Here is a 62777-nt window from a genome sequence, read left to right as displayed (position 1 = left end):
CGCTCCATTCAAACTACCGTACATCAAGCCGCGAAGTGGGCGACTTCCTGTCAGTCAAGTCTGCAACGAGCCGCTACAGAAAAAAAAATGTTTGTTCAGACTGTATCCGCGTTAATCGATGAGTATGGAACGTGAAAAGGAATAAGGCATGGTCACTCAATCAACTTCTCTGAGTTGCGTCTGTTTTCTTTAGTAGAATGTTGCTGTTTTCAATTGTAAAAATAATCTTTTTTCAAGTTTCCCCTTTCAGACCTTGTGATCTATAGGACATATGATGTTAAGGTAGGCCTAATCTGTTTCTGTGGCCCACGGTTAACGAGCAGGGTCTCATTTGACCAGAACAAAGACCAATTCCTATAACTTTTCCCCAACTAAAGTAGGGTGCCCATAAGAGTTGGGTGAACTCAGGGGCGCGCAAAAAATCCTGAAATTCAAAATCCCAGTCTTCACCCAGGACCCCAGGTTCGGAAGTCAAGCGCTAAACCACTGATTCACAGCGCCCATTGAAATAAATGTAGTCATCACAACAAAGTTTCATTAAGGATTTATAAAACAGTATTAGTCTTGTTTACATTCATGAATAAAGGACATCCCTAACTCTTTCTATAAGGAAATTCGCAAAACGTTTAATAACTAAAAGTAACATTTTTTTTTACCTTTTACCTATCCCTTAGTCTGTTTGGTTATTGGATTGTCACCCCTTGTGTTTGTTTACATTTGTTTGTGTACTGACCTTATTTGGTGTTGTGATCTCTATTATGTGTGTAGTTGTTTTTCAGTGTAATAAAGCTTTGAGTGTAACATGGTTTTGTTATCGGTGAAGTACAACAATTTATTACACTGAATCTTTCTGGGTCAGGCTTGAGCTGACCTTTAGATATTTCGTACCCCAGCAGTCTGACACTATGTGTTCCGATCTCACTTTTAGCTTCGTTGAAAGTAATACCATACTTCTGAGCTACTTTGAAGAATCTCTGCATGTTTCTATCATGAGATTCGGTATTATGTCCACACATGGACACATTGTCCACATAAGCGAATGTATTTTCTAGTTGCTCGTCTTCCATTATTTTATCTATGGTTCGCTGGAAATAAGCCATTCTATCTGTATCTCTAAATGGAATTCTCCAAAACTGGTAAAGTCTATCCCCAGCCTCGAAAGATGTAAATGGCCTTCTTTCTTCTTTAATCGGAATCTCATGATAGGCATTAATGAGGTCCAGAGTGCTGAAGACAGAAAATTGTGATATCTTCTCTGCTAATTCATCCATTCTTGGCATGGGATAGATGTCTAACAGCGTAATTATGTTTATCGTTTGACTATAGTCAATAATAATACCTATTTTGTGGGATTTTGAAGGTTCTATTACTTCTTCTTTGAGTAGTCTCTGAATCTCAACATTAATAAACTTAAGAGTCCTGTAGCGAGTGTCTGCTTGACATAGTTGCAACTGGAGTGCAGTGTGGAGATAAGTTATTAAAAAGACTAAGCGCCTCTACTTTAGCTGGTTTAAGAGTACTTAAACACAGGGGTGGTCTCTTCCCACTAAAGGGAATCTGTAGTTTCTCGTGTAGGCTTATGAAATCTAAGCCTAGAATTACACCTGAACATAATCCATCTAAAAGTGACAGTTTAATATTTTCATGTGTTTCATCTTTGAGTCGAATGGTAGAAAAGATATGGCCTTCAGTAACTCGAGACAAGTGAGTAGAAGCCATAACTATTCTGTCCACGGAGGTTTTTATCGGCCATTTGTGACTTCTGGCAACTCGTGATGATACATAACGATACTATTGATACATTGATCACTATTTATCAGACTAATAAGGCTCACATAATTGTGAATTATTTGTTGCAATAAATTTTTACATTGCAAGGGGAGATACTAGAAATACATAATCATATAATTGATCAGTAAAGTATTACATTACGAACTAGACAAAGTACCAAGAATAACTTAAGATACCTCATAACCTCAATTGTTTCGCACAAAATATATATCTACTATTACCTGTAATTACTATTTGAGCAATAATAAGTATTTATTGTACAATATTTCATTTACAAATATCTAGTACACATATCTATTACTAAACTATATTACTAATTTGAATCTTTGAAAATGGCTGAGTATGAAAAACTAATAGAGATAGTGGATAAACTAAAGTTAAAAGAAGATGATAGAGCTGCATTCATTAAAATTGAAATAGATAGAATTAGAGTAGAAAAAGACAAGCAACGGGAAGAAAGGCTACATGAAAGAAGACTGAGAGAGAAAGAACAAGAAAACTTTACTGACGCCAACTAGATAAATAAAAAAATATTCAAAAAATGCTTGTTTATAAAGACAATACCCCCTTATACAACTTATAGACCTATTTTATTTCTTTTAATAACCAATAAATGTTAGATTAAAAATCAATAGAACATTTTTTACCCCTCCCCTTTCCTCCCTTCCCCTCCACCCGAGAAAGAATCCTGGTTAAGCGAATGCCTAGATCTACTACACTTTATAATATTCCAATGAAAGGCCTGAAGATCTAGGTGTGGATGACGGCCCGCAAAATGTCCCTGAACACGAATTTATTAAACTCTTCAAAAATTTGGAAATACCAAGAGACGTCTAATTCGTTCAAGATAAATATTTTCTGCTTCTGTAGAGAAATTTACATTTCCTTTTTTTTTTAAGTTTGAATAATTCTAACGGTCAAATTATAGCATTCCCACTCAGTATAACCCTAACCCTATAACCCGCACTTTCATAGGACCCGCGATAATTCTAGATGTATAAATTATTAAATTAAACCATTGTATAACTTATAACAGATTTTCCGCGGCCTCCTGTCAATTAAAATAAATTGCATAAACAAAGACATTTTATAAGAGAATTCACATTCATTTTACATTCCAGTAAAAATCAATAATAGTAGGTAATCAGCTCACTGTATTTGTTCCACAAAAAGAACTAACTAGCAATAGAGTTTATTGGAACATATTTGAAGAAAATTGACGGGAAGGGATGACACCCAGAGCTACCGCACCAGGTGCCACCGACACTGTCTGGGAAATTTCTATATTGTTTTTAAGTGATCAGTTGGATTTTTTACTCTACTTTTTAGGTGATCAGTTGTATCTCTACTCTACTTTTTAGGTGATCAGTTGGATTGCTACTCTACTTTTTAGGTGATCAATTGGATTGCTACTCTACTTTTTAGGTGATCAGTTGGATTGCTACTCTACTTTTTAGGTGATCAGTTGGATCTCTACTCTACTTTTTAGGTGATCAGTTGGATCTCTACTCTACTTTTTAGGTGATCAGTTGGATCTCTACTCTACTTTTTAGTTGATCAGTTGGATCTCTACTCTACTTTTTAGGTGATCAGTTGGATCTCTACTCTACTTTTTAGGTGATCAGTTGGATCTCTACTCTACTTTTTAGGTGATCAGTTGGATCTCTACTCTACTTTTTAGGTGATCAGTTGGATCTCTACTCTACTTTTTAGGTGATCAGTTGGATCTCTACTCTACTTTTTATGTGATCAGTTGGATCTCTACTCTACTTTTTAGGTGATCAGTTGGATCTCTACTCTACTTTTTATGTGATCAGTTGGATCTCTACTCTACTTTTTAGGTGATCAGTTGGATCTCTACTCTACTTTTTAGTTGATCAGTTGGATCTCTACTCTACTTTTTAGGTGATCAATTGGATCTCTACTCTACTTTTTAGTTGATCAGTTGGATCTCTACTCTACTTTTTAGGTGATCAGTTGGATCTCTACTCTACTCTTTAGGTGATCAGTTGGATTGCTACTCTACTTTTTAGGTGATCAGTTGGATCTCTACTCTACTTTTTAGGTGATCAGTTGGATCTCTACTCTACTTTTTAGGTGATCAGTTGGATCTCTACTCTACTTTTTAGGTGATCAGTTGGATCTCTACTCTACTTTTTAGTTGATCAGTTGGATCTCTACTCTACTTTTTAGGTGATCAGTTGGATCTCTACTCTACTTTTTAGGTGATCAGTTGGATCTCTACTCTACTTTTTAGGTGATCAGTTGGATCTCTACTCTACTTTTTAGGTGATCAGTTGGATCTCTACTCTACTTTTTAGGTGATCAGTTGGATCTCTACTCTACTTTTTAGGTGATCAGTTGGATCTCTACTCTACTTTTTAGGTGATCAGTTGGATCTCTACTCTACTTTTTAGGTGATCAGTTGGATCTCTACTCTACTTTTTAGGTGATCAGTTGGATCTCTACTCTACTTTTTAGGTGATCAGTTGGATCTCTACTCTACTTTTTAGGTGATCAGTTGGATCTCTACTCTACTTTTTAGGTGATCAGTTGGATCTCTACTCTACTTTTTAGGTGATCAGTTGGATCTCTACTCTACTTTTTAGGTGATCAGTTGGATCTCTACTCTACTTTTTAGGTGATCAGTTGGATCTCTACTCTACTTTTTAGGTGATCAGTTTTATCGCTACTCTACTTTTTAGGTGATCAGTTGGATCTCTACTCTACTTTTTAGGTGATCAGTTGGATCTCTACTCTACTTTTTAGGTGATAAGTTGGATCTCTACTCTACTTTTTAGGTGATCAGTTGGATCTCTACTCTACTTTTTATGTGATCAGTTGGATCTCTACTCTACTTTTTAGGTGATCAGTTGGATCTCTACTCTACTTTTTAGTTGATCAGTTGTATCTCTACTCTACTCTTTAGGTGATCAGTTGGATTGCTACTCTACTTTTTAGGTGATCAGTTGGATCTCTACTCTACTTTTTAGTTGATCAGTTGGATCTCTACTCTACTTTTTAGGTGATCAGTTGGATCTCTACTCTACTTTTTAGGTGATCAGTTGGATCTCTACTCTACTTTTTAGTTGATCAGTTGGATCTCTACTCTACTTTTTAGGTGATCAGTTGGATCTCTACTCTACTTTTTAGGTGATCAGTTGGATCTCTACTCTACTTTTTAGGTGATCAGTTGGATCTCTACTCTACTTTTTAGGTGATCAGTTGGATCTCTACTCTACTTTTTAGGTGATCAGTTGGATCTCTACTCTACTTTTTAGTTGATCAGTTGGATCTCTACTCTACTTTTTAGGTGATCAGTTGGATCTCTACTCTACTTTTTAGGTGATCAGTTGGATCTCTACTCTACTTTTTAGGTGATCAGTTGGATCTCTACTCTACTTTTTAGGTGATCAGTTGGATCTCTACTCTACTTTTTAGGTGATCAGTTGGATCTCTACTCTACTTTTTAGTTGATCAGTTGGATCTCTACTCTACTTTTTAGGTGATCAGTTGGATCTCTACTCTACTTTTTAGGTGATCAGTTGGATCTCTACTCTACTTTTTAGGTGATCAGTTGGATCTCTACTCTACTTTTTAGGTGATCAGTTGGATCTCTACTCTACTTTTTAGGTGATCAGTTGGATCTCTACTCTACTTTTTAGGTGATCAGTTGGATCTCTACTCTACTTTTTATGTGATCAGTTGGATCTCTACTCTACTCTTTAGGTGATCAGTTGGATTGCTACTCTACTTTTTAGGTGATCAGTTGGATCTCTACTCTACTTTTTAGTTGATCAGTTGGATCTCTACTCTACTTTTTAGGTGATCAGTTGGATCTCTACTCTACTTTTTAGGTGATCAGTTGGATCTCTACTCTACTTTTTAGGTGATCAGTTGGATCTCTACTCTACTTTTTAGGTGATCAGTTGGATCTCTACTCTACTTTTTAGGTGATCAGTTGGATCTCTACTCTACTTTTTAGGTGATCAGTTGGATCTCTACTCTACTTTTTAGGTGATCAGTTGGATCTCTACTCTACTTTTTAGGTGATCAGTTGGATCTCTACTCTACTTTTTAAGTGATCAGTTGGATCTCTACTCTACTTTTTAGGTGATCAGTTGGATCTCTACTCTACTTTTTAGGTGATCAGTTGGATCTCTACTCTACTTTTTAGGTGATCAGTTTTATCGCTACTCTACTTTTTAGGTGATCAGTTGGATCTCTACTCTACTTTTTAGGTGATCAGTTGGATCTCTACTCTACTTTTTAGGTGATAAGTTGGATCTCTACTCTACTTTTTAGGTGATCAGTTGGATCTCTACTCTACTTTTTATGTGATCAGTTGGATCTCTACTCTACTTTTTAGGTGATCAGTTGGATCTCTACTCTACTTTTTAGTTGATCAGTTGTATCTCTACTCTACTCTTTAGGTGATCAGTTGGATTGCTACTCTACTTTTTAGGTGATCAGTTGGATCTCTACTCTACTTTTTAGTTGATCAGTTGGATCTCTACTCTACTTTTTAGGTGATCAGTTGGATCTCTACTCTACTTTTTAGGTGATCAGTTGGATCTCTACTCTACTTTTTAGTTGATCAGTTGGATCTCTACTCTACTTTTTAGGTGATCAGTTGGATCTCTACTCTACTTTTTAGGTGATCAGTTGGATCTCTACTCTACTTTTTAGGTGATCAGTTGGATCTCTACTCTACTTTTTAGGTGATCAGTTGGATCTCTACTCTACTTTTTAGGTGATCAGTTGGATCTCTACTCTACTTTTTAGTTGATCAGTTGGATCTCTACTCTACTTTTTAGGTGATCAGTTGGATCTCTACTCTACTTTTTAGGTGATCAGTTGGATCTCTACTCTACTTTTTAGGTGATCAGTTGGATCTCTACTCTACTTTTTAGGTGATCAGTTGGATCTCTACTCTACTTTTTAGGTGATCAGTTGGATCTCTACTCTACTTTTTAGGTGATCAGTTGGATCTCTACTCTACTTTTTAGGTGATCAGTTGGATCTCTACTCTACTTTTTAGGTGATCAGTTGGATCTCTACTCTACTTTTTAGGTGATCAGTTGGATCTCTACTCTACTTTTTAGTTGATCAGTTGGATCTCTACTCTACTTTTTAGGTGATCAGTTGGATCTCTACTCTACTTTTTAGGTGATCAGTTGGATCTCTACTCTACTTTTTAGGTGATCAGTTGGATCTCTACTCTACTTTTTAGGTGATCAGTTGGATCTCTACTCTACTTTTTAGGTGATCAGTTGGATCTCTACTCTACTTTTTAGGTGATCAGTTGGATCTCTACTCTACTTTTTAGTTGATCAGTTGGATCTCTACTCTACTTTTTAGGTGATCAGTTGGATCTCTACTCTACTTTTTAGGTGATCAGTTGGATCTCTACTCTACTTTTTAGGTGATCAGTTGGATCTCTACTCTACTTTTTAGGTGATCAGTTGGATCTCTACTCTACTTTTTAGGTGATCAGTTGGATCTCTACTCTACTTTTTAGGTGATCAGTTGGATCTCTACTCTACTTTTTATGTGATCAGTTGGATCTCTACTCTACTCTTTAGGTGATCAGTTGGATTGCTACTCTACTTTTTAGGTGATCAGTTGGATCTCTACTCTACTTTTTAGTTGATCAGTTGGATCTCTACTCTACTTTTTAGGTGATCAGTTTGATCTCTACTCTACTTTTTAGGTGATCAGTTGGATCTCTACTCTACTTTTTAGTTGATCAGTTGGATCTCTAATCTACTTTTTAGGTGATCAGTTGGATCTCTACTCTACTTTTTAGGTGATCAGTTGAATCTCTACTCTACTTTTTAGGTGATCAGTTGGATCTCTACTCTACTTTTTAGGTGATCAGTTGGATCTCTACTCTACTTTTTAGGTGATCAGTTGGATCTCTACTCTACTTTTTAGGTGATCAGTTGGATCTCTACTCTACTTTTTAGGTGATCAGTTGGATCTCTACTCTACTTTTTAGGTGATCAGTTGGATCTCTACTCTACTTTTTAGGTGATCAGTTGGATCTCTACTCTACTTTTTAGGTGATCAGTTGGATCTCTACTCTACTTTTTAGTTGATCAGTTGGATCTCTACTCTACTTTTTAGGTGATCAGTTTGATCTCTACTCTACTTTTTAGGTGATCAGTTGGATCTCTACTCTACTTTTTAGTTGATCAGTTGGATCTCTAATCTACTTTTTAGGTGATCAGTTGGATCTCTACTCTACTTTTTAGGTGATCAGTTGAATCTCTACTCTACTTTTTAGGTGATCAGTTGGATCTCTACTCTACTTTTTAGGTGATCAGTTGGATCTCTACTCTACTTTTTAGGTGATCAGTTGGATCTCTACTCTACTTTTTAGGTGATCAGTTGGATCTCTACTCTACTTTTTAGGTGATCAGTTGGATCTCTACTCTACTTTTTAGGTGATCAGTTGGATCTCTACTCTACTTTTTAGGTGATCAGTTGGATCTCTACTCTACTTTTAGGTGATCAGTTGGATCTCTACTCTACTTTTTAGGTGATCAGTTGGATCTCTACTCTACTTTTTAGGTGATCAGTTGGATCTCTACTCTACTTTTTAGGTGATCAGTTGGATCTCTACTCTACTTTTTAGGTGATCAGTTGGATCTCTACTCTACTTTTTAGGTGATCAGTTGGATCTCTACTCTACTTTTTAGGTGATCAGTTGGATCTCTACTCTACTTTTTAGGTGATCAGTTGGATCTCTACTCTACTTTTTAGGTGATCAGTTGGATCTCTACTCAACTTATTCCAGAAGAGTTAGAAGAGTCTTATCAAAGACGAATTGCTGTCCTGTTTGCTTTTATGTGAAAAAAAAACCGACAAAATATTTTTTTTTACAATTAGATTAATTTAAACGATCATAAGAAGACTCCGACTTAAATATTCCTGGTCCATTTGTCCATTAGTGACTTCGATGGGGGCCGCCTGTGATGATAATACAACTTTCTTTGTAATCTTGTTTTAATATTATTCTTCGAATCCAGCTTGCTTTAGAAATAATACTATCTAGTCAGTTGATTTTCATGCAAAATGTTTCTGAATCATTAGTTACGTTTGTCAGTCTCAAAAGACGAAATCTTTCATGCAGAGCAATTACAATACAGTATGTAATTAGTGAAAGGTCAATAGTACAGTACCTACGTAAGGCCTACACTCGCCCAGGGCCCCGCACTCTGCTAAGGCAGACTCTGATGTCGACTTAAATTGTAATGTAATTGAAGCAATTATAACGGCACTACATTGACTACATAACATGTTGCCCTTCTCTTTACCGCAAAAAAAAAATAAATAATAAAAATACAGCATTTAATTGTAACAATGGTGGGTCGGAAATGGAGGGGGGGCGATTGCATTCTTAGGGAACAAAGAAACGATTTGAACACAAAAATGTTACCATTATTTATTTGATTTTTTTTTATACATTCTTATAGTGAGTCTTCAATGAACGAGAATTATTATAAAATAGAAAATGAAAACAGAAGGTTGGGCATCTACAGCAACTCTCCATGCATCATAAAAAAAGGTTAGTCAAATTTGGCTAAATATTCATGTGTAATTTTGTACTCGTTTTATACTAACACGTTAAACCAACTAAACAGTAAGATAATTTTGTGTAACGATTGGGAAGCGTGGTCGAGAGGTTTAGTACGCTTGATTTTGTCTTGGCTACCTATGAAGAGGGCTCGAGTTAAGTTTACTGAGCGCCTAAAGTCAGCACGGAAAACCTTCTTTCAGATACCCCCTCCCACCCCGCACGTCCCACCGGTCCTCAAATAAAATTGGACCATAGAGCCCTAATAATCCCAAAATTACAATCCCTGTCTCTTCTAGATTTAAACTCGCGATCTCCCGGTTGGGAAGCCAAGTACTTTAGCAATTGGCCACCTAACCCCGAAAGTTAGCTTACGATACCCTAAATTTTAATATTTAGGTATTCAAGTCTTGAATGAATAATGCGTATATGAGGAAATACCCCAAGACTTTTAGTCCGTTCAAGATAAATATTTTTTGGTTCTTTTGCGATATTAAAATTTCTTTCTTTTCATCCTTCGAAACACTTGAAACGGTAAAACGAAAGTAGATGAAGTTATAGATGACTTTGCTGCACAGAAAGCACGACTTGAAGCAATATGAAATGAGATTTGTCACTTGTGCATTATTTCGTCAATAAACAACGGTATTATTCTTTAAAGATTCTTAATGATTACTTCCTGTTAATTTTACTGATATATGTACCAATTTCAATGTAGTTCTATATATTTAGTAAGTAGATTATTTCATGTCATGATGTCTAATGTCAAAATGCAAGGGGCCCCCAAGAGGTCAATTCCCCCGGGCCCCAAAAACCCAACGATACGATACACATTAACTGTTTAATATCTAGGAAAATCATTACAGACATTTTTGAGATTTGTGTCCAGATTCCACCCACCCAGGTTCCACCAGGTTCCTCCATGATATTGTGACTTGCATAGAGGTATTATAAAAACAGTACACTACATTTCCTTTGCAAAGACTGCAGAAAAAGCTTAAATTTTATCAGTAAACGAGCTGGACAGCAGAAAAAAAGAAAGTCTATCAATAGGAATACAGATTAAAAGGAGGAAAGTCTTGATACGTGTTCTATGAGCTGTTTATTATGTAGAATCAGGTAGTTCACACATAAACCTCGCTATTCGTACAAAACTGCAGGTTATATCGTTCATTTCACCACCTTTACCCCTATCCAAACATAAACAATGTTCTTTTCCTTCCTTATTATTTGGCTCTTTTGGGGCCCAGCTCTTAAATGGTAGAGCTACGCCAGTGCGCTGAAATTTCCAGGTTTCCTCTTTTAACTCGTCAGATCCAGCGATCAACACCAAATCGACAAGAGATGAGTTCAGAAAAAATTGCTGAAGTTTGTTGAACTCGTCGTTGTCATCCACTTCCGCCAGGTAGCCGCCGAAAGCTTGACAGTATACCATGGCTTCAACTGAATCATTGTGAGGAAACTTGGAGATGACGTAGTACTTGTTGCTGTAGACCAGAGGAGCTTCAAACAACAGAGACCTGAGCGTATCTATTCTGTTTTCAAGGGTCAACCACTCGAAGTGGCACAACTCTTCATGCTGCTGAAGAAGGGCGTCGTTGATAAAGTCTAGGTCTAGCGTGGGACGGTCGTTATTGAGCTGTGCATCTGTGTTAAATGAAATAAATTAGAAAAAAATAGCTATAAATCTAAAAATCTAATCTTCAAATACCCCCCCCCGGCCAAAACAAAAAAAACCCCTAATAAATACTCTGTAAGACATACAAATAAAGAAACATTCCTTGTTCCATGTGCTAGGACAAATTTGTACAAATACTCCTTCTTCCCTTGTGCTAATAAAGCTTAGAATGGGTTGCCTGAGTCGGCAAGGAAAACTAGTGACTCAGCAGAATTTAGGTCATTGGTTAACATACATGACAAGGTTGACCAAGGAACACGCGTAGGATGTAATCATCCTCTTTATTAAATTCTGTATTTCATAAGATTAAGATTAAGAAGATTAACAATGTGTTCTTGTCCCGTTATTTATGGTTTGCAGGATGGCAATGTACAGGACAGCGTTACAACAAGATGAGACTTTAATAGTTGATATTATGTTGATATTACGTTGATATTTCGTTGATATTACGTTGAAATTAGGTTGATATTTCGTTGATATTAAGTTGATATTACGTTGATATTACGTTGATATCACGCTGATATTACTTTGATTTTACGTTGATATTTCGTTGATATTACGTTGATATTACGTTGATATTACGTTGATATTACGTTGATATTTCGTTGATATTACGTTGATATTACGTTGATATTACGCTGATATTACGTTGATATTACGTTGATATTTCGTTGATATTTCGTTGATATTACGCTGATATTACGTTGATATTTCGTTGATATTACGTTGATATTACGCTGATATTACGTTGATATTACGTTGATATTACGTTGATATTACGTTGATGATAGGTGGGCTTTGAGCTTCATCTTGTCTTGTTGCACAATTATTCATTGACATAGACAAGACATGAATCAATAAAAAAAAAAGAAAAGTAACTAATTAGACAATTACTGGCAAATAATTATTATGTTTAATAGCTACAAGGGAAACTAGTAATCACACATATGGCTAATTTTGTTGGGTTTAGTCCCCTTTTAATAATTTGTTAACGCTATTTCTGCCTCACACTTTCTCCGATCTAGCTGATACTTAAGCAATTGGTTATAGCACCTAACAAAACATGATACACAAACTCAAAATCGGCCCACGAAGTGGTCCACTAAGGCAGGTAAAAAGGCAGATTTCAATATTTTCAGAAAGAACATCAGAATGAAATTCTATCAAAGACAAATGAGAGAGAAGAATGGAGAAAGAAGGTTGTGCAGACCAAAGGATAGATGAAAGTGAATGTAAACTTACATGTCAAACTGGCCTAACTGATGTCTTATAATGATTATCTAATTGATCTAATTGTTTTGTAAGGGTCATTCTCTCATTCAAATCCTCAAGTAAAAAACATTTCCGTAAAAAAAATAAAAAATCCTTTAGTTGAGTGTTCCGTGGCAATGGTATGGTGCTGTAGTTTACACGATAATGTAAAAAAAAAACCACAAAAAAACTTATCAATTGTGTTTTTAAATTATGTTTTACTTATATGCACACTAAACAGATTTGTTCTCTTAAAAAAAAAGTAAATATTTTTTTGTAAATAGAGTAGTTAGTATGACAGAACTTACTGAACTTAGCAATACAATTGTAAACAATTTTTTTTTACAAATAATTTAAAACCGTTTGCATAAATAAGTTAAAAATATGGCAAATAATCATCTCCCTTACTAAATAGCCTTACACGTTTGTTACTATTAATAGTGAATAGTTGTAAAAATGTTGTTTTGTTTATGAAAAAACTGCTTGCATACTTGATTAAAAAATTAGATTCTTTCAGAAAAGAAAAAACTAGCCGTTGAATGGTCTAAAATACTATGATGTCGGATTTTTACTATCTTTTCTAGTTTACGAGATCTAAGCGGGACCGAGGGATGGACAAACAGACCACACAACACTAATAGCGTCTTTTCCCTTTTCGGGGGCACTAAAAATACTCAATCATTCAATTAATTGTTGAAAATCAATTATTTTGATTGATATTGAATAAGGTAAATAGCTTCTACATGTCTTCACACACACATACGTCAGAGGGTATTCAATCATGTCTTCACACACACATACGTCAAAGGGTATTCAATCATGTCTTCACACAAATACGTCAGAGGGTATTCAATCATGTCTTCACACAGACATACGTCAGAGGGTATTTAACCATGTCTTCACACAGACATACGTCAAAGGGTATTCAATCATGTCTTCACACAAATACGTCAGAGGGTATTCAATCATGTCTTCACACAGACATACGTCAGAGGGTATTCAACCATGTCTTAACACACACATTCGTCAGAGGGTATTCAACCATGTCTTAACACACACATACGTCAAAGGGTATTCAACCATGTCTTCACACAGACATACGTCATAGTGTATTCAATCATGTCTTCACACAGACATACGTCAGAGGGTATTTAACCATGTCTTCACACATACGTCAGAAAGTATTTAACCATGTCTTAACACACACATTCGTCAGAGGGTATTCAATCATGTCTTAACACACACATTCGTCAGAGGGTATTCAATCATGTCTTAACACACACATACGTCAGAGAGTATTCAATCATGTCTTAACACAGACATACGTCAGAGTGTATTCAACCATGTCTTAACACACACATACGTCAGAGGGTATTCAATCATATCTTTACACAGACATACGTCAGTGGGTATTCAATCATGTCTTCACACAGACATACGTCAGAGGGTATTCAAGCATGTCTTAACACACATACGTCAGAGGTTATTCGAGCATGTCTTCACACACACAGACATACGTCAGAGGGTATTCAAGCATGTCTTACACACATACGTCAGAGGGGAATTCAAGCATGTCTTCATTAAAGAGCTTAAGAAATAAATAAATCTTCAGGAATATTTTGAGTCTTGATCTATAGGCATATCACCAAACTAGATATTCCTACTCCGAATATCTAGATCCAATGATGTAGACTAGACAATGTTGTTTAAATTTTCCATGAATGGAGCTGTATCAACAAACTAGAATTTTAAAAGTCTGAGTAGATTTATACATGCACTTAACCAGGATTTTTAAAAAATAATATTTGTTAAAAACTTTTTTTTTTTTTTTTGGTGACATTCTCAATGTTTAAAACTAACTGGGTTGGAAGCGATGAAATGGGTCCATCAATGAAGAAACACACAGGTACACATATACATATTCAGTGAAACAATTTTTTTTAAAGGGGTTTTAAATCTTTGTTAAAGACTAGGGATAATGGTTTATAATATTGCCAGCAGTCTAAAATACTGTATCGATGATGGTTAATAACATTGCCAATAAATTGAAATATTGTATCGATACAACGAGATCACCTAATAGCAATACTTCTTAATCTTAATAATATTTCAGGTTAATTTAAAATTTTGTTAATAATAATGCTGGTCTGAAATGGATCTCAACCATGGAAATACTTTTTGATAACAAGAGTGATTAATAAGAATACTGGTTTTATAACAGTGTTTAAACATATTTTTACTTTATTTTGAATCAAATCCTATCTTGTTTAGCTCATCCATCATGCTATAGCAATCTCATCTTTCATGCTATAGCAATCTCATCTTTCATGCTATAGCAATCTCATCTTTCATGCTATAGCAATCTCATCTTTCATGCTAAAGAAATGTCATATTTCATGCTATAGCAATTTCATCTTTCATACTTTAGCAATTTCATATTTCATGCTATAGCAATCTCATCTTTCATGCTATAGAAATGTCATATTTCATGGTATAGCAATCTCATCTTTCATGCTATAGAAATGTCATATTTCATGCTATTGCAATCTCACCTTTCATGCTATAGCAATTTCATCTCTTATGCTATAGAAATGTCATATTTCATGCTATAGCAATCTCACCTTTCATGCTATTGCAATCTCATCTTTTATGCTATAGCAATTTCATCTCTTTTACGGCCGTATGGGGAGGAGCAAGTATCTTGGAGAATAGCTTAGCTTGATCTCGCCTTTCCCCCTTTCTAGAAAAGTAGTCAAGAGGTTTATGCCACTCGACTATACATCCGCTAATACACTATCGCAGAAAAATAACATCAACGTTTCATTAACAGCGTGTTGTAGCCTAACGCCTGTTGTATTGAGTGCACTTGAAGTCTGTTTATCTCGCTGAAAAGCCTGTTGTCTTTTTGTTTATAAAATGTTTTACATGTTTCGGATGTTCCTTTAGAGATGAAGATAATTTTCTTCCTAGCCCACACCTACCGCAGGACGATGGGGGATGGGAGAGGGCAGGGTTTGAACCCAGGACCATCGATAAGTCCGAACGACACTCCAACGCGCACGCACGACCGGGCTTTAGTTATTGTTCTTAGAAGTTTTCAACAGTGTGTGTATTTTTGTAGATTTAGAAGCTGTCGTCCGCGATAGATATCTTTTTAAACAATTTTAAATTGCATCTGGCTCTCAATATCCATTTTTAAAACTTGATACGTTCTAGATTATACAATATTGAAAAAAAAAAAGAAAATTAAAGCTGACAAAAAGTTGTAAAATGCGTTAAATTTTATGGCAGTTAGTTTCAATTTCCTGGTAAAAGGATTAAATTAGAAAATCTTATCTTATCTTATATAATACAGACGTTACTTCAAAAAAGAAGATGATTACGTCCTACGCGTCATGCATTTAGTCATGCATATTAACCAATGACTTAAATTCTGCCAAGTCACCGGTTTTCCTGGCTAGCTCAGGCAACCCATTCCATGCTCTAATAGCACTAGGGAAGAAGGAGTATTTGTACAAATTTGTCCTAGCATATGGGACGAGGAATGTGCCTTTATCTTTCAGAGTATTTTATTAAATTTTGTTTTTGTATTTGAAGATTATGGTTCAGTGTTTTATGTATGATTGCTACTTTACTTTTGAGCCTTCTGTCCTGAAGGCTTTCTAAATTTAGTGATTTTACTAAAGGTGTTACTCTAGTCAAATGTGAATATTCGTTTGTTATAAATCTCACTGCTCTATTTTGTGTCTGTTCCAGTTTCTTAATGTTTTCTTGAGTTGAGAGGTCCCAAAGGGAGGATGCATATTCTATTATTGGCCTAACCAAGGTTAAGTAACATTTTAGTTTTATGTTCTTATTTGATTTATAGAAATTTCTTTTAATAAATCCTAATGCTTTGTTTGATTTTTTTTGTAGTTTCATCAATATGTGGATTCCATGACAGTTTTTCATTTATTATAACACCTAGGTATTTTGCGTTTTTAGTCTGTGATACTGGTTTGCCATGAATAAGATAAGTGGAATTAATTTGTTTTAGTTTTTTTGTTACTCTTAACAACTGACGAGAAATACTATAAGACACAAATCTACAAATAAGTATTCATATACTATGACATTGTGCATTTAGTGTACCTTGGCACGATATGGGCTAATATTATTAAATGTTCTATATGGCCCAAATACCGAGAAAGTGTATTAATTAATGTCAACGTGGCCCAGCAGTGATACGCCCGAAAAAGGAAGAGATTCTGTTAGTTTTGGGTGGACTGTCCGTACGTCAAATATAGATGTAAAAAACTTACAAGACATTGAAAATCTAGTTTCATGATAGCTAAAAGTGGAAAGCTTACCAGCAACATTTTTTCTTCTGAAATTGATTCGTATTCGTATAGTGTTATGGCAATTTTTCATAAAAATTACACCAATTTGTAAATACTACGAATAGTAAAAAAACAGGTAATACTCTATTAGAAAGGGAGTCAAATTCTCTGTATATTTATTAAATATTAATGCAAAGAGTTTTTACGGCTTCAAAAAATAATATGATATAAAATATTTTATTTCCAAAATAATGGTATTCTTTTATATAAACTAGTAACATTTTAATTTTTTCTTCTTTTGAGGCGTCTGTTCCTGCGATTAGAACCATTTCTACATTTGATGTACTATTTACGAATCTTTGGAGGGCAGCGTACTCGCTTTTGTCATCAATTTCGGCCAGGTAGCCGCCAAAAGCTGTGCAGTATGTCTTGGCTTCATCAGAACTTTGGTAAGGAAACTTAGAGATTAGATACGTTTTGTCATTGTGGCTCAAAGGAGTGTGAAATAATAAAGATTTTAGTTCACTTGAGCTTTTTTGAAGTGCCTTAAGCCTTCTCTCTATTCCCACTGGCAATCCACGAGTAGGAACAATTGTACTTGCGTTGTTGAAACAGGACCTTCATAGCATTCTCAAGGTCTAACTTGGGACGGTCGTTATTAAATTGTCCATCTGTGTTAACTGGAACAAAGTATAAAGAATGTATGTAGATCTAATTATACCAGAGGTGGATGCGCGCTGACTGAGTGGTCAAGAGCTTGGCTTAACCTCCTGGGGTCCTGGGTTCAAATCTTGGGATTCTTAAGGCGCCCCTGAATCAATCAACACTAATGGGTACATTGCTTTAGTTGGTCGTTGTGCTGGCCACGTGACACCCTGCTCGTTAACCATTGCCCAAAAAAAACGGAATGACCTTTACATCTTTGGCCCTCTAGATCGTATGGTCTGAAACAGGGACTTTACTTTTTAATTATACTAGACAAGAAAAACAAAAAGGTACAATTATAAAAAAACAATGCTAAAAATAATTTTCATAGTTTTATAGACTACAGACGTTACTTCTAGAGAGAAGATAATTACGTCCTACACGTGATCCTAGGTCAATAAGTCATGCATGTTAATGACTTAAACTCTGCTAAGTCGTTGGTTTTCTTGGCTGATTCAGATCTGTATAACGCGTTAATTACACTTTTCATGTATAATTAAAGTCAGTGAGTTAAGGATTTGAATCCCCTTCAGTTTAGCAGCAACCAGGCCTCAATTTTAAGAGACCTTTTTTTGAAAATGTAAAACACCTTATTTCGGATCAAGCTGAAATTTAGCATAATTATTTCTTTTACCTGACAACACAAGAATCAATAATAGTAATAATAAAAAATAAACAATTAGTTAATTACCTATTGTTAATTAATTATTTTGTTTCATATCATGAACAAGGGGAAGAACCCGTTCTAGGCAGATGTTGTAGAATAAGAGGAATTAGTCCCCTTAAGAACTCTTGAACCCTTAGGGAACATTTTTTGGCATCTAAAAAACAATAATGCAAACATTCAACAAGATACCCCTGTCGTGAATTTGTTTATTCAATTGTCGTCCCTAGTGTTTGTTAACATTTGTTAGACTGTGTACTGACCATATTTCGTGTTGTGACCTTTACTATGTGCGCAGTTGTTTGTCATTCAATGCAATAAAGCTCTATATGTAAGACGGTTTTTATTATGCTAAAGCACGACAATTTACTACACTGAATCTACGAGGTGTGGTATTGATTCTAGACATGGATAGACTGTTTCGACCGGAAAGGTTTGATGTTGAGCGTACCGCTTCACAAGCATCAGAAAAGTGGCTACACTATTATGAAACCTTTAAAAACTTTTTGTCTGTTGTTACCATAGAAAACATTGATAACAAGAAGCTATTAATTAACTACATTTCGCCATCGGTGTACCAGATGATAAGTGACATAGAAACGTATGAAGATGCAATGCAGTCACTAAATAACATCTATGTACAGCCTAAGAACGAAGTATTCGCAAGGCACAAGTTAGCCACGTGTAGACAAGAACAGGGTCAAGGTATTGACGCCTTTCTTCAAAAGCTTGAGGTGCCACTTAAAGCCTTGATAGACACTGGAAGCTGTGAGAGTTATGTATCAGCTCGAGTTGCCAGGAGTCACAAATGTCCGATAAAAACCTCCCTGGACAGAATATTTATGACTTCTACTCACTTGTCTCGAGTTACTGAAGGCCATACCTTTGCAACCATTCGACTCAAAGATGAAACATATGAAAATATTAAACTGTCACTTTGAGATGGATTATGTTCAGATATTATTCTAGGTTTGGATTTCATAAGCCTACACGAGTATCAACAGATTCCCTTTAGTGGAAAGAGACCACCCCTGTGTGTAAGTACCCTTAGACCAGCTAAAGTAGAGGCGCCTAGTCTTTTTGGTAACTTAACTCCAAACTGCACCCCAGTGGCAACTAAGTCACGCAGACACTCACTACAACACACTTATTTTATTAATGCTGAGATTCAGAGACTACTAAAAGACCAAAAGTAATAGAACCTTCAAAATCCAAATTCAGAGCCTTGAGGGGGATTAAATGCTTCGTCGAACCTGCGAGAACAGAAACGAATAGTGGGCCTTCTGGCTTATTTTTCTCTATGGATTTCTAACTTTTCAGACAAAATCAGCCTCTTAGCTAGAAATAAACGATTTCCTGCCCCTGAGGAAGTCAAACAAACATTCCAGGACCTAAAGGACGAGCTCAAGAAATCCGCTGTTTACACCATAGATTACAATCGCCCGCTAACAGTGGAGACAGATGCGTCTGACATAGCTATAACAGCTACACTTAACCAAGATGGCCGGCCTGTTCCTTCTTTTCCCGGATACTATCGCAAAGCAAAAGAAGGCACTCATCGTTAAAAAAAGAAGCGTATGCAATAGTAGAATCTTTGAGAAAGTGGAAACACTCTCTTATCTGAAGACCCTTTACCCTTGTCACAGACCAGCGATCCGAGTCCTTTATGTATTGTAGACAAAATAAAGGCAAGATCAAGAATGAGAAGATTCAAAGGTGGAGGTTAGAGCTATCCTGCTTTCACTAGGACGTCGTTTATATACCAGGTACACAGAACACAGCTACCGACACTTTCAGCAGAAATCGCTACTTACCCGCAATGTCACGTAACGACTTAAAGTTACTCCACAATAGTGTGTCTCACCCTGGTGTTACTCGGATGCTACATTTCGTGAGATCAAAATTTTACTTTTGTCTTGCGATGACGCCAGAACAGTGATCAAACATGGCCAGATATGTGCTGAACTTAAATCTCGATTCTTTAGGCAACCAATAGGACAATTAATCAAAGCCACTCAGCCATTCGAAAGAATAAGCATGGGCTTTAAGGGGCCTCTTCCTTCCAACTCACGCAATAAATATCTGCTTACCACGATCGACGAATTCTCTAGGTTCCCTTTTGCCTTTGCATTCCCAGATATGTCATCTGCTACTGTTGTTAAATGCCTAAATGAGTTGTTCGCCTTATTCGGGCTACCTTCCTATGTCCATACCGACAGAGGTACTTCCTTTATGTCTACTGAAGTACAGAAGTACCTTAACGAAAGAGGGGTGGCTACGAGCAGGACCACTGCTTACAATCCTAGAGGGAATGGCCAAATAGAGATGTATGGCTATAACTTTAGCCTTACACTCCCAGGACTTGATTACATCTCAATAGGAACTAGTACTGCAAGACGCGTTGCACTCAATTCGGTCACTTCTTTGTACGGCGACGAATAAAACTCCACATGAGAGACTACGGGCCGATAAGAAACAGTTTCTTTAAGATTGTTGGCGCCACCCAAAAAAGGACTGTTTCACAGAAAATGTAAGACCCTTTGTGCTGAGAGACGGTTCGTTCAGGAATGCGACACCCTCACTTCAAAGCGAAACAAAAAACAGAGCAGAGAACTCTACTCTGAACCCTCCTGCTAACCAATCAACCGCGTCAATCTTAACGTGGGAAGTGGACTTGGTTAAAGCCCCGACCATCGCCAAGTAACTTTGTTGAACCAATCCAACCTGCCGATTCAACGTAAGAGAAAAGAAATTAAAACCCAATTACAGGGTTTAACTGACTAATGTGTTTGATAAACACTTTGCTATCAACCAGTAATGCAGATGTGTTTAGATATTTCTATTTATTCATCATTGTATTTTGCTTTGACAATCTGTTGTTGTGTTATATGTATAAAATTTAAACGTGGGGTGAATGTCGGGAATTTGTTTATTCGATTGTTGCCCCTAGTGTTTGTTTACATATGTAAGACTGTGTACTGGCCATATATATATATATATGTTGTGATCTTTACTATGTGTGCAGTTGTTTGTCATTCAGCGTAATAAAGCTCTATATTTAGCATGGTTTTTGTTATGTTAAAGTACGACAAGACCCTTCTTCCCTCCCCCTTTCACTACTGGTCCAGACAAGTGATAGAATCATAGCGCATTGAGAAAACTATAAACTAAATAATAACGATTGATACAAATATTTTCTAGTCGCATAGTTTTATTATGTCTAAGGCAGTTTGTCGCGTGGCAACACGACTGATCCCAACTAATTGATACAATTACACTTAATATAAGTTGTATGTTTTTCAAAATGTTTTTTAGAATGTCGTACCAGTTTACACATGTACGTAGAATATTATTAGCTTTTTCTAAAAAGTTTATAGAATATCAAGATATGCAAGTCTTATTCAATATATTGCATTGAGTTTATTTTTACACCCGCTCAAAGTTGTAGGTAACACCTTACGGATTGAACCTTTCTTGTAATTTTTTAAGACTTTTATTTTTCACCGTTTGCTAATCAATAAACAAAAAATAGCGTACATATCTACTTTATCTTAAAGAATGTTTGTAATTAATCACATAAGATAATTAAATATTGTTAAGTCAACTAGAATATAATGCAAATATTATGTAAATCGAACACATACCGATAGAACTAAGAAGTTCGAGTGATGATAGAAGGACCAGCAGCCGCGAAGTACGAGACTGGTACATTGTTGTATTCTTGGTTAGGTTCAAGTTGTGAATAAACCAGGCGATATTTACTTTTATTCAAGTTTTGTTAAATATATCCGTGTTGTAAAAACTTATCTAGAGTGATTTCAGTCCATGATGCATCCTAAGTCAAAGCTACTTCATAGGTTCTTTAACAGTTGTGACTAATTTTTGTTCTATACAGATGCATAAAGTTTAATTACATTTCATTGGTAGTATAAGTGGCCCTGTTGAGCCCCCTCCCCCCCCCGCCTCTTTAAGCTTTAATATAATATCAATAAATCTAAAACTTATATTTAATAATAAAATGCGTATAATAGATTTTTTAAAATGTAAATGTCCCTCCTCCTTTAAGTGCAGCGCCTCTTAGAACTACTTAAATCCGGCCTTGCTTTGCACGCTGAGTTATCTCTAGAAATAGCACAAAAATCTTTGTTTCCCTTTCCTATTAATATTTTCCACACTAAGCTTCCTGTTCTACTTCGAATCAAAGTGGTAAAATATCTCGCTCCATTCAAACTACCGTACATCAAGCCGCGAAGTGGTCTACTTCCTGTCAATCAAGTCTGGGACGAACTGGTGCAGAAACGTGTTTGCTCCTTACGGTTGTCAGACTATATCAGTGCTGCTCATTGACAAGGGAAGCATCAGGACAGGGTCATTCAGTGAACTTCTCTGTGTTTTGTCTGTTCACGTTTGTGGAATGTTGTAGGTTTCAATTACAAAATAATCTTTATAAAGTTCCCCATTCAGACCTTGCGAGCTATGGGGCAGATAATGATAAGGTCATCTGTTTATTTGGCCTAAAGTTAACTTGAAAGGTTTCATGTGGCCAGCACTACGAGCAACCGTCTTTATTTTTCCCAAACTAAAGTCACGTACCCATTAGAGTTGGGTGAATTAAAGGGAGCGCCATAAAAACCCCAACATTCAAAATGCCAATCTTGACAGGGATTCAAACTCAGGGCTCCAGGTTCAGAAGCCAAGCGCTTAACCACTCAGCCATCCCCCCCCCCCGAAAAAATCTTTGTAATCACACAAAAAACTTTCCATAAAGATATATAAAGCAATCCTAGTCCTGGTCTTTAAAAATACATTTACCAAGGGCCGGCCCTAACCATTGCAGGGCCCTATGCTAAACGGATTGCGCGGGGCCCGGTTTGGGTAGGGATACGGATAACAAGTGAAAATGAAGAGTTTGTACTAGAAAATAAATTAGTCTTTGCATTTAATTTATTCATTACTAAATATACAATCACGATCAAACTAACTTTAAGAGCCTTACGTGTTGCGAAGTCATACTGTATATCGTTAAAATTATGTTTCTACATAGATCACGCTCAATTGCTAGAATTGCAAAATCAAGGGGAGTAGCTAGCTATGTTAGGATGGTGCGTGCCGCACGTAGCATCAAGTGATGAGGGGCATCAAACTAAGGACTCATTTTCTCATTTAAAACTACTCATCGTACAAGCTATTCTATTTGAAATATAAATTAAACATTTATTTATCCAGCTACTTTAATAATTTCCTCAATTCTTTCTAACCTTTTACACGTCCAGGTCCAAACCTCCCGCAGGACGAAGGGGGATGGGAGCGGGCAGGGTTTGAACCCTGGACAATCGATAAATCTGAACGACAGTCCAGTGCGCAAACCGCAAGACCAAGCAGCCATCCAAAGGATAAGCACTAATTTTAGGTGTAAATTATTTAATTAAACCATTTTTAAAACTTATAACAGAATTCCCGCGGCCTCCTGATTTACCAGGAGCTCCTTGAAATCTCCTAAAATTGCAAAGTTTACGAAAAAGTCATGGAAATCTACGGGGGAAATGTTTTGGCTGTTATGTTTAGTTTTTATTTTTTGGTTTGGCTTTGGAAGGCATTACGAGGAGCTCCCTCTCAGGGCATCAAATACCCTAACTACGCCTTTGTGCCAAATGTTTAATGCATGAATGATCTGCAAAGTCTGACTATTAGCTTTCAGTTATAACCAATTTGTAAACAAAATTCCGTTTCCCATATTCCTGATTGATTGTATTGTAAGGCTGTGTGACATTTTATAAAATACTTTTTTTAAGTACTCAATGAACTGATTGTTATAAAATGTTGTCTAAAAGTTGTCATACAATGATAATCTACCGAGGGCCGCATTAAAAAAAAAGTTGACGACTGGGGGGTCGCATAAATATATAGTGTTTATTTTGCACTTCCAATTGAGGAATTACTTCAAGAGTTAGCAATTTCTTGAACTCATTTTACGAAAACATTTTCTTTAATTTTGCTATTGTCATTTTACTTTCTAATTTTCACCACAAATGTCCAGTTGTACTTTTTGTGAAGTATTTAAGTGTTTATTCTCGTGCATGTTCCGGAACCGTGGAACTAGCTTACTAGTTGTTTTTTTTCTTGTGGCTGCTGTCAAATTACAGTCAATAAGCATGACATGTTCACAGATGAATTGGTTCCAAAAATATGAAAGTTTAGCAGTAAAGTTTTCTATAGTGTTGATATACAGCTTCTGGCACCATGAAGCTCCTGGAACTAACAGGAACTTGTCTTTCAGGTCAAACTTTGCTTGGAGTTATAATTCTGGAGCTGAATCAGCTTCTGCGCTAAATGTTAAGCTGAGGGTATAGAAAACTGTTTCAATTTTTTGACGTCTTAAAATTGGCTTTTAAATTCCACAATCAAGGAATCCACATTAGTCTTGTACTTTTCAACCATCTCACTAGAAATAGTTTCACCTTTCAGCTAAGGAAAATGACAAAAACCCGATTTCACTTGCTGGCCTCAGGAAATGGAATAGCTTTGTTTGAAAAGATTTAAGATGCACATACATTTCATGTGCAAACAACCAATTGCAATGCTTCCGATGATAAACATGAAGTCTGTCTTCAACTCTTCATTAGAAATATTAGAAACAAAGTCACAGTCAATGTCCTTCAAGGAATCTAACAATTTCTTCCTTGAGATTGCATATTCTTCTAATGGCTAGGCCAGCTGATTCTACTGTCACCGAACATCGGAATGTTTTGTTTCTATATCTTCAGGTTCTTCTTGGAACTGCCAGTCAGAGCCGGCCTTAGATAATTTTTCGCTAATTCTTTTCTATAACAATTAATCATGTATCCTGCGAGAGGACCCCTGTCATTCAAGTGCCCTAAGTAGCTGCCTTATTTACCTTTACTTTAGGTCGGCCCTACGCCAATAATTTCATTACTGGCGTTGATGTTGGCACTACGCCATTTGAAATTCAATGCAGCTTTCTGTAAAATTCCCGTTAGAAGTTTATTTTTGGGATATTGTTTTTTTATATTATACAAAGCCTGTTTTTCTAAGTCAAAACACGGACTCCATCAGTTGTTACCCTTGCCATATTGTACAAGCCAACCCAACATTTTCAACACAGTTCTTCATGGCATTGAATAAATTCTGGCCTGGGCTTGTGTCTTTGAGTGAATTTTTCGAAATATTGCCATTGAAAATAATCTTCGTTTACTTTAAACTTTTTAGAATGACGTTTAGAGAATATTTCTTTAGTCTCTTCATTATGAGTGATAAGAATTTTAAAAATTGAATAATTTCTATTGATATTTACCATTATTTATTTTTAATATATTTGCATTTTTATATGTGTAATGTGTGTGCATACCTGAATTCTTAAGGTGTCAGCGGGCCACATGAAGCACTCCGGCGGGCCGCATGTGGCCACCCCTGATCTAATTGATGGATGACCAAAAGATCTACAGAGTTGGCTAAAGACTAATCTGTCATTCATAACCTCTAGAAAAAGTCTTTCCTATTAGTAAAAGGTCCCGGGTTATGACAATAGTTTAGTACTCTTTTTAGACCTCGTTTCTTGAAAGCATTTAATTAAAAAAAAGGGGGGGGGGAGAAACGACCTGAATTCAAACTCATGGCTCAGGCCTCTCCAAGCTGCCACTCTAACCACTCTGCTAGTGAGATGGTAATGACAGTGCAGATTGTGTAGTTATCTATTGTTTGTTTAAACATACTCTAAAGCGGCAACCTTTAAAGGGTATTAGTTCAACTTATACCACCACTTAAGTCAAGGTACGATTTCTTTCCCTTGTTCGAGATACCAAACAAAATAATTAAATACCAATATTTAATGTAGTAATTGGTTAATTTTTCAAATTGATTCTTGTATTGTCAATTAAAAGAAATGTGTCAAATTTCAGCTTAATATGTGAATGACTGTCAGAGAAATAACGTGTACAGACTTTTACCAGAAAGACAGAGAAGTTGACTTAAGCTTTGTCAAGAGGAATACGTTTTGTTTTCTAATTTATTCCTAATTTTTCAGATCTTGTCTACCTAAGGAACATCCTCCATTTGGACCTTTATCAGGGCGATTGTGAGTCTTCTGTGTGCGCTGTCCCTATTAAAATGTTGGCAATTACTCTGAGAGGTTATAATGCAGAACATACTTATTACACACATATTATTATTATAGCTTTTATAGAGCGCTACTTTCATGCTTATAGCATGCTCAGAGCGCTTTGGTCCAATCTCATTTGTGGACCAGTTGGGGGGGGGGGGTATCTAGGAGTTGGTTTTCCTTGCTGCCTTTAGGCGCTCAGTAAACACAACTCTGTCCGAGTCGGGTGTCGAACCTCGAGCTCACTTCTAGGTACCAAGCCAAGCCCAGTTCAAGCGCACGACCACGCTTCCCACACATATATTTATATATTATTTTTATCTATCTAAAGAAGACCATTGCATTTATTTTTTTAGTATTCTAGATCTGTATAATTGCACTCAAAAATAGTTTTGTCTTCAAGAATTCAGATCTAGACTTCAGTACCAACATCTTTCCTTAAAAGTAATGTAGCCTTTATAAGGCCCTTTAAGCTTAAGATGGTCCAAACTCACTAAAAAGATGGGGGTAATCACTCTGATAGGTAATCAAGCAGGGAGGGTGAGGCGTTGGCTGAATGGATAAGCGCTTGGCTTCCAAACTGGGTTCTGGGTTTTAAAACTCTGCAACTCGGATTTTTAGTTTCGGGTTTTTTTTTTTACGGCGCCCCTGAGTTCAACCAACTCTTGTTGGGGAAAGCAAAGACAGTAGGTCCTTGTGCCGGCCACATGACACCGTGATCGTTAACCGTTAACCAAAAAAAAAAACAGATGACCGTAACATCATCTGTCACATAGATGGCAAGGTCTAAACAGGGAACTTTACTTTCATCATGCAGACCTAGAAAACTTTCCTTACAATGTTACTTTTTTCAGCCAAAATCAATGGGCGGATCCGTCTTGAAATCATGATTAATATTAACAATTTCAGTTTGGCTAAACAATACATTTTCTATCTGGACTTGTGAAACATATCTTATTGTAACTGTGGGGTGTTTAAAATTTTTTTGCATTATTCTCTTTCATCTAAGGTTGAATTATAAAAAGATTTGAAACCGCTGGAACTTATTTAATACGAATAGAATATAACTAGATTAAAAAATTACCCTTTTCAGACATTGACATTTAGTGGGAAAAGGTTATATATATATATTTTTTTCTGTTTCTATGTTCTACGGTCATCGAGAGTGTCTTGTGGTCAGCACAACGACCAACCTCCGTTACTTTCTCCAACGCTTGTCAGGTGGAGTGGGGTGGGGTCAAGGGAGTGCTACGATCCAACTCAAATCATTGTTTTCACCTGGATTTGAACTCAACACCCTGCAAATTGCAAACACCACCCAGTAATGCCATCAAAGCCCACAATGAAATCAAATGAATTAAAATAATTTAACAACTTCTATAAATATATTTAATTTCACATCTTCAAAATTAAAAAAAAAAGGAATTAATTGTCAGAAGTGAATCAAGTTTACTGGGACTTAAGAGTGGTTAAGAAAAATCTAAAATTTCTTATTCCTAAACGCAAAAAAAAGTTTGACTAATAAACTCAAACACAAAATCATAAACATAAAATATTTCTTATTAAATTTCTTTAAAATATTGTATATATTTTTTTAATTATAAAAAAAAATACAAGTCGATAAAAAGAGAATTCAATGAGGCCTACAACATGTAGTTTGACCAGTAGCTTAGTTAGAACCAGGTAGTTTGACCAGTAGCTTAGTTAGAACCAGGTAGTTTGGTCAGTCGCTTAGTTAGAACCAGGTAGTTTGGTCAGTCGCTTAGTTAGAACCAGGTAGTTTGGTCAGTCGCTTAGTTAGAACCAGGTAGTTTGGTCAGTCGCTTAGTTAGAACCAGGTAGTTTGGTCAGTCGCTTAGTTAGAACCAGGTAGTTTGGTCAGTCGCTTAGTTAGAACCAGGTAGTTTGGTCAGTCGCTTAGTTAGAACCAGGTAGTTTGGTCAGTCGCTTAGTTAGAACCAGGTAGTTTGGTCAGTCGCTTAGTTAGAACCAGGTAGTTTGGTCAGTCGCTTAGTTAGAACCAGGTAGTTTGGTCAGTCGCTTAGTTAGAACCAGGTAGTTTGGTCAGTCGCTTAGTTAGAACCAGGTAGTTTGGTCAGTCGCTTAGTTAGAACCAGGTAGTTTGGTCAGTCGCTTAGTTAGAACCAGGTAGTTTGGTCAGTCGCTTAGTTAGAACCAGGTAGTTTGGTCAGTCGCTTAGTTAGAACCAGGTAGTTTGGTCAGTCGCTTAGTTAGAATCAGGTAGTTTGGTCAGTCGCTTAGTTAGAATCAGGTAGTTTCGTCAGTCGCTTAGTTAGAACCAGGTAGTTTGGTCAGTCGCTTAGTTAGAACCAGGTAGTTTGGTCAGTCGCTTAGTTAGAACCAGGTAGTTTCGTCAGTCGCTTAGTTAGAACCAGGTAGTTTGGTCAGTCGCTTAGTTAGAATCAGGTAGTTTCGTCAGTCGCTTAGTTAGAACCAGGTAGTTTGGTCAGTCGCTTAGTTAGAACCATGTAGTTTGGTCAGTAGCTTAGTTAGAACCAAGTAGTTTGGTCAGTCGCTTAGTTAGAAACATGTAGTTTGGTCAGTAGCTTAGTTAGAACCAAGTAGTTTGGTCAGTCGCTTAGTTAGAACCAAGTAGTTTGGTCAGTCGCTTAGTTAGAACCAAGTAGTTTGGTCAGTCGCTTAGTTAGAACCAAGTAGTTTGGTCAGTCGCTTAGTTAGAACCAAGTAGTTTGGTCAGTCGCTTAGTTAGAACCAGGTAGTTTGGTCAGTCGCTTAGTTAGAACCATGTAGTTTGGTCAGTAGCTTAGTTAGAACCAAGTAGTTTGGTCAGTCGCTTAGTTAGAACCAAGTAGTTTGGTCAGTAGCTTAGTTAGAACCAAGTAGTTTGGTCAGTCGCTTAGTTAGAATCAGGTAGTTCACACATAAACCTTGCCTTATCATCTCTAAAATCACATGTTATATCATTCATATTGCCATCTTTAATTCTCCATAAGCACAAACATTTTTCAATTCCATATTCATTATTAGGCTCCCCTCTGCCCCAACTTTCAAATGGCAAGGCGACACCTGTGCGCTGAAATCTCCAGGTTTCACCATTCGCTGCGTTCGATCCAGCGATCAGCGCCATTTCTTCGACAGATGAACTCATGAAAAATTGTTGAAGCTCCTTGAACTCTCTGTAGTCATCAACTTCCGCCAGGTAGCCGCCAAAAGCTTGACAGTATGCCATGGCCTCATCGGAATCTTTGTGAGAAAACTTGGATATAACATATGTCTTGTTTCTGTAGAACAAAGGAGTTGAGAATAATAAGGATTTCAGTTCGTTTGTGCTATTTTGAAGTGCCTTAAGCCTTTGGTCCTTCCCAGTCGCAATCCACGAGTAGTAACAATGGTACTTTTGTTTTTGAAGCAAGACCTCTGTAGCATACTTTAAGTCTAATGAGGGGAGGTTGCCATTAAATTGTCCGTTTGTGTTAACTGAAACAACAACAAAAAAATCAAATAATTGCATGTAGACAAACACACACACACACCACACTCACACACAACAAACACATCACACAAAGACACATCACACACACAGAGACACAAAACACACTAATATGAGTAGAAATAAAGAACCCAACATGAATTACTAGAAGGTTTGTGTCCGAAGATTAATAAGCCAGTGACCTACATATGCTGCTACATCCGAAGCAGACCAAGCGCTTGTCTATCTGTGGTCGAAATAAGCTGTTTATCTGTCTTCGGCGATAGCTTTTGCTAGAAAGACGGCACCGATCTTTGTCAATAGCGTTTCTTCATTTTAAGAACTGAGAAAACTATTTTTTTTATGAAGAGCTAGAGTTAAAAGCGAAAGCAAGTTTTGTCACGTTTAATTTTTCATTGCTTATTTTCTTTTAAACTCATGTTTTGTTATCAAAGTGTATAGAAAATTTCATTAAACAAATAAGGCACAAAAATTCAGCATAAGATCACACAAAAAACGAAGTCCTCGACCTTGTGGACTAGTGGAGAGCTCAATGTCATTGCTCCACAATGGAGATCCACTAGAATTATGAGACACATGAAAAGTAACGGTATTTGGGTAGATGAATAGTGTTGCGAGTCCGTCTTGGGGCATGCGTAATTACATTGTTTCTACTCTTCACATAAGACAAACTACGGTCTGTGATTCAAGGGCCAAGAGTTCTCTCCTGCTGACCAAATTACGTCTACATTCTATTTATAGAGTGGTGTTTTTTCTGCTGGTCATTCGACTGTAACACACACACAACGGTCAACCATATTGGCTAGATTCATTTGGTGTATCCGGTGTGTAGGTCAGAGGATGTGCTAATACTGTCAGTGCAGCTTCTACATCGGCAGAATCTAAATGTCTAATTTCTTCCGCTTGTAGCTCAACTTTTTCTTTCCAAAGCTTATATAAACTATAAAATAAAAACTCACTTTGTCTGTTTGGTAAAAAGTGTGTACACGTTATTTCTCCCATTCTCGGATCAAGTTGAAACTTCGCACAATTATTCATTTAGATAGACAAGACATGAATCAATAGAAAAAAAAACAATTAGACAATTAATTGTAATTCATTATCTTGTTAAATAGCAACAAGGGAAACTATTACTTCAGTATTTAATATAATGGCTAAATTTGTTGGGTTTTGTTCCCTTAAATAATTGTTCCTGCCTCACGCATTCTCCGATCAAGTTGATACCTTAAACAATTATTTATTGTACCCAACAAAACTACAATCAATGAACAATAACACTCATTTAGTAAAGTAATTATTGGTAATTAATTATCTAGTTTGATATCGAATAAGGGAAAATAGCTTGACATTTTTGGTAGTTATAGTTTTATGGACTGAGTTCTTCCACTTTTAGATAAGCTTTGTTTTAAAAACAAAATGATTGTTTTATATTTTGCTTGTTTTGTTTCGTTGACAATTTTGAAGTGGAATTTAGTTCGCTTCTTTTTGTTTTACTTTTGATTGTAAACAAATTTCCAATAAAGAGATGATTCCATAGTTACAAGAATATGCAAAGGTTGAAGTGATGTGTATGCAACACTAAGAAAAACATTGACATGAAGCCTATGCCATGCCCGAAACCCCAAATGTTGCCAGTTCATGATTTAGTCTCTATCCCAGTGTTTCCAAAGTGGGGTGCGCGTACCCCCCAGGGGTAAGGGAAGACTTTGGAGAGGGTACGCGTTGCACCTCATTAAAAGGTTGGGGAGAGCGAGGGGTACTCAGCATTACAAAAACTATAAAAGGGGGTACACATAGGTCAAAAGTTTGGGAAACACTGCTCTAGCTAAACGTACATTTTATTATTTTGTTTTTTATTTCTAAAAATTATAACGGTCAAACTAAAGTTTTCCCCGTGTGGTCAACAAGCTGATCAATCGTTTTTTTTTCCAGCTATAGACATGAACTGTTGAATTTCTAGGTTAGTCGTTAGAGGCGTTTTTTTGAGATCAGCTGTCCAGGTTCCTGGATCCCGGTTCCATGATGTTGAATGACTTGAATATGACTTGAATAGAGGTATTCTAAAATAGTGTTAAAATATCTAGAAAAACATATATAGAATAGATAAGTAAATAATGTGTATTACACAACTAGTGTCATTTCTACACAAAACGTTGCAGCCCCTTCTCTACGAAGAATATATTTTTGGATGTTGGCGATTATATAGAGAGCCTGCAACCCCCCCCCCCCCCCCCTCTCGAAATGCAGAGAGAATTGTAGGAGTATCATTTAAAAAAACATAAATTATTTAAATAACGAACTAATTTTTTACACAAATTATTACATTGTTATACAAGAATACTTCCACCCCTCTTTCGGGGCGAAGGGGTGCTGTGATTGTCACTACCGACCCTCCCCGGATCCGCAAATTAATTAAACAGACTGTAGTCTTTTACCGCCCTTATCGTAGCGGCTTTTTCAATATTTATTGAATAAGACAAAGCATATTATTTATTTATTTTATTTACGTTATTTCGTTTCCGAGAGAAATACTAGAGTTACTTCCCTTAAGAGATTATAATGTTAAGTATGAAGTTAAGTGTACATGGCGGCCAGTACGAAGGATGCTTTTCTAAGAACTCTTATCCATGTCAAGGTCAAGTACTTCGCCATTTCCTTTTTTAAAACTGAGAAGCAAGATAAAGCACAAAGCAGCACTAGAAAAAAAAAATCCCCATCACTGTCCATATGTAGGTGGTGGGGGAGGGGATAGGTCGATACTAAAATTCAGTGGTTGGAAAATGCGAAACTCCCCTCACCAAAAAAATATTTTAAAACTTCTCTTTAAAAATCCGTGCATTTTCAGTCCTTGCGGTCCAGCGATAGGAGAGAAGAAGGTAATCTGTTTCTAACGAGGTTTTCTTGAGGCCAACACAACGACCAACCGTGATAAAGTCGATCTGGTTCTCCATTGGGACTTTGTCATTTGGCTATACGCGATTTTTTTGTGGCATCCTAATGTGTTAGCCAGTAAGAGATTGCTGTGTTTCGCAAATTCTAATAGTCGCTGACCTCGTTCATTAGTTGAGAGCTTACTGTATCTTCCACATGTTCCTTTCCAGGTTTGGTAGGAGTCGCTTCCTACTTTGGCATTCCAGTCTCCTTGTATAATAATATTGCAGCGCTACTCATCGTAAACTGTATCGGGTATTCCGTTCCTTTGATTACATAAGCTGCGTGGGCAGGGGTAACCGCCATGTGGGCGACATCGTTCCGACCATAAACGTTGTCCTCCCTTTCAACTTGCTTAGCTCTATGAGATAAACCATAGGTTTGTAAGAGTCGCTTCCTACTTTGGCATTCTGATCTCCTTGTATAATAATATAGAATTGTCCCATCAGCATTTAATAGAGGGGATGAGCCTGACTTTGTGGGTCCATAGATTTCGTTTATGGCATGGTAGAAGTTCTTCATATCGTGCTTGTCAGCAAATTCCTGTATTTTTTCCACTTTCTTGCTAAGCCAGGCCTCTTGCATTTGGCGTAGTTGTTTTTGCACATTGGAGCTTGTGCTTTTCGTCTAATAGTTTTCTGATCTCAGTACTGTTTTTATCAAACCAGTCCTGATGCTTTCTCTCCATAGGACCGAGTATGTTTAATGCTGTGCTATAGATAGCTTCTTTGAAGCATTCCCAGCTTTTATCTACATTAGATTCAGTTAGAAGGGTGGACTTGAGGCAGTTCTCTATCGCATCTACAAGCGACTTTTCAGTTTTGTCATCTGCTAAGCTGGCCGTGTTTAGCCTTTTTAGGGGTTTAGATTTTTGCGGACGTCTCTTTGGTTGGATACGAATGTTTAGTTTTGTGATGATGAGGCGCACAGGTTGCTAAGGGAAAAAAAACAGCGCTAGCAGAAGAAAAACGCAAGAGAATAAAAGCAAGACAACGACACTAGCTCCAGCTGGAATAACCTGCCCAGTGTGCGGCCGAACATTCCGGGCTCACATAGGTCTCACTAGCCACATGAGGAGGCATAAAACCTCAGTGCAAAGCCCTCAGCCCCCTGGATGACAAAGTGGTCATTATCGAACCACGATGGACGAACTATATATATATATAATAATATAAGAGATCTATCTATTTCCGTTCCAAATTTTTTAACAATCTCACAGTCGCTAAATAAGTATCCCATCCAAAAATTAGACAAAATAAACACATCTCTTAATTTCTAGTCAAATATTTTATTAAATTCATAACAATAGTCATACTAGTCTATCATTTGTAGACATTATATACTAACATCTATAGTCATTATAGCCTAGTACTTGTAATTATCCTAATATGGTTCATGTAGTCCCTACTGCACAAAATATTTAGTTATTATAGCTCCGACGTTGATATCAGAGGCTATATCTGTTGTTGTTTTTTTTAAGAAATAACAGAAACACTGTTTACAAAATAAAAGTATTAATTTTTCCAAGTAGATTGAGCACACGGTATTAATATACAATTTATCTTAATAATTAAAAGCGAACCGACCCGCTGCGTAGCATACGACACCCCCTCTTTTTTTTTTCTGAGCCTCGCTCTCTGTCACAGCGAAAGTTGGGTGGGGTAACTCTAGTCCGACTTGGCAGAAATAAAAGAGTTATCTTTTCATGACTTTTTCATCGTGGTGTGCCGCATGGCTGGGCCACGAAGAGAATTATATACATATAGATTCACAAAATTAGTCAGCATGAAGCTTTAACTCTTTCTCACCGTAATTATTTTCCTCATTCCGATCGTATTCTTCATTTGGCTCATTCGTATTTCACTCTCCTGTTATGATTAAACTTTAATAACTTTTTTGTTTGTCATCAGAAATTGTTATATTTAGTATTGCATTATAGGAGAATGCATGTTCTTTTTACACTTTACAAATTAAAGTTGATAGATCCAAAAATCAATTTAATTTAATGGGCGTCGAATCAACGATGGCATCGTCATTTAGGAGAGAAAGAGTTAAGCTGGGTTGCATGTGATATCCACATCAGATCTCCTTTATTTCCTTTATATGTGGTTTCTTTAAAATATGGTTAGAGTCATAGATTGATAATCTAATGCCCCCACCCCCTCTTTTCCCCGCACATAAATTCTATTACAAATTTAATGACATGACTGATCCAAGCTAATTGATACAATTAATATAAGCTTTGTTTTTGTTTACATGTATTTTTTTTTATTTGCCTGTATTTCGTTTGTTTTCGATCACAAGTTCCGAAAATAAAAGTTTTGTAGAAAAAAACAAAAGTGTCTTGTCCAGTGGTCAGTTAGTATACTTTAGGTAGTTCACACATGAACTTGTAACCAGGGTCGCTCACATTACAGGCAATATCGTTCATTTTGTTGTTTTGTGCTTTACCCAAAGTCAAACAATCTTCGTTGTTTTTCCAATCGTCAGGCTGCTCCACATTCCAATCTAAAACTGGCACAGATGCCCCCGTGCGCTGAAACACCCAAGTTCCTTCGTTAGTAGCGTCCGATCCCGCGATGAGCACAACGTCTGCACTTTCGACGTACTGAAAATAATTCCGAAGGGCCGCATACTTCTCTATGTTATCAATTTCAGCCAGGTAGCCGCCAAAAGCCGTGCAGTATGTCATGGCTTCATCAGAGTTTCGGTAAGGAATCTTGGAGATCACATACTTCTTATTGTCGTAGATAAGACCGGGGTGAAATATAAGAGATGTGAGAGCGTCTACGACTTTCTCAAGTGCCTTCAGCCTCTCTTCTTGACCACTGGAGATCCACTCGTAGTCACAGAGTTCTTAGTGCTGCTCAATAAGAGCTTCCATAACGAATTTCAGGTTTAGCTTGGGTCGTACATCGGGGTTCACTGAAACAAGGTAGAACAATTGAAGGTAGTAGAAAAGTTTGGTAATTCTGAGTGGCTGCATGGGTCAGCCATCTTTGTTAGTGTTGTGACTGTAATTACTTGGGTTTATATTTTGTTTTTGTAGCTAAAATTTTACTAGATCTATCATGTAGATCTTAAGCCTACTGACTCTACATCTAACTACTAGGACAACCTATAATAAATGTTGGATTCTATTACGCATATCTCTTTCAAGCATTTTACCTCTCTAGAGCTGATCTTTTCCCTGTGCAACTTCTTGTGTGACTAAAGAGGCCAATCCTTGATACTGTTAGACACCTTATTTATAATTTAGGTATTTAGCGACGCACCATAGAAGACGTATATTGAACGGGACTAGTGACGTTTGGGATATGTTGGGTTAGAGACCGGAAAATCAGTTAGCGATACAATACTCCAGGGTAACGACGTGTTTAGTGACAGAGACTTCTACTGTGGCCTTTTATTAGAATAAATATATGTGAAGTTGTTCATCAGTGTTGACTACATCTCTTCACTAGTTAAAACAGATGTTGTTTGTCTGTATGGATTGTTTGTTCAACTACACGGAATACACCCGAACAATTACACCCAAACGCTTGCAGAGTAATTGGTTGAAATCCAACAGTCATCCATAGTTGACTTCAAGACAGTCTGAACGGGCAACATCACAATACACAGCTGCGGTCACAGGTTGGGCATTTGTAATCATCAGGCGCCGTTGCTTTTTCACTTTTCTTTCTGCTGCTGTTGTGTATGACATCTGCAATCCGGGACCGTTACTTTGTGCTAGCTCTCCATGTGGATCTATCCAGTGCCCCAGCAATGGAGAGGTCACTTCATCTCTACCACGCATATATTGTGTTTAAAACTTGTAATCAAATTGTATTTTCCAATATATATACACGTACCTTTATTTGTAATACATTTCAAAAATGTAACAGACTTAGTGCTCTCATTCTGAGTTTAAGCTATTCCTATTTCCGGTCAAGCAATTTTAAGGTAATATAGTTTATATATACATATTTCCTCCATTCTATGAAATACCTAAATAAAATAGGTTAATTACATATCAAAGCATTGCTAAAAAATATAACATACCAATAGAGTTTACTTGCAGTGTTGATAGAAGGACCAGCAGCCGCGACACGCAAGTCATGTACATTGTGTAGCATTTAATATGTCTACAACGCAAAACAAGTGATATCGTCGTAGCTGTACTGTTCGTTAGGTTTTTATAGACATTTATTTTTTGTTCAGGATGTCCGTTTTAGCTAAGTGCCTTTAAAGAGAACTGCTTCTCAAGAGTCCAGCGTTGTACATTCTAAGCATTTTACAATTCATTACAGATTTTTGTGCGATAAACTTTGATGTCTAGGACGCTAAATTTAACTTTTACTGATGCCAACTTGATAAATAAGAAAAATATTTAAAATGCTTGTTTAAAAAGACTATCCCCCCCCCCTTTTTATACAACTTATAGAGCGATTGTTTTTTTTCCCTTTATAACTAACAAAATGTTAGATTAAAGAACAATAGAACATTTTATACCTCTCCCCTCCCTTCCGCTCTTCCCCCTGATAAAAAATTCTGGTTAAGCAATGGCATAGAATATGCAACTTAGAATATTCCGATGATAGGCTTTTAGATTAAGAATTATTATTTTTTGAACATTAACTTATTCAACTCTTCAAGGAATGCGGAAATACCCGAAGACGTCTAGTTCGTTCAAGATAAAGGTTTTCTCGTTCTCTTGACAAATTATTATATTTTTTATTTTTTTTTACTTTGAACAATTATAACGGCTTAACTAAGGTTTTCCCTACTGTGGCCAATCTGCTTGTAATTCTTTTCCAAGCAATATATATATATATATATATATATGAACTGCTAATTTTTTAGGAAAATCGTTAGATTAATGCGTGACCTATTTGGTTAGCACCTGCGGCCTACAAAAATAAAATGAGTGTCTATTACGCAGTGGTTCTCACCACTCTTTTGTATGGCTCTGAGGACTATGGGCTGTATAGAAGGCATCTAGGCTCCTAGAACCAAACAAAGGTGCTTTCGCTTCATAATGGGCATACTCTGTCAAGGCTACCTTACAGGTTACTAATTTCTGCTGGAAGTTGGTGTGGACAGTATAAAAGAAACACTTCTCCTTTGACAGCGACGATCATTTTTGGCGAGCTCAAAGGAGAACGGCGTATAGAAGTGACCCTTACAGACTTAGAGGAAAGTAGCTGGCAGCAGGTGGCATCTGAAATGAACAGTTGGAGAACTCTCACGAAGGCCACGGGCCAAGCATTTCGAGGCCAAAACAAATATGTAGAAGACAGGCGCAGAAAAAAATTATGTAAAAATGCTTTTGAAACACAAATTTGAAGGTTAATTTTATTAAATAATGAGATCAATGGACTATATTTTGCATATTCATGTGTCAAAGTAAAAAACTATCTATAAAAGGTGTAGTTCTTAAAATTAGATCTAGATCCTTTCGGTCTTGTCTCATGTAAACATAGTTATTGGACCTAGATCCATGAAATAGTAATGCTTTCATAGAGTTGGGGAATTTTTTTTTTTTGTATGCTCTTGTTTTAGGGCTACTTTATTTACGTTACCGTTCCGTGTGATTGTCAAAAGAGCTGAGCCGAAGGCTCTTCGAGCTCTAGGAGTGTAAGCCTGCTTGAACAAACCGTTCTGTCTGGAAGAGATCCAAGTCAATGCCTATGTAAAACATTGCTATTTCCAATGTATCTGGCACTCCGGGCGAATGAACTAGAATGCATGGCCGAAGGCCGAGTACACCGGGTACCTCCGCCATTTTCCTATGTTGTACCAAGCTAACCTGCAGGACTCGCCTTTAGTGTAACGATCCCTTGAGGAACGGCACATGGATTATCGAAAGGGATATGGAAGCTCCGCACCGTGCAATGGGAAAGTTCTCGCAATCCCGTGGACACTTCCACAGGAGTTTTATTTAGCTATTCATTTAGCCTAATAACTTCCTCTAGCGATCGTTTCCACCCGAGTGCCACGTTGAGGCAGAACCTGAGCGTTACTGTTTCAGTTAGTATCCAAGGAACATTTATGCCAAGTTTTATCATGATTGGTCAAACGGTTCTGATTTCTATGTGGGACATACATACCATACATACGCCTTACTTTCTGTTTTATATTACACACACAGACACACACGCACACACACACACACATATATATATATATATATTGTCAACACACTATCGTTTCTTTGTAATTAAAACAGGAGATTGTATTCAAAGAGACAGACAAATTCATACATGTGCAAATCCCAAACAAACTTACACACACAAACACAAACAAAAGCCAGTGTCTTTTAAAAGATTGCCGAAATTTCTTCATTTATTTTAAGTTAATTGATTTTGAATATTTAATTAAAAACATGGTTGTCGCGTAGTATAGACAAGTGTCTTTTTCTTTCTCCTAACTCTGTTTTTTTTTTTCCTCTACTCGTAGTACTTGTACGGGGCGAGAGTGTCTTGTATTTTTGTTTTGAATTGTTTTGCTACTTCACAAAGTCCGGTGACATCTATGGGTCATTCTTTGTCATGAGGCAGTTCACCCTCTGAGTTTGGTTGAAACGGACGGTGTGTTGGCCCGTTAAACGTTATTTGTCTGTACCAGTTTCTCGGACTTATTATTCAGTAGGATTTTTGGGACCCCTCTTTTGGGTGAGTTAATCTATTATTGTATGTTGTATGAGGTTGTCACTATTTCTATTTTTAGTGTAAAAGTTGAGAGTATTGTGTTTATTTCGTTTATAGGGTGCCAGTGTTTGAGTTGTATATATACTGAGCTTGAGTCTATCCTAGTGTGGGCGTCGCTTGCCGTCTCAGAAATATATATTACAGTTTTTAGTGTCATTGTCAAATTGGCGATAATCAGAGGTCTAACTTTACTATTACCGAGGTGGCAGTGTTGTGACGCCAGTCGGTCAGAGTCTGGTGGACTATGAAACCAGGGTGACAAGTTGATAGCAGTAGCAAAGGTGCTTAAACTAATTATTGAATAATATCTTTATATATACATATTATATATATATATATCTAATATATATATTGTCTATTTATCATCCTCATTGTACATACACATATATCAGTTTCATACAATTAAATTCATTTATTTTTGTTGTTATTTAAACTATTCACATAGTTGGTTACTCTATGTACGACTGTGTGTGAGTGATGTTCTTGTCAGGTTGGGACCTTAATTGTGTACAGTTAGTTAACAACACAAATAAATCCTAAACCTGACAATGGTAAGCGTTAATTTAGAGAGTTTTATCTTTGGTTTTTACAACCATTTTTTGTTTTCTAATTTACATTAAGCCAAGACAAAACGATTGAATAGACGAAGAGACGAGTTACCAGCGGTCATTTATTAGGCAATGGGCAGCTCACACATGAATCTACAATCTGAATTCCTGAAATTACATTGTATGTCATTCATTTTGCCACCTCCGTACTTCCAGAAACTCAAACAGTCTTCGTCTCCGTAGTTATCCGGCTGAGCTGAGCACCAGTCTAAAAATGGTATTGACTTACAGGTACGCTGAAACGTCCAGGTTCCTTCTTTCGCTTTGTCAGTACCGCCGATGAGCACAATGTCGTCAGGGTTACTTAACACGTAGCTCTGAAGTACCTTGTACTCGCTGGCGTCGTCAACTTCAGCCAGATAGCCACCAAAGGCGTTGCAGTAGGCCATGGCTTCATCAGAATCGCTGTAAGGAATCTTCGAGATAGCGTACCTCTTGTTGTTATAGATCACCGGGGGGTTAAATAACTTGGACAGGAGGGCATCCGTTTGAGCTTTCTCGTCACCACTTGGACATGATGGGCTGCAGAGTTCTCTCTGTTTTTGAAGAAGTACTTTCGCCACGTTTTTAAAGTTCAACACTGGGCAGTTGGCGCCACATGACTCCTGAGCAGTCACTGAAAGAAAAACAATATTACCAAGATTTAACCAGGAGTGAGATAAATAACCAGAAAAACAAAAACAAATACTTAAAAAAAAAACAAAGCTTTTACGAAGTGGCGTAGCTAGGGCGATGGGGGCTCGGGGGACTTGATCTCTGAGGTGTTCCTGTATTTAAACATTTAACGTCATTACATAAGATAATGGCGTAATATTTAATGTAAATACACATTTCAGACACTCATTAGGGGCCCTACTCAAGTGAGGCTCGGGGGGATTTTCAAATTTAGAAGCCCCCTCTCCCACTCTAGCTACGCCACTGGTAATACAAAGTGTAATTGTATCAATTATTTTGGGTCAGTCATGTAATTACAATTTTACTTGATCTAGACCAGGGGTGCGCAACCTTTTCCTATCGAGGGCCGCATTAAAAAATTTGTTGGGAATGGGGGGCGGCATATATATATATATATATATATATATATATATATATATATATATATATATATATATATATATATATATATATATATATATATATATGTACATACAACTTAGAAAATTACGCCATCTGTGTATAATGTCTTTTATTCCCATTTGTACTGTGATATACATTTACATTTCATTTTATACACTCCTAGTTGAGAAACTAGAACAAGGGTAGGTAATGTAAGGGATACTTTTTATATCGTCTGTTTGCATCATAACATTTCAAAACAAAAGAACAGTTGTTCATAATTTAAAGTTTTTAACAATTTACACTCGTGCATACTGTTCCGGAAGTGTGGAAGTTACTTTTTAGCTGTTATCCTCGTGAATGCTTTCAAATTACAGTCAGCCTGCCTTGACCTGTCCTTACATTTGTTTATTTTCAAACAGAAAAAAAAAAACTTGTTCACAGATGTATGTGAACAAAAAAAAAATTTTCACAGATGTATGTGAACCAAAGAAAATGATCACAGATGTATGTGAACCAAAGAAATGATCACAGATGTATGTGAACCAAAGAAAATGTTCACAAATGTATGTGAACAAAAAAAATGTTCACAGATGTATGTGAACCAAATAAATGTTCACAGATGTATGTGAACAAAAAAAAATGTTCACAAATGTATGTGAACCAAAAAATGTTCACAGATGTATGTGAACCAAAAAAATGTTCACAGATGTATGTGAACCAAAAAAAATGTTCACAGATGTATGTGAACCAAAAAAATGTTCACAGATGTATGCGAACCAAAAAAAATGTTCACAGATGTATGGAACCAAAAAAATTTTCACAGATGTATGTGAACCAAAAAAAATGTTCACAGATGTATGTGAACCAAAAAAAATGTTCACAGATGTATGTGAACCAAAAAAATGTTCAAATATATGTGAACCTAAAAAAATGTTCACAGATGTATGTGAACAAAATAAAATGTTCACAGATGTATGTGAACAAAATAAAATGTTCACAGATGTATGTGAACAAAATAAAATGTTCACAGATGTATGTGAACAAAATAAAATGTTCACAGATGTATGTGAACAAAATAAAATGTTCACAGATGTACGTGAACCAAAAAAAATTTTCACAGATGTATGTGAACCAAAAAAAGTGTGAACGTTTAGCATCAAAAGTTTTTTAAAGTGTGAAAATACAGCTTCTAGCACCCATAAAAACTCCAGCGGAATAACGAAATGAAACTTCTCTTTCAGGTTATAATTTTCTTAAAGGTCACCTGGAACTGAATGGTGAGCACCGGGGGGGGGGGGGACTGAAAACTGGTTCCTAATTCTTGACGTCTTAAAATTTGCTTTCAAATTTCATAATAAAGGAATCCAGATAAGTTTTGCACCTTTAAATCATTTTGCAAGAAATAGCTTCACCTTTCAGCAAAGGAAACTGACAAAACCTGTGTTCACTTGCTTGTCTGGAGAAATAGAAAAAGCTATGTTTGAAAAGATTCCACTTATCATTCGCACATTTCATGCGGAAAACATGAAGTCTGTCTTCCATTCTTCCTTAGAAATATTAGCAGAAAAGTAACCATTTTCTTCCTTGAGATCCTACATTCTTCTTGATACCTTGCTCATGTTCAGTTAGCGGACACTACTGTGGTACCGAACATCGGAATGTTTTGTTTCCAAAACTTCAAGTATTTCTTAAGTACTTCTCGGAACTGCCTTGGGTTGATCCCCCCCCCCAAGCTATGATAAGTTTGATCAATGAGATTTACAAGTTAGTATTACTTTTGAAATTCAGTGCAACTTTACGCAAACTTTCCCGTTTAGAATTTATGGTTGAGATATTGTTCTTTAAAAAAAAAACTGTTTTTCTCTGTCAAGGCACGAGCTCTATCCGTAGTTAACACTTGCGATTTTGTTCCAAGCTAAACCAAGACTTTTAACACTGTTCGTTAAAGCATTGAATATATAGTGGCATGAGTTTGAATCTTTAAATGAATATTTCTAAATATTGCAAAAAAGAATAATCTCAGTTTACTTTAAGCTTTTTAGAATGATATGTAAAAACATTGCTTCTTTTGCCTCTTCATCTTAAGTGATAAGAATCAGAAATTTCAATAATTTCTATAAATATTTAAAATGAGTTAATTGTAATATACATGTATAAAAATATAAATAAATATATATATTTATTTATTTATTTATACATATATTCTGTGGGCACAACTGATTTTTGTAGGTGTCCGCGGGCCACATAAAACAGTCCGGTGGGCCGCATGTGACCCGCGTGGTGTAATTTGCCCACTCCTGAACTAGACCAACAACGATAAATATGTGCGATTAGAAATATTTTACCAATATTTTTTACCGCTATTCCATGATTAGCTTTCTCAATACGCTCTGATCTTATCACTTATCTTGACACGTTGGAAAAAAAGGGTTTGGGGTGAAAGAAAGGGATCTCTGAATTTTTACCTTATTCGCTTTTAAAAAGCTTTGTTGTAAAATAGAGAATGACCTGGATACGAACTCGTGGCTCAAGCCGACATGCTAACCATTCTGCTTGTAAGGTACCTATGAAAAAACAATTATTTAGTTGTCTACTGTTTGGTACAAACTTACTTTAAGGCGCCGACCTATAAAGGGGACTAATTAATGCCACCACTTCAGTTTATTACATTTTTTTCCCTTGTTCAAAATACCAAACAAATAATTTATTAAAATAATTAATTGCCAATCGTTAATTAACGTTTAGCTTTATTCGAGATTGGGTGTCGGAGAAATAACGTTTACAAACTTTTTTACCAGACCGAGTGAGTTGATATATAAGCTGTGTAAAAAAGTGCTATTAGCAAACCGTAAGCCGAAAATTGTCATTGCTATAGTCACCCATTGTCAAATATTTTATTATAAGCCAATGTTGTCGTTATAGGTTGTAGTTTGAAAGGTATCATCTAGGTTGACACTGTAAATCAATGTTTCCCAAATGTTTACTTTAACGGAACACTTCGAGCGTTCTAAGTACAATAACGGAACATATTGCTTATGTTTTAGAGAGATTTAATTCCCGTGGTGTCCTACTAGTTAATTATTCCAGTAGTTCGTGGAACACCTATACAGGCCTCGAGGAACACTAGGGTTCCGCGGAACACACTTTGGGAAATGCTGCTGTAGAGCGAGCATCGTGTCTTATACAATCTGTTATGATACGATTAGGAATTAGTTATTTGTTTCGGGAATAAGGGGGGAAGTTTTATTTAGCGACGATGACGTCAAGTTGGTTAAAAAGAAGAACGCTCTAGGACTTAATGAAGACAAGACGCTTTTCCTACTGAAGTAAAGACAAGGATTTTATAGACGACTATAAGAAAGGACATTCGACGGTTTCCCTTTATTGGCATTAAACGTACTATGTTGTTAAACAACAGAGTAGATTGTTGGCCCTTTCGCCGGTGTTATCTGTTCCAGTATTGAGTTCAGTGTTACCTCCAGTTGGACTTGGTTGTAGGTATTTCAAGTACTAGTCACCGAGGAAGAGCTTAACAAATCAATGTTATTTCCCTTATTTCGACATTGCACATTGTCTAGACATACTTTCTAATCAATGGCTTTCACCACTTTCATATTGTTATACATTAATATATATATATATATATATAAATGACCCAGCAGGTTTCCTTACATACATAGCTATGATATTTTGCTATAGTTTTATTATACATCAAGGTGTCCTATATGGTAAACTTGTTTCTTTTCTCTAACCAGTAACGTACTGACAAAGTAAGTGATCCATAATAGTTCAATCTTGAATGCTTCATTCTCTATTCTGACGTTAAATAACACTTTTCCCCTCTATTGATCTGGCTATCTCAGAATTTGATGTAGGCTACACACAATTTTTACGTTCAACAATCCCCTAGTTTTTTGTTATTTATTTTGCCGTTATAAACATACACATTCACTACAAATACTCATCACTAAGTGAAGTTCGCATCGCGAAAAGGGTTACGAAATACAAGTTAAAGTACAAACCATAACAGCTGAGACTGATCAGCGCACACAGCAAGACCATGAGAGGTGAGGTCCACGCAGTTATCATTCTGATGTTGGAGACGAGATGACTGTGCTGTGCACCTTCAATGGAAAATGCTTAATGGTGGAAGTTTTCGTAGCATTCTGTTCGCTATTCTTTCTATTTATTTGTTTCGCAAGGCCTTCTACGTGGGCGAAACTTTTCCGTTAATGGTTCTCAGTTCGCATACATTGTAATTATAATATCGACGTTTCCATTAAATGTAAGTTTATAACCTTAGTCTTTCGCCTTCTCTTGTACCTACAAGAATATATTAACATATAGTTGGTTAACATCAGAATCTAGAAATGAGATGCTCAATATACCTTAGAGGTCGGTCTTTACCAAGATATAATGTATAGTTGTGTCGAATGTGGCTATGTTTTATTATTATTATTATTGTTATTATTATTTCAATTCGTTAACTTTGAATCGACTGTGTTACCTTGCTTTATTAAATAACTTAATGAGTATAGCGCAGCGTTCCCAAACTTTGTATCTGTGGGGTCCGCACCCCCCTCCCCATGGGGCGCGACGTCCTTTGACGTTTTTTTTTTGTTGTTGTCTTTAATTTTTTTTTATTTTTCATTGCACTGTGAAAACCTTCATGGGATCCAACTTTAGGACCCTACATCTCTCCTCCAGGTCCCGATATGGCTAAAGAGATGGCGGGGGGGGGAGGGGGCTAAGAATTTGTTTTCATTAGGGGGGAGAGGGTGCCACCAGTACCAATATGAGAAGCGCTGATGTAACATATTGGTTTAGAAAAAATGAATAATGCAGCAGTTAAAGGCCTACAGTAAGATTAGATACAACGCTGAGACTAGGTACCTTGCATCGCCCAGCTCTTAGTATTGTTTTAATTCGGTTTTAAGTTTATGAGGTTCATTCAGGAATGAAGATTATGACATCCTACATCGAGATTATGACATCCTACATCGAGATTATGACATCCTACATCAAGATTATGACATCCTGCATCAAGATTATGGCAACCTATTTCAAGATCATATCTTCCTATTTCAAGATTATTTAACTCCATTTCAAGATTTAGACATTCGATCTCAACATTATGTCATAATATTTCAAGATTATTTCTTCCTATTTCAACTTTATTTCATCCCATTTCAAGGTTATACACATCCGTTTTCAAGATTATTACATCCTTTTTCAAGATTATAACATCCTTTTTCAAGATTATGACATCCTTTTTCATGATTATGATATCCTTTTTCAAGATTATAACATCCTTTTTCAAGATTATGACATCCTTTTTCATGATTATGACATCCTTTTTCATGATTATAACATCCGTTTTCAAGATTATAACATCCTTTTTCAAGATTATAACATCCTTTTTCAAGATTATGATATCCTAATTCATGATTATTACACTTTTTTCAAGAATATTTTTCATTTAATGATAATTACATCTTTTTTTAAAGATGATTATGACTTCCTATGTCAAGATTATGTCATCTTTTTTTTTTTTAAGATTAAGACATCCTTTTTCAAAACTATGACATCATTCTTGAAACCTTCTGTATGACGCCAGGAGATGACAGCGGAAAGATTTAACTAGGGAACATTGTGTTGACAGTTTGATTATCACACTCACACGACTGGACAGTCATTATTACAGACAAGTTTTTTTAACGCTGGTTTGTCATGTTCATTTGTAGAACAATAGTTGTAAACAAGCTGTGAATGCTGTATCGTATCTTGCTGATCCATTTGTGTGACTTAACTCTTTCTCTCCGTAATTATTTACCACATTCTGGTGGAATCAACGTTGGTATCGTCAGTTAGGAGAGAAAGAGTTAAACTGTCTACTGCAGTACCTGATACTTTCTAAACTAATTTAAAAACAAGCAAAAAAAAATATTTAAAAAATATAACGCTTATCTGAGGTAAAAACTTCGCACTTACAGGTATATTTTTCAATAATCTAGAATTTATGTTCCTTATTCGATACCAAACTAAAGAACTAATCACCAATAATTATTTGACTAATTGGTTAATTTTTAATTGATTACTTTTTTTTTGTTAGGTACAATAAATAGAACTAAATAAATCTAACTCGAGTATTCTCATGCCACTAAGCTGATCGTCTGATCAACATCCACGTGGGATAGATGTTTTATCAACTTAGCCTGAAAACACCAGACACTCTAGAGAAAGTCTGGTTTTCGCTCCTAACTAGTAAGGTATATATTATATATAATATATATATATATATATATATATGCAAATATCCAGATAAGTCAAACGGAGGTAACTCTTAAATAACGAAATCCAATAACACAGGCGATAAGCCAACAATATGGGTGAGAAGTTAGTCGACGCTGGTAGCGAATGTCGAAAAAGAACATTACTAATAACGAAGGTAACCGTCGAATGTCGTCAAGCTATATCTCTACGTCCATAAATCTGCCTCTCTCTAAATCCGTCAAAAGTAATGTGTTTACATTAAAATATTCTTCCTAAACTCCTCGTCTTGTTTCTACTAGTCGCATCATTGTCTCTAAGTCAAAACTTTCTATTTGTATAAACCAAATAACTAGACACCAGTTCGAGGAATGGTCGGGATCTCTTGAGTCCTGGCTGATTCGCGGGGTCCTCTAATAAGTAAAATTGGGCTGACATGCCCGACCTTCGCGCTCTGTGAAGTGCGACCCTTTTGCGCTCATGAACTAGGCTCTATCTAGCCCGTCATCCGACGTCGTAGTAGAGGAACACGTCAGTTTTAATACTGGGGGTATCTTGGTCAAAACACTCCCCATTGTGGGAAACTCAGAATCCGCTTTTGACTGCAAGCTGCTTAAGGATTACCGGCTCTTGATTATTCATTAGGATTGACTCACAAAGCAGAGATGAGGCTTGAAGCTTTCTGTCTCCTGGTGGGTAGCCAGCCAAGGCTAATGATTCTCTACTATAAACTAACTGGTTTGGCTGACTCTTTTATAACACAAAACTGTACATCAGGAGAAATTGCTAATCACTTTGAGTAAGATATATTTGCTGACCAATCGTATTCATAAAAAGATTATTTAAATTATTTAACATTATTTCCTCCGTTAGGAATCTTATGTCAATCCATTATTTCTGTATGTATTTATTCTTATACTTCATTATTGCATGCAGTTTATCCACTTAGTTTTGCACAGTATTTCTGACTGTCCAACTCTTGATATCACAAAGACAGAATTAAAATTAAATTTAAACAATGGTTACATAGACAGTTTGATGTGGAAACACAAACTCAATATCTGCCACAAATTGTCCACTCAGGCATGTAAAAAAAGGCAGGCTTCAAAACTTCCAGAAAGAATATAAAAAGTTATAAACTACAAACTATCCACGACAACAACCCTATCTCCGTCAATACAAAAAGAGGAGACGTGCTCGTGTGGAAAGTGTTGCCGATACTGTTGTATTGTTAGTTTGACTAACGACTTATTAAATTAAACCATTTTATAACAGATTTCCCACGGCCTCCTGATTTACCAGAAGCTCCTGGAAATCTTCTGAAATTGCAAAATATACGAAAAAGTGCTGGAAATCTCCGGAAATTATTAAAATCTTTTGAAAACTATTTCAAATCTTCTGTCATTTGTTATGATACGATTAGGAATAAGTTATTTGTTTCGGGAATAAGGTAAAGTTTTACTTAGCGACAATGACGTAAAGTTAGTTAAAAAACAAGAACGCTCTAAGTGACGCTAAAAAGAAGACGCTTCGGGTAGAGTAGTAGAATAGACATACTGATTTACGGAAAGACATTGGACGAATCCCTTTTGAGTATTAAAGTATTCATGATTGTTTTGATACTAGCGTCGACTACTATTTATTGATTGTTTGGCCTTTCGCCGGTGTTTCTGATTTGGTTGAAGGTTACCTCATGATCATTGTATTGATTACATTCAACACCTCGGAAGAGCCACAACACTTTCAATATGGAAAACGCCAACCCTACGCGCGATAAAAAAAAAACGGCATTATGCAATACTCGTAATTGTGACATTGGGTGAAAGAGGCTTATCACGCCTCACACTAACGAAGAATTACTTGAGGTCAACAATTCTCAAAGATAGATTGAAACACTTGGTAATTTTTGCTATTGAGAGTGATCTATGTAGGAAACAGAATTATTATGATATACTGTATGACTTTGCTACACGCATGGCTCGTAAAGTAATTCTTTATGTAGTAAAGAATGAATAAAATGCAAAGAGGGATTTATTTTCTAATACAAACTCTTAATTTTCACTTATCACCGTATCTCTACCTAAACTTGGCCCCGCGAAATCCGTTTCGCTTAGGGCCCTACAACGGTTGAGTCCGGCCCTGCTATTTAGTAACTGGTTAATACAGAGTAGATTATTGTATTCTCCCCCTCCTCTTTTTTTTTTTCGCCGCTAAAGTTACTTGGTCACAATGGTTAAGTCCGGCCCTGCTATATAGCGATGCTGAATACTACCTGTTCTCCTCCCCCCATCTTTTTTTTCGTGTGGTAACTCTAGTCCGACTTGCAGAAATAAAAGAGTGATATTTCCTTTACTTTTTGTCCAAACTGTTGAGTCATGAAGAGAATTATATACATAGACGCTTGCAAGGTTGTCAAACTTTCCGTGCTAGGATAATAATTTTCTAACACATTTAACTCTTTCTCTCCGTAATTATTTACCACATTCTGGTGGAATCAACGCTGGTATCGCTGGGGCACAATATTGGCTTAGAAGTCAGTCGATCACCCTTGGATGCAGCTAACGTCGAAGACGATAATGGAAGTTAGTGTAGATTTAAAAATATTTTACATGTTTCGGATAGGCCTTCAGAGTTGAAGATAATTACTTCCTAGTCCAAACCTCCCGCAGGACGACGGGGGATGGGAGCGGGCAGGGTTTGAACCCTGGACCATCGATAAAGCTGAACGACAGTCCAGCGCGCAAACCGCACGACCAGGCATAAAGGGCATAAAGCACCCAGGAAGGAACGAACTACAGGTTAAAACTGTTAAAACTGGAATGTTAATTTTCATCCAAGATAAACTAAGTTGGTATTTTTTTTTTGTTGGAAAAAAAACTGACTGCTTGCATAATTATATAAAAAAATAAATAAAACCATTATCAATCAGAAGACAAAGAAAATGGTCGTTGCACCTAAAATTTACAAGCCGCAAAGAATAATAATAAAATTAGATTTTCAGTAGCTCTCATACTTTTCGAGATCTAAACACTACAGACGGGCAGAGGGACGGACAGACAACATAAAAAAATAACAGTTACTCTTTCCCTACAAAGACGGCTAAAAAGATACACCTAATGATCAAAGTCTGCTGAAATATAACGGGCTTAACTGGGCTTGTTTAACTCTTTTTGACTGCCACAGGAATATAAGCATCAACAGTATCCGACTCTCTAAGGGGCTACTCCATTCAGTTGGGGTCCATGTCCATCCTGCCCCTGCCATTTTGTTGTTCTAGTTGTTCTCATACACTCCATATTTTCTTTTTCTCTTCCCCATGTGTGTTCCAGGGCAGAGCCGCCGCTGCTTATTGTTTATCTTACAGTTCGCTACTCAACATTTGAACCTATTGACAGAAGTATAATCCTTTCAGAAGCTAAGTGTAAGCCGTATCACATTGTAAAATTAAAATCATAGCCTACCTTATCTTCACACATATCAGCTCAACACCCTCGACACGCCTCAAATAGAGTCAGAATGAAACTGAAAATTCGTTGACTGGATTTGAAAAAAAAAAGTTGAATTGAGTTGTCAATGAGCCCTCATCACTAATAAGCCTCTTGTTCAATAATTAATTACACTTAAGGTTTCAGTGCCTACTCATGTTTTCATTCGTAACTAAAAAAACAACAACAACATCCGGCATGGCCTGATGTCTTAACCAAGTGATGCTGAAATTGAATAACGAAGCGTTGCAGTTAACGGTTAATTCAATAATTATAGCGCATTTAAAGCCCCGACGTTTTAGACCTAGCCTGTATTTGCTTTACAAGTTAACTGCATTGTATAATTTATGCAAAAAACGATGCGACTTCACGAAACTAGACCATCAGTGCAATATGGTGCATTTAATGGGAAAGTTGGTATTGTAAGGTTAAAATACTACGGGCTAATGTATAGAATTTTAAAAAACAATTAGTCACATGTAAGGAACTTCAAGAGAATACTATAAAAACTGTGTTATTGGATACATTTATATCACCTCCAAATCTGCTTCCATAAGTTAGTGTCCGGAAATCGAGAATGGTTAGCATAAACCTCTTGATCTTGTTGTGTGGCTTGCTATGTATAAGTTGTAATGGTAGGTCTTTCTTCTTTGCATTATTAACTCTTTCCCTCCGTAATTATTTACCACATTCTGGTGGAGTCAACGCTGGTATCGTCAGTTAGGAGAGAAAGAGTTAATGTTGCAATGTAATTTTAGAACTAAATAAAGTGAAATGTAAATAAGTATGCCTTTGGGTAGTGTTACCACATAAACCAAAACACGCCAAGGATGATTGATTGAATTTCGATAACGAAGACAAACTGGTTAGAAACTGAACGTAACGAACATTCAATTCTGCTGTTTTAACACTTTGTCTCCTAACCGACGATACCAGCGTTGATTCCACCACAATGTGATAAATAATTACGGAGATAAAGAGTTAAAACAGGCAAAAAAAATTATATCTTTTCTTTTTAAAAAGTGCATGTACACACTAATTAACAATCATGTCGTCGATATGCGTAAGACGCAATTATCTTCACTATTGAGGTAGCGTCTGTAATCAATAAGATAAGATTAAAATACATTTATGTTAATTATAATACTAAAGCTGAGTTTGCTCTATAACATTTGTTGCAAGTTTTGGCTTGTAAAATTACCTATTCATCCTAAAATGTCTGTTTCAGCTGATTCAAATTCGCTTTGCAAAAGTAACCGTCCCGAGCTTGATCTGCAATCCGTCATCGACAGTCTCATCCAGCAACAGAGAAAGCTCTGCACGTATCAGTGTCTGACGAACGAAGAGAAGAACAGTGTCAAAGCTCTGAAGAATCAAGTAGAGAATGTCACTAATCTCTTATTTCATCCTCCACTGATCTATAACAACAAGAAGTACGTCATCTCCAAGTTTCCTTACCAAAGTTCTGATGAAGCCATGACATACTGCACAGCTTTTGGCGGCTACCTGGCAGAAGTTAATGACAACCAAGAGTACACGGCCTTGCAAAATTTTGTTCTAAATACACCGGCAGTAGACATTGTGCTCATCGCTGGGTCTGACGCCATAGCAGAAGGAACCTGGAGGTTTCAGAGAACTGGTGGGCCAGTGCCAATTTTAGATTGGATTCCAGGACAGCCTGATAATTTGGGAGAGGAAGATTGCTTGAATTTGTGGAAAAACTACGGCGGTAAGATGAATGACCTACCCTGTGGTTTCAGGAGTTCTGAAGACAGGTTTATGTGTGAGCTACCTAAATAGCTTATACGCACGCTTTGTTGTGAGCTATATGATTAATAAAATATTCATGGCAATACTTATGTTTTCTTGTTTCTCTTTCTTAGGTTATATTTTATAATTTTTATAGTTATTTTTTGTTAACATTTAAACTTAACTGGAATATGTAATATGTAGTAAATTATAGACCACTTGTATTTCTGGGTTCAAAAAGAAAATAAAAATATATACATACTTTGTTGTTAATGAACATAAATTGTTCTTTTTATTGGTAGTATGTAAATACACTCATCTAACAATTAATTAGTCTCTACTATCAATCAATAAATACATCTTTGTATATGCTATAGAAGGGTCCTAGGCATAACTTTCAAAGACCGCATCACAAACCAAGAGATTAGAGACAGGGTTACTGCAGCGATCGGACCCCCATGATGACCTGCAAACTATTGTAATGAAACGCAATCTTAAAATATATGGCCATATTACAAGATCCACAAGGCTCGCAAAGACCTTCCTTCAGGGAACAGTACCAGGAAAAAGAAGAAGGGAAAGCGATGGGAGGACAACATAAAAGAATGGACGGTTTTAGATAGAGGTTTTAAACAAGGCAAAGACAGAGAGGAATGGAGAAAGACGGTCGACAAATATATATATATATGTCTTCTCACTCTATCTATCTATCTATCTATCTATCTATCTATCTATCTATCTATCTATCTATCTATCTATGTTTGTTTTACATGTTTCGGATGTTCCTTCAGAGTTGAAGATAATTACTTCCTAGTCCAAACCTCCCGCAGGACGACGGGGGATGGGAGCGGGCAGGGTTTGAACCCTCGACCATCGATAAATCTGAACGACAGTCCAGCGCGCTAACCGCACGACCAGGCAGCCATCCTACCTATCTATCTATCTATCTATCTATCTATCTATCTATCTATCTATCTATATGAGGGCAAATAAACCCTCTTAAATGTATGTCTCCGATCTTATTTCAGTTGTAATTCTAAACGCGCAACTCTCTTTGCTTCTCTAGCCGATTTACTTGGTAGTGTCGTTCAGACAGAAAATGATTATTAGGCATGACTAGATAGTCACGTGAAATGCGTAGGACGAATTTATCTCTTCTATTTACCTGTAATCCATTAAATCAGTGATGCCCAAAATACGGCCCGCGGGCCACATTCGGTCAGCGACGTGCTTTCATCCGGCCCGCCGAAACGTCGACACAAAATATAGAAAATCCACCCCCCCTCCCAAAAAAAAAAGTTCAAAATGTACCTTTACCTACGTTAGGACCGTCACTTTTTTCTAATGGATTACTACCAAGGCATTTAACATTTGTGCGTTAATGAAATAGGACTATAGAATCTACTAGGAAACATGAACGGACCTATACCTTTTTGTAGAACATGATACCATTGCTGGCCAACATGTTTGATTTTTATAAAGAAAGTGTCTGGCTGTTTCTTTTTAAAAAAAAAACAAAAACAAGAATAACAAAATATGAACAGAACCTACGCCATTTTAGAACTGTAAAGAGAAAATTCAAATAACTCAATAATTCAATGTAAGTACTAGATCCCCGGGTTTGAAATAAAATAGTTTCAGGTCAATTTCATTAAGTTTTTTTTTTTTTTTGTATCTTTTCCATCATGTGGCCCGCGACACTAGTGTTGGAAATTAAAATGGCCCTCAGATTGAAATAGGTTGGGCATCATAGCATTAGATAATACGATGAGACCTCTAATTCTGCAAGGGATGTAACTAATAATTTTATCTTGCTACACTTTGTTTTACATTTGTCTCCCTTTAAGTAACCAATCTATCAAATCGGCTTTTTATTCTTTCATATCCCTTAAAGATATTTTTTACAACAGATTATTACGCCGAAGTCCAAAATAGCAGAATAAATACCGCTTCATATACTACAGACTTGCTTTGGAAAAAAAAAATCTAAAAAACCTATAGTCTAGATAATTAAGGAATAAGTATAAAATGATAATTGTCAGTTGCACGCAATGGCGATACTAGAGGATGTGGGGGTGAAGGCCGCACAGGGTGTCACCTGCCCCAGTAATGCTACTCGTATCGTGGAAGGTGAAACTGAATGTATTGTTTATCCGATATTATTTAGGCAGGAAAGAACCTATATCATGTACTCTTAAACCGAGCAATATATAGCCTATATGTAAATGTATATATATATTGTATATATATATATATATATATATATATATATATATATATATATATATATATATATATATATATATATACATACATGGGCGTAGCCAGGCATTTTTTTCGGAGGGGTGGGGTTGGGGGGTGGATTTTTTTCTCCCCCCCCCCCGGCGAAAAAAAATTATATGTATTTATGTGTGTGTGTGTACATAATTTTTATTACATTCTGACCCTTCATTCTTTCGGAAGACGTTTATTGTGCCCTAGAATAGGTTCTTCCATGAGGTAGTGGAAAAAATGTAGATTCCCCGCCATTGTCTGGGGGAGCGAAGCCCCGCCGCCAAGCACCATTTCTGATATTGAAAACCAACAAAATGCATATTCTGAGGTATCGACAGTGCATTTTCCTGCTATTAAAAATTTCTATTTCAAAAACCTAATGTGCTATTCTTACTGACTTAGACCCTCCCGCGCCGTTTGGAGCATTTGCTGTTAAGCTGTGTCCATAAAAATCTGTCACTGGTAATGTCTGAAGCCTCTTCCCACCTGCCATGAGGACCTCCATGAATGAGTGGCGTCAAGTTGTACTAGGATATCATTGCAACTATTCTTATGCGTAATTCATTTTGTCGGAGAACATGTCCCGCAAACCTCATGCGTCGTTCTCTCACAATTTTACGAAGGGGTCGACTCCCAGTTCGGCATAGGATTTCCTTGATTAAGACCCGATCTCTATAACTGACTCCTAAAATCTGTCTTAGCCATCTTTGTTGAGCCTCATTTAGTGTTTTTTTTAATTTCGGCAGATGACTATTCACTGCAGTTTATTAATGGAGCCCTGTCAAGATCATCAATGGTGTTGATGTCACACTCTAAGATGGTGCTATTGTCACGATCAGACTTGAACTATATTGTACCATCAATGATCGTGATTGCCGAGGATCTTGAAATGATTTTTCGATAAGATGATCGTATAGAAGTAGACAGATCTATGTTGATAATACGAACATACAGAATGTTGCCAATTGATAAGAGGATCATCTAGGTCTAGGAGTTACTACTTGACAAATATGATCTAAGTACGTTCTAAATTCAATGAAGAAACTTCTCTTCGTCCAAAACAATTACTTTAATTAATAACTTAAAAACACTATTCACAAATAGTTACAATGGTTAAAATGTACTTGAATTGAATCTACACAATACTATATCTGAGTCTTGATACCAATAAAATATATATATTCTCAAATTCACGTTACATACAAGTTAGATGTTAACACTACAACTTCCGAGACAAGACTGGGACTATTTTGCATCTTCGCCGGGTTTCAGCTCGTAATCACGTGATCAACAACTTACCCCTCCCAGACCAACCAATCATTGCAGTCTAATATACAACAATTAACTTTCGGAACCAATGGAGTTCATTGAATTACATGCTTGGTTTTTTTTCCCAGCTATGTCAAGCTATGTCGGCAAACAACCCGAAACTGTTACCATATATGGTCATAGTGTACGTGACAGAGCCCTGCCACTGGTAAAAATGTGTAACCTCTCTTGAATACGCTCTTGGAATTAAGTGACTGTAGTTTGCTTTAGATTTTATATCGAAAAGAGACGTTTTATCGTCAAAATCATCTGTTGTTTTTTTTTTTACCTCAAAATGATTTGTAGGGGCATCTTAAACTCAAAACCATCTGGAATGGTTTTAAACTTTAAAAAAAAGCCATCTGTAGAAAAGGGGTTTAAACTCAAAACCCCCGATTTGATTGGCTACGCTCAAATAATTTTAGTGTGTAATTTGCTTTTTTTTATATTGAAGAGGTATTTTTAGCATCAAACCCCCTTTAAACTCAAAACCCCTTTTGGCAACGCTCATAGCATTTTGAGTGCGGGGGGTTTGAACCCCAAAACACCCCCTGGCTACGTTTTATATATATATATATATATATATATATATATATATATATATATATTAGTAGTTCCGGCCCCTGCCGAATATTCGGCCGTTTTTCATTATTCACTACTCTACCAAAATAAGTGATCTTTTGCTACACAGAAAACAAACTACGAGATTTCATAGTCCAGGAAGCCTGTAACTTATTTTTTTGTACAACAAAAAAGTGTATATTAGCGTAAAAGACACGACCAGGCTAAACACGCTTCGCAGGGTCCCTACTCCTTATTATATTTATTTAGTCCTTGACACTTTTTAAACCAGAATGGATAAGCACAACATGCTAAGACAGTATACTGACACTGTAAAAAACAGATTATTGTTGAATTACTTTACCTAAGGTGGGAAGCGTGGTCGAGAGGCCAAGTGCGCTTGAACTTGACTTGGCTTGGCTACCTAGAAGGGGGCTCGAGGTTCGACACTGTTTACTGAGCGTCTAAAGGCAGCACGGAAAACCAACTAGATACCCCCTCCCCCCCCCCCCCACTGGTCCTCAAATGAGATTGGACCAATAGCGCTCTGGGCATGCTATAAGCATGAAAGTAGCTCTATATAAACGCTATAATAATAATAATAACATGAATATTACAACTGCAGGTAAGTATCTAAGTTTGATAACGGTATTCTAAATCATTCGGAAGTGTCAAGTAACTACTCATTATAGCTTAGCCACTGTGTATAAGGACTTTTCACACACCTGACACCCATATGCTTATTACCGTGAAGCCTTTTATTACAGTTACAGAGACTACGATAAAATAGGTAATAATTAAGGAAGGTGTTTCTTATATACGTTCTCAATTAATAAAATAAAATAAAGATGTGTGTGTGTATTTTTTGCCTTATATTAAAACCTTAAGAAAAAAATCTAATTTCATGAAAACATTACAGTAAAGTTGAAAATCGCATATAAGAAACACATCTAAAATGCAGCAATTAGATCTAGTAAACAAAGGAAAATATATGCTGGAGTGTTAAGTGTATATATATATATATATATATATATATATATATTTATATATATATATATATATATATATATATATATATATATATATATATATATATATATATATATATATATATATATTTCAAACGGGGGCCCTGGGTTCAAATTCTGGTGAAGTCTAGAATTTTTAATTTCGAGATTTTTCGGCTGATATTTCGCTCTGCTTAAAACCTAGTCTTGTTTTTACTAGTCACGTCATATATATTCACGTCACGTCAGTGTCTCTAAGTCTAAACGTCCCTTATTTCCGAAACAAATAAGTAATTCCTAATCGTGCCATAACAATGTTTATATATATATATTTCGAAAATGGCTCTAACGATTTGTTTTTTGTTTTATTTGAAGGTATATCTCAACTCGTTAGTAACCATGTGAAAACTCGATGTCGACCGTTTTATTGGTTTAAACATGTTTAATTATCGTAAAAATAATTTTAGCTAGACATCTTTTTATGAAAGAAAAGGTTTCGAAAGGGGTCAAAGGAAAATAATTTGACCCCGACTACGTCAATGAAATCAACTCTTCGGATTGTTAGTCGTTTCCCCGATCGCTTGATCTTTTTTGTCATTACAAAAAGTTTCCGAAATAAGTTCGGGTAAATATATTTCCCAAATCATTCGACCCAGTGAGGTTCGGTCACCTGGTTCTTACTTAGACATGACCTAGATCTATGACGTCCTGTATATACACGAGAGAAACATTCTAAACGTATTGGTCACATTGCGAAAACTTGAGGTCGGCCGTTATATTGGTGTGAACATGTTTCAGTATCGTAAGAACAACTTTAGCTAGATCGTCATGAGCCGTGGTTTCACTTGTAAGCAAACCCACTAGACCAGTGGTTCTCAACTTTTGAAACTTGGCTACCCCTTTTTAGAATCCCCCACTCGGTCGCGACCCCCCCCCCCTTTCCCCACACACAGCAAAAGAAGAATAGACAAAAACAATCCATATTTTTGATGGGCTTAGGCGACCCATGGCAAATCGTCAATCGACCCCCAAAGGGGTTGCGAGCCACAGGTTGAGAACCCCTGCACTAGACCGTTCTCTCCATCTCGTCCCGCATCGTCCTCTTCCACATCAGTGATGATAGCTGCAACAAGTGCCGTTACCAGCTGTTTTCATTGGTCTGGTTAGGTATCCTTGACCTATCATGATCCATTAAGCTAAGTTCACCTTTCAGACCTTGCGATCTATGGGGCAGATGATGTAAAGGCCATCTGTTTCTGTGGCCCACGGTGAATGATGTGTCACGACCAACCGTCTTTATTTTTTCCCGACCAATGTCAGGTATCCATTAGAGCTGGGTGGATTCAGAGGCGCCCGAGGATCCGGAAATGAAAAATCCTAGTCTTCACCAGAATTTGAACACGGGGCCCCGTTTTAAAGCCAAGCGCATTACGACTCAGCCACATTGCCTCCTCATTATTCTTTCCTAGTCTATTAATCTTGTTTTTAAATATGTTTCTAATTGTCTATTAATCTTGTTTTTGATATGTTTCTAATTGTCTATTAATATTGTTTTTTTATTTGTTTCTAATTTTGAATACTCTAATTCAGATAAGAGCTGATCTTATACAAAGCTTATATCATCTCAATCTTTTTACTAGTCCCAATCTCGAAATAAGCTGAAATTTTCACAATTAGATATAGACACAAGCTGTTTCTTTTTTCTACGTTAAGGATTTTTTTATTATGTTTCTTTTCATTATAACAAGGCTTGTACATGTTATGTTACAAGGTTGGAGAAATAATGTTTTAAAACCTGTTACCAGAAAGACAGACAGTCAGTTGATATTAGCTTTGTAAAAGGGAGTAAAAAAAACACTATATTTTTTATTTAAAAAAAAGTTTGGGAAGAAAGTTGACGAGGGGTGTTGACGCCCGGAGCGGTTACACAGACCCTCTTGACTCTTGACGCTACTGTGTACCCTAATATTTGCATATATAACTTTACCACATACGTGTACAAAACGGGACATATCTCAGATTAAACTATTGGTCCCAACCTCCATGCTAGATAGTAGATTTATGTGGGGTCTACATTTAGCAGAACATGGCGGAGACGGCTGGCAGACGATAAGGAGGAATTATGGGTAGCAGAGTACATAGTTGTTTTAGAAAATAGACGTATCTGTCACTGATCTGCATACGTTTATTCTTATCTTATCTTATATAATACAGACGTTACTTCAAAAAAGAAGATGATTACGTCCTACGCGTCATGCATTTAGTCATGCATATTAACCAATGACTTAAATTCTGCTAAGTCACTGGTTTTCCTGGCTAGCTCAGGCAACCCATTCCATGCTCTAATAGCACTAGGGAAGAAGGAGTATTTGTACAAATTTGTCCTAGCATATGGGACGAGGAATGTGCCTTTATCTTTGTGTCTTTCGGAGTATTTTATTAAATTTTGTTTTTGTATTTTAAGATTATGGTTCAGTGTTTTATGTATGATTGCTACTTTACTTTTGAGCCTTCTGTCCTGAAGGCTTTCTAAATTTAGTGATTTTACTAAAGGTGTTACTCTAGTCAAATGTGAATATTCGTTTGTTATGAATCTCACTGCTCTATTTTGTGTCTGTTCCAGTTTCTTAATGTTTTCTTGAGTTGAGGGGTCCCAAACGGAGGATGCATATTCTATTATTGGCCTAACCAAGGTTAAGTAACATTTTAGTTTTATGTTCTTATTTGATTTATAGAAATTTCTTTTAATAAATCCTAATGCTTTGTTTGATTTTTTTGTAGTTTCATCAATATGTGGATTCCATGATAGTTTTTCATTTATTATAACACCTAGGTATTTTGCGTTTTTAGTCTGTGATACTGGTTTGCCATGAATAAGATAAGTGGAATTAATTTGTTTTAGTTTTTTTGTTACTCTTAACAACTGACATTTTTCTGGGTGGAAAGACATGCTCCAATCTGATTCCCATTTCTGTAATTCATCTAATTCTCTTTGTAAAATATCTGTGTCTTGTGTTGTTTTTATTGTTCTATATATTATGCAATCGTCTGCAAATAATCTGACTTTTGTTCCTGAACTAATGCAATTTGGTAAATCATTTATGTAAATTAAAAAAAGTAGTGGACCCAAGACTGTACCTTGAGGTACACCTGAGTTTACTGTTATCGGTGTTGATTTAGAGCCATTTATTATTACAGTTTGTTCTCTCCCTATCAGAAAGTCTTTAATCCACTGATGCAGTGGACCATTAATGCCGAAATATTTTAATTTTTTAAGCAAACTATGGTTGTGAACTTTGTCAAAAGCCTTAGAAAAATCTAGTAAGATAGCATATATTTGTTCACTATTATCTAAACCTTTTGAAAAATCATCAATTAGTCCTATTAGTTGTGTTTCACATGATCTATATTTCCTAAAGCCATGTTGGTATGGTGTGAGGACATTATGTTTGTCTAAGTGGTTTATGATGTTGCTAGGATATGTGTTCTAGGATTTTACATGTGATGCTGGTAAGTGATACTGGTCTGTAGTTTCCTGGGTCAGATTTTTCTCCTTTTTTAAATAGGGGGGTGACATTAGCTTCTTTCCAGTCCTTTGGTACTCTGCCCTGGTTAAGTGAAGCCTGAAAGAGTATTTTGAACACTGGGGCTAGCTCATTACTTAGTTCTTTGAGTAATCTAGCTGGAATACCATCAGGTCCAGAAGCTTTATTTGGTTTGGTGTTGGCTAATAGTTTTTGAATTCCATTTTCTTGTACTACTATATCTTCTATGTTGTCTACTTGGTTCAAATTCAGTAATATGTCTTTGTCTCCTGGGGCTGAGAATGCTGATGCAAAGTATTTGTTTAGAATGTTTGCTTTAGTTTCATTATCATTATGTATTATGTTATGTTCATCTTTTAATGGCGCTACGCCTGTTGTTTCCATTTTCTTAGACTTAATGTATGACCATAGGTTTTTGTTGTTATCTTTAGATATTACATTGTTTATGTATTCACTCTGCAGCTGTCTGCTTACTTTTTGGGTTAAGTGTTTAATTTTTATATACTTTTTGTAAACTCTTCCTGCATTAGTTTCTTTAAATTTTCTATAGAGGTTTTCCTTCTGTTTACAAAGCTTCTTTAGTCTATTATTAAACCAGCATTTATTTATTTTGTTTGATGTGTCTTTAGTTGGTATATGATTTTCTATAATGCTTTTAAGATGGTTTTTAATGAAATTCCAGAGGTCATCGACTGGTTGGTTAATGTCTTTTTCTAATAAGAATGTTTGTTGAAAGTTTAGTGCAGCTTGGTGTAGTTGTGTCAGGTTACATTTATTCCAGAGTAAGATTTTTCTTTTGGGTTTTGTATTGGCTACTGCTTTTATCTGACTGTGTATTTTTATGATCTCATGGTCTGATAGACCAGGGATAATTTCATAATCAGCTACTAATCCAGGTCTGTTGGTTAAGAAGAGATCTAATGTGTTGTTTAATCTAGTTGGCTTTTTAATGATTTGATCTAAACTTAGGTTGTGTAAAGTTTCTATGAAAAGCTCATTTATGTCCTTAAGGTTTTGGTGTTTATCTATGGTTAGTGTTTTCCAATTTATATCAGGTAGGTTGAAATCACCCATAATCCAAAAAACTGCATTTTTATTTGTCTCTTTAAGTGTAGTAATCTGATTACATAGTTCCTGCATGTATTCTAAACTAGAATTTGGTGGTCTGTAAATGCTGCCTATTATTAGGGATGTTGAAGTGGTATTAATTTTACAAAATGTTGATTCTACATTTTTTGAGTTAGGTAAGGTAATTTCTTCTGCTATAAGAGTGTTTTTTATTGCTAAAAGAACTCCTCCATGATTATCAGCCCTATCTTTTCTAAAAATTTCATAATTACTATTGAAAATTTCTGCATTATAAATTTCAGGATGCAGCCAAGTTTCTGTTCCTGCAATTATGTCTGGTTTCTCACATTCTAATAAAATTTCTAAGTCTGCTGTTTTGTTCCTGATGCTTTGAAAATTTATAACTAAGGTTTTAAGGTATTTTGGTATTACTTCTTTAGTAGGTTTGTTTAGTGAGGCTGTTGTATTAATTTTAGTAGATTTAGGTTTAACAGGAGTGGATCTAGCTAGTGGTTGGCGAGTTTGGTTCGGGATGGTGTTTAGGATGTTGTATGGGTTAGAAGTGTCCGCATCAAAGGAATCAAACAGTCCTGATGTAAACTGAGGTAACCCACACGGTACACAGTGCCATGATGCGTCTTT

The 62777-nt window shown here is 36.3% G+C and overlaps 4 protein-coding genes across 5 annotated transcripts; 1 reads left to right on the top strand and 3 right to left on the bottom strand.

The window, feature by feature from the left end:
* Positions 1–9244: 9244 nt before the first annotated feature.
* LOC106080336 (perlucin-like) lies at positions 9245–21935 on the bottom strand. The gene is made up of 2 exons (XM_056045724.1): positions 21635–21935; positions 9245–11020 (listed from the first exon to the last, which is right to left on the bottom strand). Exons 1-2 carry the CDS (start codon positions 21699–21701, stop codon positions 10479–10481), a joined length of 609 nt encoding a protein of 202 aa, XP_055901699.1. The 5' UTR covers positions 21702–21935; the 3' UTR covers positions 9245–10478.
* Positions 21936–28752: 6817 nt separating this feature from the next.
* LOC129928998 (uncharacterized) lies at positions 28753–36649 on the bottom strand. 2 transcript variants are annotated; one of them, XM_056045639.1, is made up of 2 exons: positions 36554–36616; positions 28753–29565 (listed from the first exon to the last, which is right to left on the bottom strand). In XM_056045639.1, exons 1-2 carry the CDS (start codon positions 36609–36611, stop codon positions 28985–28987), a joined length of 639 nt encoding a protein of 212 aa, XP_055901614.1. In that variant the 5' UTR covers positions 36612–36616; the 3' UTR covers positions 28753–28984. The 2 variants fall into 2 exon arrangements, 1 of the variants encoding a protein (XP_055901614.1); XR_008780444.1 differs by lacking the exon at positions 28753–29565 and adding an exon at positions 35197–35434 and having other exon boundaries at positions 36554–36649.
* A 3225-nt stretch (positions 36650–39874) lies between these two features.
* Positions 39875–45166, bottom strand: LOC106054920 (perlucin-like protein). The gene is made up of 2 exons (XM_056045588.1): positions 44891–45166; positions 39875–40425 (listed from the first exon to the last, which is right to left on the bottom strand). Exons 1-2 carry the CDS (start codon positions 44955–44957, stop codon positions 39875–39877), a joined length of 618 nt encoding a protein of 205 aa, XP_055901563.1. The 5' UTR covers positions 44958–45166.
* Positions 45167–51147: 5981 nt separating this feature from the next.
* LOC129921756 (mannose-binding protein C-like) lies at positions 51148–52478 on the top strand. The gene is made up of 2 exons (XM_056004441.1): positions 51148–51258; positions 51852–52478. Exons 1-2 carry the CDS (start codon positions 51201–51203, stop codon positions 52421–52423), a joined length of 630 nt encoding a protein of 209 aa, XP_055860416.1. The 5' UTR covers positions 51148–51200; the 3' UTR covers positions 52424–52478.
* Positions 52479–62777: the final 10299 nt, after the last annotated feature.

The sequence above is a fragment of the Biomphalaria glabrata genome, chromosome 11, assembly GCF_947242115.1.
Source record: "Biomphalaria glabrata chromosome 11, xgBioGlab47.1, whole genome shotgun sequence".
In the NCBI taxonomy this organism is placed as follows: Eukaryota; Metazoa; Mollusca; class Gastropoda; family Planorbidae; genus Biomphalaria; species Biomphalaria glabrata.
Note: the sequence above shows the minus strand (reverse complement) of the source record. Positions and strands in the feature narration are given on the sequence as shown.

Bases quoted from the DNA above. Each gene is read 5' to 3' on its own strand.
- LOC106080336 (XM_056045724.1), bottom strand. From the start codon at position 21,701: ATGTACCAGTCTCGTACTTCGCGGCTGCTGGTCCTTCTATCATCACTC. The intron at 11,021-21,634 runs GTATGTGTTCGA...CATTTAACACAG, and splicing joins CGAACTTCTTAGTTCTATCG to ATGCACAGCTCAATAACGAC.
- LOC129928998 (XM_056045639.1), bottom strand. From the start codon at position 36,611: ATGACTTGCGTGTCGCGGCTGCTGGTCCTTCTATCAACACTGCAAGTA. The intron at 29,566-36,553 runs GTATGTTATATT...TTGTTGTTTCAG, and splicing joins ACTGCAAGTAAACTCTATTG to TTAACACAAACGGACAATTT.
- LOC106054920 (XM_056045588.1), bottom strand. From the start codon at position 44,957: ATGATAACTGCGTGGACCTCACCTCTCATGGTCTTGCTGTGTGCGCTG. The intron at 40,426-44,890 runs GTTTGTACTTTA...TTTTTCTTTCAG, and splicing joins GATCAGTCTCAGCTGTTATG to TGACTGCTCAGGAGTCATGT.
- LOC129921756 (XM_056004441.1), top strand. From the start codon at position 51,201: ATGGTTAGCATAAACCTCTTGATCTTGTTGTGTGGCTTGCTATGTATA. The intron at 51,259-51,851 runs GTAGGTCTTTCT...TGTCTGTTTCAG, and splicing joins GCTATGTATAAGTTGTAATG to CTGATTCAAATTCGCTTTGC.